This window comes from Leptonotus elevatus, chromosome 15 (genome assembly GCF_054856555.1).
Source record: "Leptonotus elevatus isolate MCC_2025b chromosome 15, RoL_Lele_1.0, whole genome shotgun sequence".
Classification (NCBI taxonomy): Eukaryota; Metazoa; Chordata; class Actinopteri; order Syngnathiformes; family Syngnathidae; genus Leptonotus; species Leptonotus elevatus.
Genome location: NC_141253.1, coordinates 15,319,124 through 15,378,636, shown reverse-complemented (window position 1 = coordinate 15,378,636; position 59,513 = coordinate 15,319,124). Strand labels below are relative to the sequence as shown.

Sequence of the window (59,513 nt, the reverse complement as noted above, 5' to 3'; positions counted from 1 at the left end):
CGTAAATAAACCTAAGAATATAAAAGCAAGATACTTTAAGATTGAATAAATAAAACAGACTGCAGTGCTTTCGTGCTTGCCGATGACGTCAGCACAGCAGCGCTGACGAAATGCGCAGTCAGATGTGCTCACTTTGGTTTGGTTTCTTTTTTAGCTGTTCACAAATCACAATAGATCACAAAAATAGTCTTAATGATAATAGGAACACAAGTTCAAGCAATCTAACCTGACAATATATGTCACAGATCAGTAAATTAATTTGTGTATTTGTCATTTATTCAATCTATTTTATTATTTATTCAAAATATATCTTGCCTTTATATTCTTAGGTTTATTTACATTTTTACAATTTCATTCTGTACATTTTGTCCTGTAAATTACATCTTTAATATTTTCTTTCCAATGTCTGACATTAACCGGATAATTTCCAGCAAATCCTGTAGCATGACGTCATCGGTAGACGACCCCGATACGATCTGGCAGCCCGATTACGTCTCATACCGATACTGGTAGGCTTAGTTCAAATATTGGGTTATGTTACATACTGTAAGTTAGTAGTAACTTGCTAGGGCAGGATTAGCTAGCATTGGCCACTAGGTGAGAGCCGGCTGGCTGGTTTGACAGCAAACAGCATTCAACATAACATGTTCAGTAGGCTCAAAGAGGAACATTTTTCAGTTTGAGTTAACATTCAAGTTCAACAGATTTTTTTTTTTCAAGCAGGTGAGTTGGCAAAGGTTGATTTGTAGAAGACAGATTTGATTTCTGCACAAAGCCACGCATGCATGCACAAATGTGTCCACTGTGAAGTTTGAAAAGGAGTAGGCTGTGTTGTATTTTTAGGGTTGAAAATACCCCCCAAGCATTTCACTATTTAATTTTATTCTACTCTGTGGCTGTAAAGAGACACGTGTTTAATTTTGTGAAAAAGTATTCATGGAAAGTAGACCTATGATGGGTCTATCATTATGCAGGAGGTCTAATTTTGTCTTTAACAGCGAATAACTGTATTTTCGTTAAATTTCATATTTACTCCTGAAGTTGCTTTTGCGAAGGTGACACAAAAGTAATGCATAAGTATAACACATTACAATTCAGAGACAGTAATATTGTAATATAATTATTTGAAGAATCAAATAATATGAAGAGGAAGAAGACGCAAAACAGACTTCGTGATAAGCAGTACATTCAGATCAGAGAGACGAATGTTCAAAAAGAATGACCTTTGAATGGCTAGATAGGCTGGAGAGCCTGGAGGGCCTGTAAGCCCCAATGCGAGAGTACACATCCACGTCTGAGCATGCACCCCATGACAGGTGGGGGCTTGGCGCGGCGGTAGAGATCACGGGCAGAGGAGGAGGCGTCATCTGCATTGAAGGTACTGCAGGATGAACAGGTGCCGGGGGGAGTGGCATGAAGGCTGGAAGGGGTACTGGAATGGGTGGCAGTAGGGTGTTGACAACAGGTGTCGCTATGGCAACAGTTTGCACAGGTACAACGCTGTGCGGAACGTTGCCATTCGGCAGCTTCTCATATGCCGATGGGTGTTTGAATGTGTAGGTGGCTCTGTGGTAGAAGCTGTAATACTCCAGAGCGTGTCTTGCACTCGCCTTTCTCAGCCTGTGGAACACCACAAAAGTCAAAGTCACCACTCACAAATACACTTGCATAGTCTAATTAAGCAAAGCAACACAAGACTTATATCCGAAATATTACTAAGTCTACAAAGATAGACCTGTGCTGAAGGATACAATACAGTGCTACTAGCTAGCTTAGCTAGCATGGATCACCACAGGTCAGCTGGCCAGCTGCTCCTTGAGGACCGAAGTCTACAAATAAAGACTTCTCTGTTGCTGGTACCAAATTATGGAATTACCTCTTGGTGGACATTAAAGCCCCTTCACTGTCCCCTTCACGTTTTACAACCAGCCTGAAATGTTTACTCTTTGGCTTTCAACACAGCTTGAGACTCTACCCTTGTTTTTGTGTATTATTAGTTTTCATTGTTTTTTGTTTTTACTTTGTTTTAAAATGTTTTATGTTTGATTTTTACTCAAGTACAGCACTTTGTTTCAGCTGTGGTTGTTTTAAAATTACTCTATAAATAAAGAGTTCAGAGTTGCGTAATTTTGAAAGATGTAAACAAACAAAAAAGTGGACAGTAATGTCAACAGATGGTGAAAACAAAACCTCATTAGTTGAGGTATTTGTTTGGACACATTGCACCCAGGTTGTAATGCCACCTTCATGATTGTAATGTCACAATAATGACACCAATTTGAGTTCAATTTGAGCATATTTTTTTATTAACAAATTTAGCTTCATACAAGCTACTAGCGTCCAGCATGCCGTCATCTTTAGTTTATATAGCAATAGAACAAAATATTCTGTGGGCCTTGCAAGATCAGTCAAAATCCAGTAAAATGGCTGGTATTGAAGGGGGTTGCTCCAATGAAAATTGTTGGTATTCAATGAGTTAATCACAGAATCTTTTTGGAGTCATTAATAATAACTACGATAGGATCCTTTAAACTGGTGATTTTAATTTGCATGTGGACAGTTTTAAGAATCAGTCCCAAGTGACATTTTAAATAGTCTTTAATATTTTAGATTGTATTCAACATGTCAGGCAGCCAACTAACACTATAGGACACACACTGGACTTGGTCATCACTTATGGATTTGACGTGTGTGCCCCATATTCCTCTATTGGCCGTTTCTGACCACCATGCTGAGTTGTATTCAACAAGAGGCGTCCATGCGAACTGTGAGTGGTACCATATGTCTGAAGTGGCTGCAAACTACTTTAATAAACATTTTAGCTGCCTCCTGTGTTTTTTTTGGCCGATGATTTTTAACGACAGGCAAGTCTGGACTGGTGGCACCACAAAAAATTAAAAGTTATCAATACAAACAAATGTCTCATTACAGATGGTTGAAATAAAGAAAGGATGAAATAAGGAGTTTTAGGGCAGCAGAACAAAGGCGGAGAAAAGATCAAACTAATCTGAATAATTTTTTTATAACCATGCTGTGAGAAGCTCAAGAAAAACATATGTCTCCATATTAATAAAGCATTACAAGAATAACTCTTTTTTTTAATTATTATTTTGTTCTTTTAACCAGCTTTTTAACCCTGATCTTAGCAGCTTCCTTTAACCCCAACAAATGCTCCCTGTGAGGATTTTGTAGCCCACTCTTAGAGGAGAGATTGACACCATCAGGTGCAATATGTTTATCTCACTGCAACAAGATGACTTTAATCACCTCGAAGTGCTTATCTTTAGCTGAGAAAGACTGGACAGTTTTGCTCTGCAATGCTGAGTGAGTCCCACCACTTGTTTTCTGGACCATAACACCACTTTTTAAAACATTTTATGAACTGTTTCGAGAAGAGCTTTTAAACATTATATAAACTGCACGCTGAGACCAATTCAGATTGTAGACCACATTTGGCCCAGTCAGCTCCAATAGGCTCCCGCTGCCCATGATGACCATTAACAGGATACAAGCTATATAAAATGGATGGATGTTACAGTTCTTGTATATGTAGCTGACAGCCAAAAGCAGAAAATTACATTTGGCAGTGAACATTTTCTACACACCTGTGTCGTGTTTGTAAGAGTCTGTACAGAAGCAACAAGATGACAGCTCCAGCTAGAGTCACCAGAAGCATCACCACTCTGGCATCCAAACTCCAGCAGGATTTCCCGGCTGTTTCAGATGAGCCGCAGGTCCTGGGGGGCTCTGCTGTCGCCATCTCGTCTTTGGCTCTGACAACTGCTTGGACTTGGGCTGGTTGGCTGGTGGTCAGCACAGCTGTCTCAGGATGGGGAAAGATCTTGGGAGAAGTGCTGTTGGCGACCACAGCTCGAACCTGCATCACTAGCACGGTTGAGCAACACAGTCAAGGGACTGGAGTGATACTCGGTTATAAACCATGCCGCCTGCAGTGGTTAGCTTCAAATGGCCTGTAAAATTATATGCAAAAATTACTGCTGATGTCTATAATATAAAATAAGAGTCACATAGGCTATAGCCGAAATGGTTAAACAATGCCGTTTTTTTTTTAAAATCATGTCTGAACCATAAACATTTTAGATATTTTTATAGATGCCTTTGAACCAATGATGCTTATAAAATGTTTAAATAAATTAAGATAATCATTCAGTAAGTCTGTCAGAAAAATGTATAGAATCACAAATTACCTTGAACAGGAGCACACTGCCTTTGTGGTTGTGAGCTTTCCAGGACTGAATGCAAAATTCCAGGCATGTACAATTGGAGGGAAGCTAGTAAAAACAACAGGAAACAGTGCACTTCCTTAACGGAGCACTGTGATGACTTCCTATCGCCATGGTTACAGGAAACTAGTCAAGGATGTCTCTCCCACCAATGCTTCTAAGGAGATTAATGCATGTCTAAATCATGGAGAGAATAACATGCTATTATGTGCAAGTATCCTTAAAGGGGAAGTCAACCTTAAACATTTCTTGACAATAATATGTGACCTCACTAGTCTAAACATGACAATCTGATTAATATTACATTTGTTGAATATCAGTTATGAAGCAAAATTCAGCCGTTTTTATCCATCTCAGGGGGCGGCCATTTTGCCACTTGCTAACGACTGAAGATGAATCACAGTTGCTAGGGCTCAGGCAACGACCAATCACAGCTCACCAGTTTTCTGAAGCTGCGCTGTGATTGGTTGTTAACTGAGACCCGAGCAACTGTGATGCCATTTTCACTCGACAGCAAGTGGCAAAATGGCCGCCTTCTGATATTGGTAAAAACTGCTGAATTTTGTGGGCTTAACTCAATGTTAACCGCAATTAAATATAATTTAGATTAGTGGGGCTGAATAAAACATGTTGTCAAGAAATGCTTTGGGTGGTTAATTCTCATCCAAAATAACGTTGCAAAATGTAGTAGTATCGGTGTTATAAGATAAATCCACATGTCATTTGACTTGGCATGCCACATGCGCAGATCCAACTAATAGTCTGACCTTTGTGGTGCTGCTTTATCTGGACCAAAGACCAAAACTAAACATATGTTCTTTCAAAGAGGAAGTAAACATCTGCGTCTGTGCCACCAAACCTCACAGTAACAGTGCCAATGCTGGTGTAGGTCAACAGATGCAGACAGATGGCAGGCGCTGTGAAAGGTTTGCGACTATCTGATTTAGCCAGTATTCAGGGGAACAAATAAATGACACACTGGCACTAAAAAGGCTTGCTTCAATACAAGTCCAGCTTTCATTTATCGGTCTAATAAGTTTTGATTCCATGCCAAGCCAAAAAGGAGCAACTCTTAGCTCGCACTCAATATCCCTGCTTGGTACTTTCACAATCCTTTGATATCGGAGAGAGTAATATTAAAAGATCCGTTATCACCAGTCCAATTGTGGTTGAGGGGAGAGGTGACCCGCCCAGACAACCCGGCTGAAAATGGAACAAGGAACAATGCTCGATCCTAAAACCACAGACAGTAAAAGAAAGGAATGTAATTTTGATTCTTGCAATGCAAATTTGAAAAAAGTTTAGAAACATTATTAACTATGTTTCCTTTCTTTTGAACAATGATGTTGTGTCTCAAAGTGGACCATTATTAGTGTAATGGTTTTCAAACGATGAACATTGTTGCAAACAAATCTTCTTAACTGGCTCATATTGCAAATCTGCTTTTTTTCCCTTTCTTTCAAATACAATTGGAACAGGCAGCCATTTCACAAATTTTACTCACGTATTGCAGTTGATATTGTGGCTAATTGCTACAATATGGCATGATAAAAATGAAATGATGAAAAAAATTTGGACAAGACAAAGTTAGTCACAGCATCACATCCATGATGTGCCATCAAGGTTCATGAAAAGTATATAATTTTTTGTGTGCTTTTTTATTTTATTTTATTTTTTACAGTTATGTTCTTATTTATGCATTTATAATCACAGCTCATGTGACATCAAGAGGGAATTTGTTTATTTTATTTGACTCATTATTGTTTGTTACAAATTTTAAAATGATGCTTAAAATTAAGCTTTAAACGATCAGATTTTTGGGGGCCGATCACCAATTAACAAGTTTTTAAAAAAAAACTGATAATCGATCAGAAGATGGAGCAATATATCTATTTAAACAATTTTTATATTTACTCTGCATTCGATAGCCACCATTTGTCCCCGGGGGATAGGGACTGGCCTGACCCACGAATAGCAAAAATCCACATATAATAGATGACAACTGAAATGAGGGGCAATCAATTCTTCAAAAAACACTGATAAACATTGAATATAATATGTCATGTCTTACTCGCGGAGCCGATCAATGTTGTCATTGATCAATCTGGCAAATTAAGACATTACACCCGATGACCAATCCAGCCAATCAAATCAGTGTAAAGTCTACTTTAAATGCTGCTTGCACTGTAAACATATTCACAGTTAACATTATGATGTTACCATTTGACACTGTAAAAAATTATTTGAAATACAAATCATCATAACCATCAACCATCATAACTGAAAAATTGCAATTAGAAGTTGACCAGTGTCATCGTGGTTGAGTTAAGATTTTCCAAGGCAAGTTTAATAATAGTAGGCAGATTTATCAGAGCTGGACAACATTTGTTTTTGTTTTTTTTAATAAAGATGGGCTGTACTGGTGATGTTGGTTTCTAACAAAAGAAAGCTCTTACAATATCCGGAATTTCCATCACGAGGTGGTACATCTTGATGAAAGCGCTATTTTCACTCAAGTTGGCTTTAGCAAGAGACTCTTGCTTAAACACTTGATGGTTTGATTTACTTCTGAGGACTTGATGGTGTCATTATGAACACTCATTAGCTGTCGTTGATGACCCTTTTTGTACGGTTTCCTGATCCTTTGCACTTATGATTGAATCCATTTCACGTCCGTCACAATATCCAATCAGTGCAATGGCATATTCAGTGGCAATGATGGTCAATCATACTCACAACTTGCTCATAAGGATGCACTACAGATTCCCTAAGATGGTGGTGAAAATGAGGACGGTGATGATGGCTTACATATGATTGCAAAAGTAATGCTAATAAAGAAAACGGTGAGGAATAGATTAACAATGAGAAGGATGAGGATGGCAAATGGATAACTTGTGTGGTAATGACCACAAAGTGAAGTAGGAACGAAGTGTACACATTCTGCAGCTGGTGCTATTCAGGGCAAAGCAAATAAATACTGAAAATGGTTGAAATGATGATGCAATAATCCCATAATGATTCTGCTTATGAGGATTGGAGATAATCATGATGAAAATTAGTTTTATAAATCCACACGATGAAGATTCATGAAAGCTGATGATAATGACCTGCAGTGGTGTGATGTCTGCAAAATGACAGTGTACAAAAGATGCCATAGAAAATTCCCCACTGATCCTAGATATGTAAATCTATTCATGAGCTTTTAATATGAAGAGCAAATGTGGTCATTTCCATATGTGGTGCGCAGAGCTGCCACTCTGGCTGGCTGGTTGAGACTGTTGACATCTGAAGTCGAACTGCACTAAAGCGATGTCATCAATATGCGCTGTCCGCTTAATTAGTTATTTACTCATGCTCTTAGGCCCTAGTAAGTTGCCTTAATAGGTATCATTTGGTTGCAATTACTGTCAAATTTGAAAGCATGATGATTAATTCAGAAATACATGAACATACCTTAAAACAGAAAAATACTGATATACCGAATGATAGCAATGGGGGATTTTTTATTTTTTGGGGGGTCTCTTAAGTTAGATTTTTATGCTGATTAAAACAAAAAAATAAATAAATTATTTTCTCTTTTTTTTTCTGTACAGTGTCCTTGCGTGCCAAAAAACATACCTCTAAATAGCGACACCTTCTTAAAATAATTGCCACTTTTACAGATTTTTCAGGAAACACATGATTTGGGCAAAAAATATAATTTTTACAAAAACATGACTTAGGCAATTATTTTAATGCATTATTAAAACTAAAATTGGCTTGCTGATTCCAAATTTGCAGTAAAAAAAATTCTAGCACGTCAAGTTTTTTCTCCGCAGCTTAAAGTAGCACCAAGGAACTTTTTTACCTTTAATAAAATATTTTCATAACTCTTATGATGAAACATAGACTTAAAACTAGTTGAATGGTACCTTTGCCATGGCCTGAGGGGTTTGTGTCATTATTACTGGCGCTAAGCAACTTTAAGGAGGATGGTAGGAATACTGCCGCACTCCATATGGAATACATTACTTCCCCATTTACCCATTCGTTACAAAGACCAAAGTCAATTTGTATGTTGACGCAGGATTACTGCTTTCATGGCAGAAGCTGCAAAACAACTGAAAAGTTTTGTCTCAGGAGACAAAAAAGAAAAAGGGAAGCGACACGGAAAAAAGGACAGTCAAGGATCAACAGTGGTCCGGCTTTCACTCGCTGGCGTGAGCCAAAAATGCGCTTGTCCTCGTGCGAAATGTGGTCTTCTTAACATAACATTACAGCTTTTGTCCATATGGCGCCGCCATAATCAATGTGAACTGAAAGTTCATTAGTGTTGCTTTAAACTCCAGATAAGCAAAATTCCACTGATTAGCTGTAGTAAGACTGTAGTAAGAAGAGTGTTGTTAGTGCAGTCACAATTGAGACCCAGAAAGCTATCATAGTAGGAATTAAGAGGATTAGTGTTGTAGCTTTTAACCTGGCTTGTAACCATGGGAATAATGGGAGTAATTCAGTTCTAATTATTTTATGTTTTAGTTTTTTTAGTTTTCAAACCTTGTAACTATTCCAACTCACGGCTGAATCCACAATGAATGAACGTACGTAATTTAGGACGTCATGTCTTGTATATGGCACAGCGTCCCCTCACTTCGGTCAGATGTTGCAGCAGCATACAATGGAGGCCCCCACGGCGGATTGTGCCCTACGCACAGTGTGTGATCTGCGTGTAGGGAAGGGCATAACGATGCCTTCTCCAGGCTTCCACAGCTACTGCCAACTTTACACCAGCTATCTGTGGCAAATTCTCTCTGCATATTACCTCATTTACGCACAAGTACCACCGGTGCACGAGACGCATTCTGCTTGGCAGCGCAGTTAGTAATGCATTTTCTCATCTGTGCGTGATTTATGAATTAGACCCTGTATGTTTACACCCAATCGGTTTGCTCTATTTTTACCAGTTAGCGCCGCGCAAGTCATGCAAACTTAGTGGATTTGGCCCTTAGTGTTCTATTTACCTACATACATTTATTTCAGATTTTTTAAGAAAATGCGGACCTTATAGCTCAAAAACTTGACATAGAGAAAAACTGACATCAGTTTTGGATTCCGCACCCAAAAATTGTCTAAAAACCGCTGTCAGACCTATCTCAACGAAAATTGTGTTCCCCTAGTATTTAACCTGTACACAGGTATTACAATTTAACAATGTTACATACATTTGTAATATTACAAATAATTACAATTATTAATGTATGCATTCAGGGTCATAATGAGCTGGTTCCTTTCCAGCTCGGACTTGTTGCCAATTCATCACAGTAACGATCCCAGCCGATGTATGAGAGGTGTACAAATCATTGTCTTGCTATCTAGCATCTACTTTTTAGCTTAACAAAAATACGTTCACACCAGATCATAACACTCTTGATATCAGCAGAGAATGTTTTGCTGGAACCCTTGAACCATTTCACAACTTTCCCATTTTCAAAAATCTCACCATAATAAACACTAAAGCCACCACCTCAAATGACTAGCTGCAGCCTGCAGCTCACTAATTGTGCAATTGATGCGCTAAGTACACAAAGCCTTCCACTCGTTCTGGGCCGACTGACAAAATCTGCCACCTCCGTCAAGTGTTTGCTGTTTGATGATGTGCAGATTCACGTGTATGTCTCCAGCCTTAGGCCTCGTGCTGTCAGATCGACTTTCCACAGCAGACAGCACAAGGTCATCAGATGATGACCGGCAGCCGGGTCTGCCCCGCAGTCACTCGGCTGTCCATATTCATCCTCAGTGAGGTGCACAGCACTCACCATTTTGGGATCCATAATGCTGTGCTGTCGACCTGATAGATCTTTGTTTCAATGTGCACCAAGGTTTGTGTCTTAAAAGTCTCAATTACTTGAGCCTTACCTTCATTAGCACCGGCCTGCAAACCAAACCAATAAACAGACTTTAAAAAATAAAAATAAAAATAAAAAATCTAACCACCCTTGGCCGCCACAGACTTAAAGGAATTGATTATTTTGTATAATTATGTTAAATAAAAAAAAGGCCAAGTATAAAATGGAGGAGAAGCGTTTGTGGAAGTCAAGAACATGGTCAATAGTCACTCTCAATGGTTTGTTTATATTTGAGACGTCTCTCAAAAGTTCCCTTCTGACCGCTAAGCTGTGACCCTCTACCCCTCACTGTCAACAGATAGCACACAGAGCTGAGCTTGAATGCTTAATAGAAGAGTCGAGGACAGAACGTCAGCGGACTCTTGATGGCAATCATCGGGTTGCTAGAGCGGAAATTGATGCCGCTCTTTAATGCGCCTCTGTACCAAAGAGAAAACACTCTCAAGCACTGACAAGCACCATCAGCTCACACTGAGCACAAATATACTTTCACTCATATAATATATAATATTCGCACACAAGACAACTGCTTGTTGCCAGTGATTGCATCCACATATACAGAATCTTCTAAAGGATGCCAGTATTTATTGCAATGTCCCAGAGGGTGTGACATAAGTCCGCTACAATGATAGACTGACGTTTTGAGAGTTGTGAGCAGACTCACTGCCTTTAAATGTGAAAAAATCCCCTTGCCAAAGGCCCATGTCACAAAACAATCTTCCCCCTAAGTGACTTTGCTTTAAAAACAAACAAACAAAACAATTAACCCAGAAAATAACATGGCAAAATGCTAATCACAAATAAATTATAATTATAAATAATTTACCTTTCCTGAGTATTTCTTATTTTGGTCATCAAAGATTTTGTTTTTCTATTCAAAAATGGCTGACTCATATTTAATACAGCAGGCAGACACCTAATTGTCGCTCACACGCATACGACACATGCACACACACGCAAGATATGTTATCAGAGATAACAGCAGTGTTTGCAATGGTTGCGGTTTGACATACTCCACTCACAGTCAGGGAAATTGCAACAGTTTTTATTCACACAAAGTTACTTACACATTAGAGTGCAACAAAAGAAAGTGTAAGCCGCATTCTGTATATTTATGAAAAACTTCACTCCCCACTTCCAAGCAAAAAAAAAAAAAACTCAATTGGATTGAGGAAATTAGAGTATGGTGGTAGAAGCTCCATGAGCATCCTTGGTTGGGATACATATATATATATATATATATATATATATATATATATATATATATATATATATATATATATATATATATATATATATATATATATATATATATATATATATATATATATTATATGCTTGACAATTGAACAGATGATTTTGCATATTATGACCTAATCCTGCTAGTATGTTTTGGAGAGGACAACCATTAGATTGAAATAAAAAAAAATAATCCAGTTCGATCAGCAAGATTTATTCATTTGGAAAATATGCTGAATGTGGGCACATTGTGCCACTGTTGGCTAAATGTACAAAGCCATTTGCACAGATCCACTGAGGCAATTCAGACATGTCCTAAGGCACAGTGGCAATTTAATGACAGCAATGAGGAATGGCATTAAGTTGACACCAATTGTAAGGTGGTTTTGCGTGCGTGTGCCGAACCAGGAGGAGCGCGCCTCTCTTCGGAGTTTGTTGCTGGCCGTCGGCGAAGCTCCAGGGAGCCGGGGGGCCAGGGGCACGGGCGGAGGGGTGTGTGTGCGTGCGTGTGCCAAACCAGGAGGAGTGCGCCTCTCTTCGGGGCTTTTTTGTCCATGGTATTTTGAAAATGTAGTTTGTTTCATGAAATGTGCCAAACCTATGGAGAAAAATTGTTAACTGTGGCTATAATCAGATCAGTACCAAAAGCTGTCCTGCTATAGTCAGACCCAATGTGCCTCCTTTTCTGTTATGGGATTAACAGCCACCAATACTGCACCATTTCCTCCAAGTATTTGGCAGGATTTACTATATAGCGAATGTGAGCAATGTAAAAGCACTTTTGAGCACCATATTGTGTAGATAAAAGTGCTATATAAGTGCACTCCATATACCATTACAATTGTAGCATAATTAGGGTCGCTCAAGGAGCAATGTATGCCACTTGAGTGACTGCCTGCTGTTCTGTCGCCTCTAGGAGCACCACAAACCCAATTAAATGTGTAACAATACAAGCACAGAAAGGAATTTAGTAAGGAACAAATAAAGGCTCAATCTCAATAACGCCCCTTGCCGCTCGCCTCGTCCCTCATCCCTCGGAATGTGCGTTCATAACGATGGAGTTTCCCAATTCTATGTAAACTGTAGGGGTAGGGTTACAGACAAGGGCTGCAGGTCCCTTTTCACTAAGATAGACGTCAACCTCCCTAGGTTCTCCCCTACTACAGTCACACCCCCTCGGCAACACAGGCGGAACCAATGGCGGAAGTAATGGCGACATCAAGAAATAACAAAACGCATGAGACGCGTAAGTATGTTAATATTTATTGAATGTCATAGAATGTTCTATACTTTAGCAGAAATTGACACAATTGCGTGTTTTGATAAACGCTCGCTATTGTCGCGTCTGTTACACCACAACCAGCACAACAAGCTGTGGCAGCTCGAGGTGATGACATAGCAGATTAGATAGCAATAGTACGTTCCCAATTCCTAGAGGAATGTTTTGTCCTTGCCTGCCCAAAGAAGTAGAAGGGAGAGGGGAGAAGTAAACAAGAAAAAGGTTGCAGGGTAAAGAGGAAGTAATGAGATTGGGGGTAAGTTAAGTAAGGAAGTAGCAAATAGTCCGCATTGACCACTATTTACATTTGAATACCATGACTGGTGGTCTCTGATTGTAGTTACTTGCATACTTTTCTTTTCTGTTCATGCTTGTATGCTTTTGTTCTCTTTGCATGGCAGTGAAATTGGCTGGAGAAAGATGAGCTGTTGAAGCTTGGGTCATTCCTCGCTTTGGCTTGTCCTTTCATAAACTCACAGAAGAAGGAGAAGGGTGGGAATGCAACTCCATGATCTTCTTTATATTTTGACCCTGCCATAATCCATTTTTCTTGGAGATAGAAGGGCAACTTCTCCACAATTTCACCAACTCCCCTGGATGTGTCAAGGTAAGTTAAACCAGGTAAGTATCCATCTTGCTTTGCAGCTTCCAATTCACTGACCATGTCTGAGAGCTCCTGGAGCCTTTGTGGGTCTTTGCGCGAGAGCTTTGGGAATTTCTCTATTTTGGAAAACAAGGAGTTTTCAATAGCCTCTGGTGAGCCATAGACCTCTTCAAGCCTCCTCCATATCATCTCCAGAGCAACAGAAAGGCGCCTTACATGGACTGCTTTTAACCTTGTTGCATGTTGAGAAGATTCAGGGCCTAGCCACTTGATTAGGAGGTTTATTTCTTCATTCGCCGTTAGACCAACGTCAGCGACGGTAGTCTGGAATGTGACCTTCCAGCTAAGATAACTCTCTGGTTGGTCGTCAAATTTAGTCAGTGCTCCGGTCACCAGCTGAATCTTTGCTAGGAACCTGGTAAGGTTACCGGTTGAACGGTCAACCACGCAGTGGTGGATGTTTAACCTCTGCTGTGGTTGTGGTACACCAGGGAAAGCATCTTGTTGGGTTACAGGTCTTTGTAATGCTTGATCTCGGTCCTGAGGCAATTGGTGGAGCTGACTGGGTTCTTGATTGACAAGAAGGGGTGTGAACACTGGTAATGAAAGGCCAGCTTGTTCCTCCTGGTATGGTGTGAGATCACAATGCTGGGAAAAGGAATTACATTCCGTTTCACCATGTTTGTTTATATATTCACTCACTTTCTGCTCTGCGGTGGTCTCAATAGGTAGAAATCCCAATATTTCTTCGCTTTGTTCTTCCATACCAAACTGGGCAACAACAGACTCCATCACATCTGCTTTGGCCGAAGCTGCGTCAGCTTCCTTTCTCTGATGGAGAACATCTAGGCTTGCCTCCAAGCGTGCTTTTTCCATTTTAATATTTATTTCTTCCTCAGCATAGGCTAATCTGGCTCTCGCGGCTTGAGCATCAGCCTTGGCGAGTGTTGCCTGCATCCTGGCTGTGGATGAGGCAGATAACCTACTCAAAGATCCAGTTGAAGAGCTAACATTCTTTATTGGAGATTTTGAGGATTTACTTTGGTGGGAGAAGAGTGGAGAAGAGCTGGTCTCCCAGTTGCTGTCACCACTAGTGTCTGATTTCTCCATTTTAAACAATTAAATATGTGAATGGTGCTTGCAATCCCAAACTCGAGTTCCACTGTGCTCTGAGGTCCCTTGCACAGCACTATGATTTCACTTCACTCTTATGCACACAATGTAACTTCTGTCCTATATTGGAAGTCCAAGGATCAGGCAATTGTTGTATTTGGTGGGATTTGATCATAGGAAGGTGTGAAACTGCAATACAAGCACAGAAGGCATTTGGTGAGTACCAAAACAACATGCAAACAGTCTTAACTCATTATATCTTATAAGGATGGCAGCATCGCTGCATTGGCTCTCAATGTTTTTCAGGATGGATTTCAATGTGCTTTTGTTAATTTTGTAAAAGTCTCAACAGTCTTGGGCCCATTTATCTGGCCTGCTTTTATCATATTTCGGATTTTAAAGATTTCTGGCACGAACCTTTTAGCTATTCCTATGTTGAGGACCAAAACACACAATGATGCTGCTTTCAGCCATTATGGCCCTCAACTATGAAAGAGCCTACCAGAGGAAATCAGGTCCGCAGAGGAGGCTCAAAACACACCTTTTTAGTTAGGTTTTTAAATGACCTCTCTTACTCTTTTAATTTATTCATCGTACTGCTAGCTTTGCCATTAGCCTTTTATTTTGTTATCTTTTAGCTCCAGTGTTTCCTCATTGGGGGTCCTCTGCACTGGGAGGGGTGGCTGGCCTTGTCATGAGGGAATTGTCTTGGAGGCAAGGAAAAGAGCTGACGATGCTTGAAAAAGCTAACAGTGTGCAAAGCTGCCACGTCTGTTTCAGTGCCAATTAACACGCTATTTGTTTTGTTGAACCGAGAACACAGGATGAAGACTAAAACAAGGATGAGGAAGAAAACTAAGGACTGAACGGACATTTTTTTTTTGACTGTTAAATTAGTAACTTTGCGAGGTTACTTTTTTTTTATTTTTTTTAGAAAAGATACTAAATATTTTGTTAAAGCTGGATTTTCAACAGAATATGTATTTAGAACCTTATTACATATCTTTGTCAAGTAAGACTTCAAAAGAGAGTTATTATGCCCCCCCCTTACCCATAATGAGGAGTCTGTGTTAATATAGGCATATTGTCTCACATCTTGGAGTACATTTTGAGTATCGTTTACGTATTTTGAAGCTGTGTCTCCTTTTTTTAGTAATCAAAATACGGTCATCCTACTACGGCTACAAGTGCAAAGGACAGATTACTATGGATGGAGATAACTGACATCCTCTGTGCAGCTGTTTGGCAACTTCCTTCACTTAACCTACCTTATGTGCATATGTGGCCAGGAAAAACAACAACTTATAATTATAACTTATGTTCCAATATAGAGGATTTTTTTTTATATACGCAATGAAAAATAACCTTGTTCTGTTTGTCAAGGGCGTTAATTAAAAATTCAATTAAAATGTAAGCTGTTTCTTTTGTCTGTAGCTAACATCACAATGCAATGTGAATGCACAATGAACATGAATACAATTAGACAGGTGGTAGCACAGAACATTTACCTTTTATCTGTCGTGAACATTGTCTGGAGAGTTAAGACTTAATACTTTCATTGCGTCCTGAAGCTTCTCTTTCCAAAGCCTCAGGGAAAGTTTCTTGAGGCCCCTGGAGCCAATGCTATGTGACATCACCTTCAAAAAACTTTGCTAATAAAGCTTTGTGACATGGAGATGTTTACCTAAGTATATGTGTCATTTAAACTTGCTCTGTAAAAAGATGTGAGCTGGTTCCTTGACTTTTCTCAGGGTTGTACCCTTCTGATGTGGATTATAGTATGAGTGAGGACAAGGGGGCACAAAATTTAAAAAGAAAAAAAAAGTACATAGTGTATCCAGCAATACTATCCATTGATGAGTTATTAACATTGTTTTTTAGTTTTAAATTATATTTTAGCCTTTGTTAGAGTAGACAATATTAAGTATTGTACTCTTTGCGTGTTCAATTAACTGAATGGTGAGATTCTGTTGAAGGAGTTCCTTTGCAAAGGTTTTAATTACCAGAAGCTTCTGGTCCACATAAGACAGACCATCCAAGCGATGTCTCTGTTCAAAATGTGTCTCTTTCTCTCCAGCTCACATCGTTATTTATTCACAAAAAGGGTTCAGAAAAAGGTCAGCCCACAACACACCTGGTTACAACTGAATACAAGAGAATCCGTTCCCATGGGTATAAATCAGATTAAAAGAATACAATAATAATAAGCCTGACTCCCTTGGTGACACAGCAAAATCCCCGGAACCTCCCTTTAGATTACGAATTAATAGACAGACCCGTTGCTCTTTCTCATGAAAGTAACACAGATAAGAATATAGGTCTATTCATACAGCCATACGAAATTAACATAATTATAAACGGCTAAAATATAATTTAAAACTAAAAAACAATGTTAATTACTCATCATTCCCTCATTTGAGCTCTTGAGAGCTCAACACATTAAAACATTTTTTTTTCAATGGTTGTGTGATAAAAATAATTATCCTTAAAACATCCCTTTAGCAGAAGAGGAGGTAATTTAGCAATCATATGACATTAAAAAACAATTTGATACATTTAAAAGATTTTTAGTGAAATAAGCATAGCATATGTGAGGCTTAACATAAAATGTTGTTCATTAAAAAGTGTCGCAATATATCGGCAGACGAATATGTGTTCTTTGAAGCCATCTTGTGATGAAGTTCTTTGAAGGTCTTTTTTTAATGAAAAGAGTGTCGCAATAGTTTGTCTCTTCTTTAAGAATTTGGGGTAGACTACCCAAATTCTTCGATTTGTCACCTGGGATTATTCTGCCCAAAATGTGACTGATCAAAGGAATGATTGCCCAAAAAAAGGCACTTGCTCTTGATCCGTTGACTGATGTCCTCAAACGGCAGCTCCGGAACCGGGCACGGATTCAGCTGACGTGGCTCCAGGTCGGAGGTGATAAGATTGATGCTCCAGTTGTGGAATTTCGTCTCTCCTTTCAACCTGAGAGCATCAGTTGATGAGATGGCCGAGCCTGGCACGTCTCCGGAAGCCTTGTAGACCAGATGTGGAATTTTCTCTGTGCAGAGAACTGCACAAGATTTCCTCACCAACCCCCTGGGGCCGTTCTCCTGAGTGCAGAAACTTTTCATTTTTAGTTTCTCATAAACTCACATGAATTTTATTTGGAGGAAAAAACCCTGATAGTTTTGTTAGTTGGGATTAGTAAATGTTATTTGATTAAGATCCGTAGGTCCTGTGCTGTTGGAACAGGAAAAGATCTATTTTTGTGACATTAAAATAGAGCCCAGCCCTTGATTGAGTTGAATGACATTCGCTCATTCATTAATATAAGACAGAGCTTATAAATATTTATCTTTCAAATAGGTTTTGTTCAATAATAGGTAATTTTTTACCATGACTAAATTTGTTCTAAATTTGCATAACTGTGCCTTTCATATCTCTTATTCTCTTCCCAGAATCCCATGACCGGCCGAATCCTGGCATGCTGGGAAAAACTCACATATATTCATATTATCTATACTCTTTTGCAAACACTGGGCTCCAAACATTACATTTTTCAAATATGATTCTGAGATAAAAGATATAATATAATATAATTACCTTCATTCGGCGAATATGCATTATTGTCCTTGCTTGCTTCAGACTTACTTTGCGATCGATTTCCTCTGATAGATTTCTTCATATTCAAACTGTGAATTATCATTTTCAAACTCATCCTGTCAATTGGAGTGTAGGCCGATACCCCACAACCTTTTTAATTTCGTTTTTAAGTTTGATTTTAATTTTCTAACTCGTCTACATTGGTTAAATTCTTAAACATAAACTCCCTCATTTGACAAAGATCCACTGATTTTTTCAAACACGTCAAGATAAAGGGAGGACAAAATAGAGACCTCATGACTCAAAAGACGTCATAAATAACTCAACCCTCTAAATCAGGCTATGAGATAAACAAAAGAGCTACAAAACACTATAAAACTGAGCATAAGCAGATACAACTTAAGACACTAATATATGATGACTTTGGGGCCATAAAAAATAGAGGTAACCATATTACTCTAATTCTCCTAGAGTCCCGAAAATTATTTAAACTGCCAATCAACCTCACCTCTTTTATAGATTAGTGGGGCGGAGGATAAAATCACACAAAATTTACAAATATCTACCATTTCCTAGATTTAATCAAACTAAAAATCATCTTCAAACTGCTAATCTTTCACATATTAGCGGGGCTCATAAAAAACACAGCACACAAAATATTTCTGGGATTTATAAATCACAGTGCTGTTAAAAAAAAAATCAAACTTAGCCATCAAACTCTTAGTTAGTCTTTTACTTGTTACTACTCATTTTATTCTATTATTTATTTTATACTATAGCTGCAGCTGGACGAAGTCCAAAAAAGTTCCTCACGGGGAAAATAAAAATATATCATATCATAACATATTAATAGAATTCCCATTGTACCAAATCAGAAACTGATTCTCCCAAAAATATATGCAAAAATTTAGTAGGCTATAGATTGAAATAAATTTTCTCAATCCCTCATTTCAAATTTACATATGTCGTTTTCAATTTTCTGAAATATCTTGCTATAGATCACAGTTCCCCACTCAACACATTAAAAATGCCTTGCATATCACCATGTAGCATTTTACTGAATGGATCACATCTCATTCCGACCACCAACTTTCTTTGTCCAGACCCCCAGCAAAAGGCAGGACGGCAGCTGTTGTCAATGTTCAGTCCTGGCCAGCATGGCGGCCGTTGTGGCAGCAATGTTCAGAGCAGGCATTTAGATTTCCTCCGGATGCAAAACAGCCATAGGGGAGAAGTCACTAGAATGAGGCGTATACACAGTCACTGGGCATTGAGGAATTTGAACATCATGTTTTTCTTAGGCACAGGACGAGAAGACTGTTGCTCTGCGGCTTTAGACCTTTGATCTCTGCCACATCCATTCAGACGCTGTCTGCAATGTGGATCCGATGACACACAGTCAAAAAATGCACATTCGTTGATACAATGCTTTAAAAATGCCAGACTGAGGATATGGGATCATAGCAAGACAGTTCACTCCCTGCTTTCTCAAAATTGTTCCGTAAAAAACACAGCCTCATTTCTTTTTTTTTTTTTTTTCAATACCCCTTCAAATAGCTATTAGCCATACAACGTATCAGCAGCTGGGGCGCATCCCGTTCGCAGTTTGTAATCAGTGAAGGCCATCAAACCCTCATCTGCCTTGGAACTCAAACATCAGTTTCTGAAATGACACACTCAGAAAAAAAACAAATATTAAAAATCATTATCAACATGTCAATTTCAAAAACATTCATAACTCCTTATTCAACTATCTTACTTCCAGCCACAGCTATAAAGATGTAGGCATAATTATATCAACTCTCAAACAAAATGCCATTATTTTATCATTACTCTTTATTCATTTGTCCCGAAAAGGGAAAGTTAACAAATTAACCATCGTCATCAATCATTAAAGTGTAAAGATTTATTAGCTCAGTCAAATACTATTACTTATTTTATATTGTTTATCATTCCTCTCTTACCATTTTGACAAAAAAAGAGTCCCATTACGAGGACACATTATGCTCACAGCGCACAGCCCAGCCCCCACCTTTTTTTATTCTAACCTAGAAACGGGGGAAGGGGGGGGGGGGGGAGGAATCTTAACATTATAACGCCACTATCACAACAGTATCATCTCACACAAAACAACACCAAACTTAGTTAAAATATTAAAGAAAAACAAACAAAATCCCCATATGCACACTTCTCACTTACAAACCCCCACCTTTTTTAGAAGCTAGGTCACACACTCAAATGCATACGCACACTCTTCAGTCATTATAAAAAAATAAATAAACGGTGTTATTCCTTCAATTCGTTGTCTACAAATCTTATAGCATTTAAACCGCAGCTTCGTACGGTAATTTCAGTAAACGGGTAACTTTAAACAACCCATCCGTAAACTGCTCCACAAATGCTGGAGTCATTTTAGCATCAAATTCAGCCTTTTTCCATTACCAACAAAGAAAATACAAAAGTCTGACATACCATTTTGTCCAGCGAAAGCTTTGTATACAATCGATCCATAGTTCGTTTTTTCATTGTTCATCGACGCTTTTATTTTTCGCTGAACCGGAAGCGCATTCAGGACAAACCATTCTGTATCCGGGTCGAAATCGCCTCCATTTTGTTTATAGTTTTTGATGTATACATTCGGTTTTAATACAGTGACGTCTCACTTTTAATATTAATAGTTCAATATGTTAACACATATGGCCACACACAGACAGACATAAGAATTACGTGACCTCTCGTTTATACACAGCGGTTACCCAATCCCGCTGAGCTAAACTGTTCTCCATACATTGCAAAATTTCTGCAAGGCGCTCATTTTCAAAATAAAATGTCACGTACCATCGAATTTAACCGTAGAACAAAAGGAATTCATACGGTAATCCTGACCCCAAAACTACAAAAGTAGGAACGCCAAAACTGAAATAAAATCTTTCACGTAATCTCTCGATTGCAAATACAGTGATACAAAAATCCAATCATCGCTGTAATCAACCTGGACCCCTTTCTGTTCAATTTCAAACAGGCGCTTTTTCAAATAAAAGACATATTACGTGTAGAGAACTTTCACACCAAGAGCCATGAACAATTATGTTACTTGTCCTCAAATCCGGCCAAAACTGCTTAAAAAACAGAAGCGCGTACCATAATCTTCGCGATCCTTAGTAACAAGAAGGACTTGTTACGTCATCCGGCAAACCCTTTTATTCAATATATATTATGGTCTAAGGATTCTTCATAGCGTTGACGAAAAACAAAACAAATCAAAAAATTAACCGCTATTTCTTCCTGTACAAAAAAAGCTTCATCACTTCGAGTCTGCATTACGTCACCTTCAAATGCACCACTCCACGACGTGTTTAGTTCAATATCGTCGGAATTATCACAACTCACAATAGAACGACATCAAAACTACAACTCGTTCACACAGATCTCTTTTACAATTTAGATAATTTGGAAGACGAAAAAACCAGCTGCAGCGGACCAGACAGACAAAACCTCTTCTACGTGGATAACAGTCTCCACTTACCGTACTTTATTTATTTAGGCCTAGAAGTTCCGCCCGTCTTTGAACGCCGCAGCCTGTTCCACGTCAAAATAACACCATCCGTTTGGTTCAACGGAGGAGACCATTCGTTATAATTCAGCGTCGGCGGTCACCATTTGTTAGAGTAGACAATATTAAGTATTGTACTCTTTGCGTGTTCAATTAACTGAATGGTGAGATTCTGTTGAAGGAGTTACTTTGCAAAGGTTTTAATTACCAGAAGCTTCTGGTCCACATAAGACAGACCATCCAAGCGATGTCTCTGTTCAAAATGTGTCTCTTTCTCTCCAGCTCACATCGTTATTTATTCACAAAAAGGGTTCAGAAAAAGGTCAGCCCACAACACACCTGGTTACAACTGAATACAAGAGAATCCGTTCCCATGGGTATAAATCAGATTAAAAGAATACAATAATAATAAGCCTGACTCCCTTGGTGACACAGCAAAATCCCCGGAACCTCCCTTTAGATTACGAATTAATAGACAGACCCGTTGCTCTTTCTCATGAAAGTAACACAGATAAGAATATAGGTCTATTCATACAGCCATACTAAATTAACATAATTATAAACGGCTAAAATATAATTTAAAACTAAAAAACAATGTTAATTACTCATCACCGTATATAATTATGTTAACTCAGTATGGCTGTATGAATAGACCTATATTCTTATCTGTGTTACTTTCATGAGAAAGAGCAACGGGTCTGTCTATTCATTCCGTAATCTAAAGGGAGGTTCCGGGGATTTTGCTGTGTCACCAAGGGAGTCAGGCTTATTATTATTGTATTCTTTTAATCTGATTTATATCCATGGGAACGGATTCTCTTGTATTCAGTTGTAACCAGGTGTGTTGTGGGCTGACCTTTTTCTGAACCCTTTTTGTGAATAAATAACGATGTGAGCTGGAGAGAAAGACACATTTTGAACAGAGACATCGCTTGGATGGTCTGTCTTATGTGGACCAGAAGCTTCTGGTAATTAAAACCTTTGCAAAGGAACTCCTTCAACAGAATCTCACCATTCAGTTAATTGAACACATAAAGAGTACAATACTTAATATTGTCTACTCTAACAAATGGTGACCGCCGACGCTGAATTATAACGAATGGTCTCCTCCGTTGAACCAAACGGAAGGTGTTATTCTGACATGGAACAAGCTGCGGCGTTCAAGGACGGGCGGAACTTCTAGGCCTAAATAAATAAAGTACGGTAAGTGGAGATCTTTATCCACGTAGAAGAAGTTTTGTCTGTCTGGTCCGCTGCAGCTGGTTTTTTCGTCTTCCAAAATTGTCTAAATTTTAAAAGAGATCTGTGTGAACGAGTGTAGTTTGATGTCGTTCTATTGTGAGTTGTGATAATTCCGACGATATTGAACTAAACACGTCGTGGAGTGGTGCATTTGAAGGTGACGTAATGCAGACTCGAAGTGATGAAGCTTTTTTTGTACAGGAAGAAATAGCGGTTAATTTTTTGATTTGTTTTGTTTTTCGTCAACGCTATGAAGAATCCTTAGACCATAATATATATTGAATAAAAGGGTTTGCCGGATGACGTAACAAGTCCTTCTTGTTACTAAGGATCGCGAAGATTATGGTACGCGCTTCTGTTTTTTAAGCAGTTTTGGCCGGATTTGAGGACAAGTAACATAATTGTTCATGGCTCTTGGTGTGAAAGTTCTCTACACGTAATATGTCTTTTATTTGAAAAAGCGCCTGTTTGAAATTGAACAGAAAGGGGTCCAGGTTGATTACAGCGATGATTGGATTTTTGTATCACTGTATTTGCAATCGAGAGATTACGTGAAAGATTTTATTTCAGTTTTGGCGTTCCTACTTTTGTAGTTTTGGGGTCAGGATTACCGTATGAATACCTTTTGTTCTACGGTTAAATTCGATGGTACGTGACATTTTATTTTGAAAATGAGCGCCTTGCAGAAATTTTGCAATGTATGGAGAACAGTTTAGCTCAGCGGGATTGGGTAACCGCTGTGTATAAACGAGAGGTCACGTAATTCTTATGTCTGTCTGTGTGTGGCCATATGTGTTAACATATTGAACTATTAATATTAAAAGTGAGACGTCACTGTATTAAAACCGAATGTATACATCAAAAACTATAAACAAAATGGAGGCGATTTCGACCCGGATACAGAATGGTTTGTCCTGAATGCGCTTCCGGTTCAGCGAAAAATAAAAGCGTCGATGAACAATGAAAAAACGAACTATGGATCGATTGTATACAAAGCTTTCGCTGGACAAAATGGTATGTCAGACTTTTGTATTTTCTTTGTTGGTAATGGAAAAAGGCTGAATTTGATGCTAAAATGACTCCAGCATTTGTGGAGCAGTTTACGGATGGGTTGTTTAAAGTTACCCGTTTACTGAAATTACCGTACGAAGCTGCGGTTTAAATGCTATAAGATTTGTAGACAACGAATTGAAGGAATAACACCGTTTATTATTTTATAATGACTGAAGAGTGTGTGCGTATGCATTTGAGTGTGTGACCTAGCTTCTAAAAAAAGGTGGGGGTTTGTAAGTGAGAAGTGTGCATATGGGGATTTTGTTTGTTTTTCTTTAATATTTTAACTAAGTTTGGTGTTGTTTTGTGTGAGATGATATTGTTGTGATAGTGGCGTTTGTTTTATTAATGGGAATATGATAAAATAGGTTTTGCGATTTATAATGTTAAGATTCCCCCCCCCCCCCCACCTTCCCCCGTTTCTAGGTTAGAAAAAAAGGTGGGGGCTGAGCTGTGCGCTGTGAGCATAATGTGTCCTCGTAATGGGACTCTTTTTTTTTTTTGTCAAAATGGTAAGAGAGGAATGATAAACAATATAAAATAAGTAATAGTATTTGACTGAGCTAATAAATCTTTACACTTTAATGATTGATGACGATGGTTAATTTGTTAACTTTCCCTTTTCGGGACAAATGAATAAAGAGTAATGATAAAATAATGGTATTTTGTTTGAGAGTTGATATAATTATGCCTACATCTTTATAGCTGTGGCTGGAAGTAAGATAGTTGAATAAGGAGTTATGAATGTTCTTGAAATTGACATGTTGATAATGATTTTTAATATTTGTTTTTTCTCTGAGTGTGTCATTTCAGAAACTGATGTTTGAGTTCCAAGGCAGATGAGGGTTTGATGGCCTTCACTGATTACAAACTGCGAACGGGATGCGCCCCAGCTGCTGATACGTTGTATGGCTAGTAGCTATTTGAAGGGGTATTGAAAAAAAAAAAAAGAGAAATGAATAAAGAGGCTGTGTTTTTTACGAAACATTTTTGAGAAAGCAGGGAGTGAACTGTCTTGCTATGATCCCATATCCTCAGTCTGGCATTTTTAAAGCATTGTATCAACGAATGTGCATTTTTTGATCAGGTGAGCTCTCAGAAAGACTGTGTGTCATCGGATCCACATTGCAGACAGCGTCTGTATGGATGTGGCAGAGATCAAAGGTCTAAAGCCGCAGAGCAACAGTCTTCTCGTCCTGTGCCTAAGAAAAACATGATGTTCAAATTCCTCAATGCCCAGTGACTGTGTATACGCCTCATTCTAGTGACTTCTCCCCTATGGCTGTTTTGCATCCAGAGGAAATCTAAATGCCTGCTCTGAACATTGCTGCCACAGCAGCCGCCCTGCTGGCCAGGACTGAACATTGACAACAGCTGCCGTCCTGCCTTTTGCTGGGGGTCTGGACAAAGAAAGTTGGTGGTCGGAATGAGATGTGATCCATTCAGTAAAATGCTACATGGTGATATGCAAGGCATTTTTAATGTGTTGAGTGGGGAGCTGTGATCTATAGCAAGATATTTCAGAAAATTGAAAACGACATATGTAAATTTGAAATGAGGGATTGAGAAAATTTATTTCAATCTATAGCCTACTAAATTTTTGCCTATATTTTTGGGAGAATCAGTTTCTGAATTGGTACAATGGGAATTTTATTAATATGTTATGATATGATATATTTTTATTTTCCCCGTGAGGAACTTTTTTGGACTTCGTCCAGCTGCAGCTATAGTATAAAATAAATAATAGAATAAAATGAGTAGTAACAAGTAAAAGACTAACTAAGAGTTTGATGGCTAAGTTTGATTTTTTTTTTTTTTAACAGCACTATGATTTATAAATCCCAGAAATATTTTGTGTGCTGTGTTTTTTATGATATTTGTAAATTTTGTGTGATTTTATCCTCAGCCCCACTAATCTATAAAAGAGGTGAGGTTGATTGGCAGTTTAAATAATTTTCGGGACTCTAGGAGAATTAGAGTAATATGGTTACCTCTATTTTTATGGCCCCAAAGTCATCATATATTAGTGTCTTAAGTTGTATCTGCTTATGCTCAGTTTTATAGTGTTTTGTAGCTCTTTTGTTTATCTCATAGCCTGATTTAGAGGGTTGAGTTATTTATGACGTTTTTTGAGAAATGAGGTCTCTATTTTGTCCTCCCTTTATCTTGACGTGTTTGAAAAAATCAGTGGATCTTTGTCAAATGAGGGAGTTTATGTTTAAGAATTTAACCAATGTAGACGAGTTAGAAAATTAAAATCAAACTTAAAAACGAAATTAAAAAGGTTGTGGGGTATCGGCCTACACTCCAATTGACAGGATGAGTTTGAAAATGATAATCCACAGTTTGAAGAAATCTATCAGAGGAAATCGATCGCAAAGTAAGTCTGAAGCAAGCAAGGACAATAATGCATATTCGCCGAATGAAGGTAATTATATTATATTATATCTTTTATCTCAGAATCATATTTGAAAAATGTAATGTTTGGAGCCCAGTGTTTGCAAAAGAGTATAGATAATATGAATATATGTGAGTTTTTCCCAGCATGCCAGGATTCGGCCGGTCATGGGATTCTGGGAAGAGAATAAGAGATATGAAAGGCACAGTTATGCAAATTTAGAACAAATTTAGTCATGGTAAAAAATTACCTATTATTGAACAAAACCTATTTGAAAAATAAATATTTATAAGCTCTGTCTTATATTAATGAATGAGCGAATGTCATTCAACTCAATCAAGGGCTGGGCTCTATTTTAATGTCACAAAAATAGATATTTTCCTGTTCCAACAGCACAGGACCTACGGATCTTAATCAAATAACATTTACTAATCCCAACTAACAAAAACTATCAGGGTTTTTTTTTTTTTTTTTTTTTTTCCTCCAAATAAAATTTATGTGAGTTTATGAGAAACTAAAAATGAAAAGTTTCTGCACTCAGGAGAACGGCCCCAGGGGGTTGATGAGGAGAAATTCCACAACTGAAAAGGAGACGTGCCAGGCTCGGCCATCTCATCAACTGATGCTCTCAGGTTGAAAGGAGAGACGAAATTCCACAACTGGAGCATCAATCTTATCACCTCCGACCTGGAGCCACGTCAGCTGAATCCGTGCCCGGTTCCGGAGCTGCCGTTTGAGGACATCAGTCAACGGATCAAGAGCAAGTGCCTTTTCTTGGGCAATCATTCCTTTGATCAGTCACATTTTGGGCAGAATAATCCCAGGTGACAAATCGAAGAATTCGGGTAGTCTACCCCAAATTCTTAAAGAAGAGACGAACTATTGCGACACTCTTTTCATTAAAAAAAAAAGACCTTCAAAGAACTTTATCACAAGATGGCTTCAAAGAACACATATTCGTCTGCCGATACATTGCGACACTTTTTAATGAACAACATTTTATGTTAAGCCTCACATATGCTATGCTTATTTCACTAAAAATCTTTTAAATGTATCAAATTGTTTTTTAATGTCATATGATTGCTAAACTACCTCCTCTTCTGCTAAAGGGATGTTTTAAGGATAATTATTTTTACCACACAACCATTGAAAAAAAAATGTTTTAATGTGTTGAGCTCTCAAGAGCTCAAATGAGGGAATGATGAGTTATTAACATTGTTTTTTAGTTTTAAATTATATTTTAGCCGTATATAATTATGTTAACTCAGTATGGCTGTATGAATAGACCTATATTCTTATCTGTGTTACTTTCATGAGAAAGAGCAACGGGTCTGTCTATTCATTCCGTAATCTAAAGGGAGGTTCCGGGGATTTTGCTGTGTCACCAAGGGAGTCAGGCTTATTATTATTGTATTCTTTTAATCTGATTTATATCCATGGGAACGGATTCTCTTGTATTCAGTTGTAACCAGGTGTGTTGTGGGCTGACCTTTTTCTGAACCCTTTTTGTGAATAAATAACGATGTGAGCTGGAGAGAAAGACACATTTTGAACAGAGACATCGCTTGGATGGTCTGTCTTATGTGGACCAGAAGCTTCTGGTAATTAAAACCTTTGCAAAGGAACTCCTTCAACAGAATCTCACCATTCAGTTAATTGAACACATAAAGAGTACAATACTTAATATTGTCTACTCTAACACCATCCATCCATTTTCTTAACCGCTTATTCCTCACTAGGGTCACGGGGGTGCTGGAGCCTATCCCAGCTGGCTTCGGGCAGTAGGCGGGGTATACTCTGAACTGGTTGCCCGCCAATCACAGGGCACACAGAGACGAACAACCATTCACACTCACAATCACACCTACGGACAATTTTAGAGTGTTCAATTAACCTGCCATGCATGTCGAATGTGGGAGGAAACCGGAGTACCCGGAGAAAACCCACACAGGCACGGGGAGAACATGCAAACTACACCCAGAAAGGCCGGACTCGATCTTACGTCACTTTTCCTAATTTGGGTCATGAGTAAGGAGCTGATCCCCGCCGATGTACAAGAGGCGGGGTTTACCCTCGATTGGGTGACACGCTATAGACAACCATCCACACTTATTTAGAGGCTTCCATTAACCTAACGTGCATGCTTTGGGGATATGGGAGGAAGGCAAGTACACGGAAATAGATTCTAACCCAGAAACCTCAGCTAACAACTACACTACCCGTTGGTTGCCTTATCCAGACTGACCTTTGCATTATGTACTGACTGTGACATGGCGTGTTTTGCTGAACACAAGCAAGCGCTAAAGCAGTGATTCCCTTGAGAGATCATCAGGGACAGGACCTACCTACCTACTAAGAAAAGATCCAATATCACTTATTTTTTTCAAAATTTGGACAAAACACAGTCGTCTTGATCCGCTGTCAATCAAAGCAGCTGCTCACATTCCCTTTAAATGCAGCAGAGCATGAGGGGCTTTGACATGTCGTGAAAGAAGAAACCGATTTGTTTGAGTCCTGTGGCAGGTCAAGGCGCACAAAGTTTATAAGGAACTGTAAGCAGACCTTCACGGGCAGATGATGTAAAATGGCAAGGAAGAGCGCAAATGTGTGAAGTGAGCAATTGAGGTTGACGATGTGCGGCAATCTTGACAGGTAAACCGCCACAATGTTGGTCTTGCCAGAGTGATGTCGGATCTGGAACCGGAACGGCTGCAGAGAAAGGTACCAGCGGGTGAGACGACTGTTGTGGTCCTTCATGGAGTTAATCCACCTCAGAGCGCGATGATCCGTCTCCAAATCGAACTCCCTCCCCAGCAGGTAGTTTCTCAGGCTCTCCAGAGTCCATTTGATGGCCAGGCCCTCCTTCTCCACAGTGGAGTACCTGGTTTTGCGTGGCAGCAGCTTGTGCCTCAGGTACATCACTGGTTGTTCATCGCCCGGAGCACATTGAGCCAGGACCGCTCCCAGTCCCACTGCTGAGGTCATCAGGACTTCTCAGCACCGGAGAGGAACACAGGCCGGCTTTGAGGGTCTGGAATGCAGTCTCACATACGTCATTCCAGGAAACAGGATTCCTCTGGTCTTTCGCTGTCAGCGCTGTCAGAGGAGTGGCAATCATGGCAAACCGTGGGACAAACCTCCTGTACCAGCCGGCCAAGCCCAAGAAGGACCTCAACTCCTTCTTCGTGCGGGGGCGTGGACAGCTGCGGATGGCCTCGACTTTGTCCACCTGCGGTCGAATCTCGCCTCCTCCCAGCCGGAAGCCAAGGTATCTCGCCTCCTCTCTTGCCCACTGACTACATTCAGTGTCAGGCCCGTCTTTTGGATCTGGCCTAGCACTCGTCCCAGATGCTGCAGATGTTGCTCCCAGGTATCGCTGAAGATTACCACATAATCTAGGTAGGCAGCACTGTAGTCCTCACACCCCTGCAGGACACGGTCCATCAGCCTCTGGAATGTGGCGGGTGCTCCATGGAGACCGAAGGGCATCACGGTGAACTGGAAGATGCCAACAGGGGTCCGGAATGCCGTGTAGGGGCGACTGGAGGCATCCAGAGGTACCTGCCAGTAGCCCTTGCAGAGATCCAGTGTGGTGATGACACTGGCCCGACCAATCTTTACCAGAAGATCATCGATTCGGGGCATCGGGTAGGCGTGATACTCTGACATTGCGTTGAGCTTCCGGAAGTCGATGCAGATGTGGAGTCAGCAGTCTTTCTTCACCACAATGACCACTGGGCTGCACCACTCTGACTCTGATGGTTCGATCACCCCGAGGAGCTGCATCTTCTCCACTTCCTTAAGCAGTTTTCGCCACCAGATGTTGGGGCACCCGGTAGGCCTGCTGGCGAATCGGCCCATTGTCCTTCAGCCGGATGATATGTTCACCAAGAAGAGTCTTTCCCAGGTTTGAGACTTGCTTGAACACCTGGCTCACCTGGCTGGACTGGACAGCAGAGAGATGGTCAAGTGCAGACTCAGCAGACTGGTTGAGGTCGGCTGGGGTGGACTCCTCCTCCACGTAGCTGTCCACCTACGTCACCAGCAGTGATGGCACCAGAACATGGATTGGAGCCTTCTTCCAATCTTTCAGCAGGTTGATGTGGTAAATCTTCTTCTTTTTGACTGGGTGGTGAATCTCATATGTCACAGGGCCCATCTTCCTGAGGACTGTCTACGGGCCCTGCCACTTGGCAAGCATCTGGCTGGTGGAGGACGGCAGGAGAAGCAGGACCTTCTTCCCGGGTTGGAATTGACGTTGCCCGGCCTGCTGGTCATACCACGCCTTCTGGGTCTGCTGGACATTGCGCAGGTTGACCTATGCCTCACCTCGGTACTTGGCCAGCCGGTCACACGAATTGGACAATGCTGCGGTCACTGGTGCCGGTTGCAGGAGCCCCCCAGGTATTGAGTAGAAGGTCCAATGGGCCCTGGACCTCCCAGCTATACAGCAGTTCAAACGGAGAGAATCCAGTGGACGCTTGAGGGACTTCCTGGTAGGCAAAAAGCAGGAAGGGCAGCCACTGGTTTCAATCTCGTCCGTTTTTGGCCACGAATTTCTGCAGCATCTTTTTCAGGGTTTGATTGAAGCGCTCGACCAAGCCATCCGTTTGAGGTTGGTACGGGGTGGTCTTGATCGCTGAAATCCCGAACTGTTTATGGAAGAGCTGCAGGAGTCTGAAAGTGAAGTTGGTCCCCTGGTCCGTAATGATCTCATCTGGATCACCAACTCTGGAAAACAGCTGGACAAGACAATGCAGTAACAGTGTGCAATGGAAAAGCCTCAGGGTACCGGCTGGTATAATCACAGATCACTCAAATGTACTGGTGCCCTCTACTGCTTCGCACTAACGGTCCCACAATGTCCATGGCTAAACACCTGAATAGAGTGGAGATTACTGGCAGATGTTGGAGGTAGGTACGGTCTAACTGGCGGACATGTTTTCTGGCAGATAGAACATGTCTTACAAAACGATTGAACATCAACATACATGGAAGGCCCAAAAAATCTGGAGGATATGCATAAATAAGTTTTGTTGCGTCCAAGATGACCTGCCCAAGGCATGGTATGTGCCAGGCGCATGATTATTGGCCGGGATGAGACTGGTACAACAAGACGCTTAGTCCCATCCGTTACAGTGTACAGGACATTGTTGTCAATTGCAAAGCCATATCCAGCCCCCCAACCACTTTGGTAAATAATGGTTTCAGAGTACATCCTACCTTTGCAAGACCCCAATGTCCCCTGGCACCTCCCACATGTCCTTTGTGAGTCCCTCCCTCCAGTCTGGCTCCTGAGTTTTTAGCCCCTTTTCAAAACGGCGCTGGCGGCGTGACTTTCTTGGGCCCTTTGTGCCCCTCTCAAACAAACTAGTGTCCAGTGTTGAGAAAAAATCTGCATCAATCGTATTGGCTTTACCTGGGACTGACGGCACCCCAGCTCTGGCCTGACTGCGTGTGATCACATGCCCTGGTAAACCCATACCACAATCAATGTCTTTGGGCCCTAAACCTAGCAACACATCCAAGAAAACTGTCCCATCCCAGGATGGCTGCCACAGGCAACTTTTCCACCACCCCGACATTCAATAAATAGGGTTGCTCATCCACAACCACAGTCAGTTCAGCAGTAGGGTAGGAGTGGCTGTCGCCATGCACACACAAAATGTCTTCCAATTTGGTTTAGTTCACACTGCTCGTTGGCACTCGGTCCCTTCGGACGAGCGTCAAGAAACTGCCATAGTCCACCAGAACAGTCATTGGTTCCCCATTAATAGCAATGTCTTTAAACCGCTGCCGCCTCCCCACAGCGCTTACAGTCTCAACCCTGGGAGTGTAGCATGTCCCGCTAATCTTAGCTTTTCTGATGGGGCACAGAGAAACTTTATGCCCGGCTTGTTGGCAATAAAAACAGATGAGCTCCTTACCGGGACCATACTGGTGAGGTGTGGGGCGAGCTTCTCTAGGCTAATGTGTGCTGGTTCTGGCTGCGAGTCTGAGTTGCATGGAAGCCTAACGACTCGGACCACCTTGATACTACTATTGAAGTGCTAGCTTAGCCGCAGTCTACCCGTCGGTTGGGTTGTGCTCCTTCACCCAGGTGAGGATGTCGTCTGAGAAGACACGCAGTAGCTGCTCCAAGATGATCTGGTTGTCGATCTGCTCCTTGGTGTTCTGCTCCGGACAAATCCACCGTTGGTAGAGACCCTTTAATTGGTGGTAAGTTTTAGTTGGGTTTTCTCAAGGTGGAACAGTCAAGGACCGGAACAGCTGCCGATAGGTCTCAGGTGAGACATCAACCTTTGCCAGGAGTGCAGCCTTCAGGTCTGTGTAAGAATGAGCACTGTCCTCATCCATGGCTGTGTAGGCTTCAAGTACCTTTCCAGTCAGGAGTGGCACCAAGCAACACGCCCCCACTCACCCTCCGACCAACCACAGGTTTTGGCAATATGCTCAAAGCGACGCAGGTAATTTTCAATGTCTTCTCTTGCCATAAATTGTGGGATTGTTTTTGCACTGGACTTGCACTGTAAATATTTTTTCCCCTTTTTGATGCTGTGTTGGTGTAAATAGAAACACCCACTGAAGTTTTTCGAGTGCACCATCATTTTTTTCCCCTTCCTGAAATGAACCCGTGACATTTGGTGGCAGTGGTGGGATGGCCAGTCGAAGAGGACGAGGACAGGTCGCAGGGGGGAGTTCCAGAGGTCGCCCACTGAAGTGGGAAGACGATGAAGGGGGCGCTTCTGATCCATCTCTCCAGGCAGCTCAGAGAGGACCAAGTGCAGAACAGGAGCTAGTGGCGGCCATGGGGACTTTTTTGTAGGGGTAGCAGAGAAGGGAGGAGGGCTTTCTGGCGCCGAGCTTCCTTGCCAGCCCAGCATGTTGGTCAACCAAAGGCAGAGCGGAGCCCGATAGCACCCACTGTAGCACCATCGCGGGACACATTGCCAGGCGAGGAGTCGAGCTTCAGGCTGGACTTGCCGGCACCAGCTCTTCGGCTGCATCCAGTTCTCCCACTCAGGTGCCGCGCATGGGGGTTAGCCACAGACCAGAGCTTGCTGGGCCTGACTACAGAACTTTTGGGGACCCGAAAATCTCACCACTGCCACCAAATGTCACGGGTTCATTTCAAGAAGGGGAAAAATGATGGTCATATGTGTCATACGTCGTGTCGAGTGTGCACCTTCGGCACCAACAACCCAGAAAAAGAATGAGTCCAGGCGGCAGGTGAGCAGTTCGGGAAAGGGCCAAATTACGGGGGTAATTTGTGTGGGCTGTGTGAAAACAGTTTAGACGGAGCTCGTCTCCGCGGAAACGATGAGCGAGCAGCGCACATGGGCTGCTCCTCTCAGCTAGACGGCAGTGCGCTCCAGTCGTGGAGTGGCGGGCAGTCACAGGCGCTCCGTCACATATACATTTTTTTAAATGTTTTATTTTATTTTATGCTAGAGCATACAGAAGGATTTGATGCAGCTTCTGACCTGAAGAGGTCATTTAAAGCAAAGGTAGTTATTACAAAAAAACGGCCAGCAGATGGCAGCAGAGTATAAGAGCTCAGAACAACAAGCTTTTTCTCAGTGTTTTCAACAAGTTTGTGAATAATGATTCAACTTAGCTATATTCTAATGCTAATTGTTGCAAAACAGATACAGATACAAATATACTTTTTTTCCTAATCTTTCTTTTGGTAGGTTCCATGTTTTTATAGCAATAGAACTGAATATTCTGTGGGCCTTGCAAAATCAGTCAAAATCCAGTAAAACAGCTGGGAGCGAAGGGGGTTACTCCAGTGAAAAGTGTGAATGAGTTAAGGACGCTAAAAAACTCCTTAATTGCGCTGATGTTGTATCAGTGGCAAGCGGTAACCTTTTGCTGGAGTGACATACAGTAAATGCAAGCGCCTGTTAGGCATTCAACAGTTTGCTAACCTGTGGACAGCTCGTACGCCCTGGCTTGATGAAATTCTTCCCTGTTTTCGTGATGACTACTTCAGTAGGACAACCACTTGAAATTATTTTCTTCTTTTCCTCAAAAGTTCTCCAGGAAAACGGCACTCAAATTCATTTGAACTATTTCTATTAGTTTATATTTTTTCCAGTTTTGTTAACAAGAGTATGAAAACCTAGGGAAAAAAATATTGTAGATTCAGACCAGATATAAAATGTGTGATTAATCGTGAGTTAACTATTGAAGTCATGCAATTAATTACCATTAAAAAATTTAATCGCCTGATGTCCTAATTGTTTACATTTTTTTCTTTTTTTGAAAAAAGATTATTAAAAAAAGAAGAAAAGATTATTCAAAAATAGGTCGTCGATTATTTTTTTTAAATTGTAATTAATCACATGACCTCAATAGTTAACTCACGATTAATCACAAATTGTATATCTGTTCTAAATGCACAATAAAAACTTTTTTCTAGGTTTTCATAATCTTGTTAACAAAAGTGGAAAAAATAGTAATAGTTAAAATGAATTTTTGACGTCTAAAGCTGTCAATGGCAGTGAATGGGTTAATAGTGGGAAATGTTCCTTCTGATTTTTGGAAATACTAATATAACCGATATGTCTGTTTATTATTATATTTTTGACAGTTATAAATGTACCAATTAAAAGCATCGTGACCAGATGTATCAAATATGACCCAAATAAAAAGTCAAATGTGGGAAAAAAAATGATTTTTTGTTTGTTCAAAAGGACCACTAAATACTCACAAAGAATCTGAATTTTCTCTCATATATTTCATGGTTCAGGTTTAAGATGGGAAGACTTGTAAACAAAACATGGGAAGGTGCACACTGGCAAATAGGTATCATTAAAGTGCATACTTCACTGCGTGACATTTGATTTTCCACCTCAATATGTACTCAAACCTCACAGCATTTTGCAATGACACCTACTGAGGGACATCACATCTCGTAGTCCATGTGCACAATGTACTCATTTGAAAGACGAGTGTTATCAGGCGACGTCTTGCCCACACAGCCGCTGATAGCCGCAATCAGGAGGAGGAGGAAGAGGGGGACTTGAGAAGGTAGCTCGTCAGCACTGATATGACCTTCTGTATCACCTTTGATTGAGTTCAAATACTTAAAGGATGTGCTATAATGATTGTCATTTCAGATAGTGCCTGTACAAACTGTGATGTCTGAAGACAGCTGCAATTTTGTATTCATGTGTTTGTTCAAAAGAGCATGCAAATGAGGAGGGAAACGTGAGGCTCTGAGTCTGTCACAAAAACATACACTTTCCTTCAGTGAGAAATTAACACAATGCCATGTTGCTGATGATAATGCTAAAATAAGACCATTTTATCATATCCACTGAACAATCTACATCAATTTAGTTGATTATCACTCACTAACTTAATCTGCAACCATTTCCATGACAATTCATTTTAATTTATAAAAAGGAATGCTATGGACACTTTTTTCAGTTGATTGCTGGTTGCTTGATGAATCATATTTTAGACTGGTCTTACATGACATGCTTCAAGTATGCCAGTGGCCAAGTTTGGATATGGATCTTAGCAGTGTAAAAGTAAAAAAAGCATGTAATTGAATGTGTAAATTATTCAGTGATCATATGGATTAAAAACAGATACAGAAATGCCTTTGAGCAAGGCATTACTGCTAGTGGAAACTGCTCAGCAGCTCAGGTGAGTTAAATTGAGTTTGCTCTGCCAAACGATGGTTCGTATCCAGTGTTGGGAATGTTACTTTAAAAAAAGTCATTAGTTATAGTTACTCATTACGTGCTTAAAAAAGTAAAAGTAAGTAAGTGAGTTAGTAATTGGATTACTTCATAATAAAAGTAACTTGTACTTGTAACTTGTTACAAGGCTAAGTTACTATTTTCACTACTTTTAAAAGCAATGTTTTTTTATATTATTATTATTATTATTATTATTATTATTATTATTATTATATTTTTATACAAGGAATTCAAATTATATCCAGGCTTTATAGGGTGTTTTCAATTATTTTGTGAATATTTATGTCACACAAATGCCTTGACATATGATATAATAATAATAATAATAATAATTATTATTATTATTGTTATTATTATTATTATTAATTACATTTGGAGTGGTGATGCATGCTCTACCACTGTCAATTACTACAGCAATCATAATAATAATAATAATAATAAAATAAATGCTGGATATATGGTGATTTGTGGCACATATGCCATCTATAGGTAATTTGTAGACAGTCCTCGACAGTCCCTCAAGAACTGCGCAAATGACATTTCAGAGCAAGTTTTTGGCAACGTCTTGTAAAGCTTACTGAGGCTTGAAACTATTAAATGACACATTTCACATACAATAACGATAACGGTGTTTCAAATATTGGGAGAATAATTAGCTAGATGTGTCAGTTTATGAAAAAATAAACAGATTTACCTAACGCCGTTAGTTTAAACGCCGTTATTCCCAACACTGTTCGTATCTCAAAAAAATCATAAGTCAGGTCACTCGTATAACAAAGCACAGCAGCATGTTTTTTTTTTTGTTTTGTTTTTTTGTTGAATAGGCGAGTCAGAAAATGAATGGATGGATGGATGGATGATATTTCGGATTTTGCATATCACCTAAGTAATTTTTTCAGATTTTTCAAGAAACCCCAAAAATTTAACCATTTGCATCATGAGGATTTCCCCCAAAAATGAGTTAGGCAATTATTTTAAGAAAGTGACGATATTTTTGACATGAACAAATCTTCTGAATGCCATACACAATCATTTATTAATTGCTTTATTCTTCTCAAACACAACCTGTGCTACCTTTAACGTAACCATCCGCTGTTAAGATAACGGATCATCTGTGGTCAAAAATAATAGTGTGATTAATCTGCGTCACTGGCTGAAACCAAATTGTTTCAGGGTTTATTCTTTTTTCTTATTTGGTGGTAATGTAATGCACTAATTTGCCATATCACTTGGAAATCTATTGAGCTCTTTGATCCAACCATTTTCCATACCAGTGGTGGGCAACCTCGGTCCTCAAGGGCCGGCGTCCTGCAGCTGATTCTAATCAACAGGATCGTTACCAAGCTTATGCAGAGTTTACTGATGAGCTGATTATTTATCAGCTGTGTTGGAGAAGGGAAACATCCAAAACCTGCAGGACTCCGTCCGGCCCTTGAGGGCCGAGTGTGCCCTCCCCTGTTCTATACCCTCATAACCCTTTGTAACTGTGAATTGTTTCTTATACTATCTACAGTCAGAGTTTCATATAATAGCATTGCTCATAACACTCGTCATACTACATTATAGGATAAAGTCTAAGCAAAAAGCAAAAAATTTCTGGGCTTCATTTACTATATAAGGCCATTTTATTTGCCGTTGCTTTACTCATAGTCTACTTTTATCTCATGCATATGCAAGCTAACAGCCAATCAGAGCCGTCTCCATTTTGCAAACTGTGATTAATGGCCCATTCATTCAAATCATATCTAAAAAGCACAATGACACAAAAATCTCTTAATTCTTCACAATTCTAAATGTTGCTTTTTTTCTTGGATTTGTTCCTGCTTCTACTATGGATGTGTTGAGCAAGGTTCTGGATTTGTATGCATTTCATTTCATGATAGCATGATTGTGGATGATATGGTAAACACGACCTGTATATCACGTAGCTCTTCCACTGATGATAATGATGATGATTGGTTCAGTTTTTTGTTTATATTGTAAATGGATTAATGGGCTGCTCCCTTTAAATTGTGGGCCGGTCTCTTGGGGTAAAATGGAATAAAATAAATAATTAAATAGCATTGCATCAGCCCAAAAGGATTTGGCCTACCAGGTATCTGCCCTGAATGTCAGATGGCCAGTCCAGCCTTGCATGTATTATAAATTCTGCATTGTTACTAATTATCATACGCTATTATGATACCACTCCAGAATTAATATAGTTATGCCCCGTCCGCACGAAAGCCAGTTTCAATGTATCCTCACAAGTTTCTTACCGCTTAGGCCGTTCGTCCACATGACGGCGCAGTTTCGGAGCTTGAAACGGATCACTTTTGAAACCGGGCGAGTGGAAAGATTTCAAAAAGGGCCCCTCCGCGCCTGTCTGAACACCATATGCAGGATACTCCTCCAGTGAAGACGTAATGTTCGTAATGGTCGCAGCTCGATGACGACGCATTGTCGCAGATAGATGACGTATGCACCGTTTCTCGCGTGACAAAATATTTTGCTTCTTTATTCCCACGTTCAACAAGTGGTGTTGTATTTGAATCCCCCGCCATTGTCGCTTCTCCTGTGTTTGTCTTTTTCATGTTGTCTTGATACATGCAAAGCCATGTTTGTTCTGTGGATTGCAATAAAGTTAGAAAAAAAAAGTTTGTCTTCTTTGCTGATTCTTCTTCTACGTTTTCCGTTAATTCCCTGTGGCTGCGCTACAGCGCCACTCCAGACTCGGCATATACATTACAGCCGTTAAACGTCCTCATCGTCTTCTTTTGGACACACGCAAGTCTTGAAATGCTTCTGTGTGTACGAGATTTGTTTCAAAAAACGAAGCCGGCTTTGCCTCCGTCTGGACGGGACCTTGGAGTGCAAGGTTGATGGCGAATGTGAATAAGTAAACGGTGTCCTAGATGTACATTAATTATAACAGGGTCTGAGACAGTTTATATGTCATGATATGCAATATTAATGCTTTGAAAGTGTGTGCTGCCCTCTGTTGGCTAATCCTGGTAAGTAGAATATAACTGCCAGTCACGGTCTGGACTATGGATTGTTGTTGTAATTCTCTATTTTTCAATTATCTGTCTCTATTTTCTTCTACACCTCATTGGATTAAACTTTCCTAAATCGTAAAAAATCATTTAAAAATAATCTAATAAGTGTGATTAAAGATGGCAATTGGCATTATTGTTCAAAGCATAATAAAGACTTCATTTGGCAAGCACATCACCTTGTTTGCTGGTCATTTTGGTCATGTTCTTAGTACAGCTTGTAATCCACATTTACATAAAGTTACTGTTGGTTACTGTAAAGCACACAAGAGGATTTCCTTAAAGGACGGTGAATAGAGGATTTGTGTTGTATTATTAATAGAAAAAATATATCTCTGATGTATATTTTTTGATGTAGGAAAAGGATCGAATTTGAAGACTTACAAAAAGAAGTCAATGTAGATGAAAAAAAAGAAGAGATTTTCAAGCTGCTTAAATTCAGGCAGTGCTTTAGAGAATGTTAGTAGCTAAAGTGTTAACATATTTTGAGTTAAGTTACAGTAAGAGCAGGAGACGGATGTTGCATACAGACCAGCACGGATTCCATTTAGTTCAATCAGGACATGTAGAGAATGTTTTTATTGTACCGTAATTTTAATATGATTCCCTAATTTAAAAAAAACCATGAAATTACAACATAATTACATGATTGAAAAGAGATTCTTATTTATATTTATTTATTTTTTAGTCACACTGCATCAACTGAATACTGCTGCTCCTTCTAGCATACCCATTGGCCACCTGGGGGCAGTATAGGACAGATTGTTGGATATACGGTGCATTAAGACGTTATTGACTCCCACTTGAATTTTAGGTGGTCCTTGCCTGGATGCAGCAATAGCAGGCATGGTGTGTCACCTCAACTCCTCTCTCAGTTCATCAGTATGGCACTAATCCTAGCTCTATGCAGAGGATAAAGAATATATGGGTGTACAGTACTGTTGTATTGCCTGTCGACATGCTACTGAACCATTTGTGTTCAGTCTGTTGCTTGAAGGGTTAAAGTATCGCAACATAGAAACACATTTGTGTGTGCATAAGGTTGTTGTAAAAAAAAAAAAAGATCTTTATTTTTTATTTTTATTATTATTATTTTGACAGAAAACTTCAACTGGACAGCATTAAAGAGCTTGAAGTGTATATCAACTGTGCTATCATTCTTACTCCTTGTGGTGTATTGACACATGTAAAAATAATAATAATAAAAATACAGTAGCGTATGTTATGACACCTGAGAGCTGTTTTAAATTGATAAAAATTGATAAATTTCTCCTTTAAGAACACAATAGGCCTATTTAGTGAATTGACCCTTTAAAGGCCTAGAAATTGGATCTTCCGATTTTATACTTGTTCATAACAACTTTTACATACTTCTTTACAGCAACACTGAAGGATCTTCCATTCTTCCACACATCGTTGATTATGCCACTTCCTGATTTATGCATTATTCATCGTTGCACTTTGTTAATTAGGGTGGCTGAGTGAAAGGATGGCATTTACTCGTCTTTCAACTGCACCAGTCACCATCTTTTGTAGTTGGCGATATCATTCTAAAGCTCTTTCCTTGTAAACAAGGTTACCAACAGCAGACACGAGTACCACAATAAAATAATCACAATAATATTATGTCTGACACAAAAAGAACACATCACATTATAGTATAGTAATGCTCAAAAAGGCTATAAAGTTGATCGACATAAATGAAGATGCCCATATAAATATAGTAATGTGGCCTACTGCACACAGTATTTTTTCCTGCCACTAGGTGTCACTAATTACCTCTTGGTTACCTTTCATGCATGTTCATGCTCTTTTATTGACTGTGTCGCTGGTTCGATCCCCATCTTAGGTTTAGAAAGTTTTAAACTCATATTTATTTATACCTATAAACATTGTACTTACGATTATATTTCTTGCTTATACCATGTTATGAGGTATATTGCTACTTATGCTACTGCATATATTTAACTGCTTGGTCCTTTGACCACTTGATGGCGCCATAGAGTAAATTAATCTTAATGAAGTGTCAGTACTTTTCCTGCACAGTTGGCTGAAAGTATTGCTGCTTCATGGGGCTTCATCTCATCATCACAAAGTAAAGAAAAGCAATGTCCAATACAATATACAAATTACAAACTAAAACCGGGAATAAAGAAGTGACCAGGACAACAAATTGACAAGCATTGAAACAAAGCAGTGAACTACATAAAAATACATGATGAGAAAACGCTTTGTTTATTACTTGTAATTCCAGGTGATTTTTTCCTTGTGTCTCTATCACATGATTGATGGAGTCCTTTCATTCACAAATTACGATAACCTACATTAATATTTTGAATGTGTGTGTGTTTTTTTAGATTAATTCATGGGAAAACAACTTTTGAATAGTTGTCCACTGTAGTGACCAATGTCCCTGGAAGGGTTAATTTAAAAACGACTTGGAAATTAACCATCATGATATATAAAGCACTTCATTTATGAAAATAGAAAGAGGAAGTTGACAGTATATGTGGATATGAAATTAATAACCTTATAAGCATTAAGATTTTCTGAAGTTTGCCGAGATACAGTACTGACTCATGCGTGACATTTGTGACAGGAAGTGTGACATGTGGCTGAAGGTGATTTTTAGACAAGAGGAAGTGGTTTTGGTCAAAATATGATGTCTACAGGAGGTCTGTGTGATCATAAGGATTGCAATGGTTCATGTAAATACCCCAATTCACACTTTGCACGTATCGGAAGGACGTCATTTGTGTTGTGCACAAGAATGAGAAAATGCATCCTGTTTGGCAAAGTGTTACAGCTGTGTATACAGTATAGTTTGAATGCATTTTCCAAAGTGAAAAACATAATCTCAAACATAATCTACAAGGATTAAACCTGGTTTAGATTTTTGAAATACAGTACTGGGACTAGATGAGTACAAAGAGCCCTGACTTTTTAACTGTGACTGTGCCTCTCAGCTTGTATCTTCCCTTCAGCGTGCAGTGTGGAGGGGTGGAGGACGATGTCATGCTAGGCTTCGAGAACAGGAGGTATTTTATAAGTTTGGTGATTTTGTCACTGAGGAACCCTGTTTGCTGGGTAATATGATGATGACACTGATGTTTCCAATAAGGACCACTTTCCGAATTCTGAAATTTCTGCTCGAACTTCCATCTTACTCAATTAATAAATGATTGAAGATTTCAGCGGGGTGGACAGCAAAAGCTGCTAAAGGTGGAGGTCTCCTCTTTTCAGATGTGTGTCTGTTAATAAAGCTTGGGGTATTTTTAAATTAATGCATTTAACTGTGTTAAATGAAAGGGGTCAAATTATATAGCTTGGGTAAATGATTACATTTTATGAACCATCAAGCAAAGGAATGACACACTTTCTGAGTTTAGGAAAAGTAGGGATGAGCAGGTTTTTAAAACTTTTTAAAACTCTGAGAAATGAGCTCAACAGGTTCATTAAGAAGACGAAGGCAGACTTTTTTTTTTTTCGAACAAAAAAAAAAAATCATAGACAGCAAGTCTAACCCTAGATTGGAAGTGCCTGAAACCGACAGGGTTCAGCAGCAGGCTTAAAACTAAAGTAAAAAAAAAAGAATGGAATTTAGATATAGGAGGTTTACTTGTACCTGGAACTACAACTGTAGACAATCGTCATTTTATTGTTACCGTAGCAAATAACTTGGTTCATTAACTTATAAAACTAACTGAGTCTTATGACGAAAAATAGGTGCAGAAATTTTACAGTGAGAAAGGGCTGAGGCTTTTCTACTCTATCTGAGGACAATGTTCTTAAGAAACTCATTGCCAATGCAGCCAGCAAAGACAACAGGGGAGGGCTGGATAATAATGTATTCCAATTAAGTTCTTGCAGGATGCAGTAAAAGCTATTACATCCTGCTTAACCTTTATTATAAACCTATCACTTCAAAAAAGGGTCCATTGCATAAAAAGGGTAGCAAATTGGACCCAAGAAATGATTGTCCAGTTGCAACTTTGAATTCAGTTTCCAAAGTGATGGAGAAAATAATTTTTGATCAAATCAATGAATGTCAAATTATCTTTTGTACACATTTCGATCAGGATTCAGAATATCACACTCTATGGATACTTGTGTTTTGATCATGGAAAATACTGTGGGATGATCGTCCTGTTGGACATCCAAAAGACATTTGACACACATTTTGACTACTGCTATTCCCACTGAAGGCCTTGAAATTCATCTGCCCTTCTAGTGGGTTAGGTCCTACCTTGAGGGTCGTCGACAGGTTGTAGACGTGAATGGTACCATCTCTTCACCACTTCAGTCAACTTGTGGTGTTCCCCAAGGGTGAATTTTAGGACCTTTACTTTTTTTTTTTTTTTACATAAATGACATAAAAACAGCCTGTGACAGTGATATGTTCCTTTTGCTGCACTTGCTAGCCTCACATCACTATAAAAATCTCTATAGTCTGGGATAGGCATGTGCCGGTAACCGGTTTGATGGTAAACCATGATATTAAAAGTCACGATTTTTTCAAACCTCCCAAACTTGCTCAAACACCTAAAATGGGCACCAGTGGTGTGCAGCGGCAGCCTCGTCTCATTGTTTACGTCACGTAAGTGCGCCTTCGCTGCGGCAGCCAATCACGTTACTGTCGAGATGGCAACGTCCTGCTTCGAGGAATTCATTACTAACTAATCTAACTATGAGTTAGTAGTGTGTCTTGCATTGTTGAACAAATACTAAGCTATCGAGGCTATATAGGTGTCTAACTAGCATGGCTAACATGTTCACATCACAGAGTGTTACTCTTTCTGCAAAATTGTTAATTTTACTGTTGTGCTAAAATTAAATGTAGCCGATGTGTCTATAATTTTATTTAAGGGTTCCACCGTTTTGTAAATCAGTTCAAAATCAGAACATCATTTTTTTTTAAACAGCACGGAGGCTGCGCAGAAAATAAACACTCATTCATCAACATTATATGATAGAATCAATATTGTATTGTTTTGTGTTTATTGTGCTGTAGATTAATACTTTATACAAATTGCACGTTTCAGTTTAATTTTGATGCTGTGCCCAATCAGAAATATTTCATTATTCGTTTATTGTTGAGCTGCAGGTTTTGGCCACTTTACAGCGTTTGTCTTGATACGTAATTTTCACTTAGCATGGCAAACGTTTATTGTAGCAAATGCTGTATTCTATATTTTGTTTAAAAATAAAACTGTTGAATGTGGATTTTTTTTAATTTTATTTATCAAAATATATATACATATGTATAAAAAATTGAGCTGTAAATTTAATACCGTGATACAGTGCCATTTTTGCTCAAGGTTATCATACCGTCAAAATCTGATATCGGCACATGCCTAGTCTGGAGTAAGATCAACTCATGGCTGATAGACAAGAGTCTACTGTATCATTCCATATTGGAAAATCTGAATCAAGCCTTTTTGGGTCAAGTATCAGATTAGCAAAATCCAAAGATTTTAGAGTAATGTTGGGGGATTGTGAGATTGCAGCAAAGGATGAAGGTTTGCCTTCATTCGTGAAGAACAAGAGTTCTCTTATCACCTTCCAAATTGCCGTAGAGCGATAGTTAAGGTGGAATGGAGTCAAGGAATAGGTTGACAGCCTACGACTTTTTATTTCAGAATTAAATCTGAAGATTTTTCGTTGTTCTATTTTATCTTATGAAACTGTATACAGTAATGATTTATGATGTCAATTTTACAGTTACTATTTTATGTTGAATATGATCCCTCATGCCAATTTTCCTGTGTGGAGGCACACCCACACAAACCCTCTAAGCACACATCATGCACACACATTCACAGACTCTCACATGGGCACACACACTCACTCATCCAAGTGACCACAATGGAAATAAACCAATGGCTTTATTGTATGTACGGTGTATGGTTTTATACGTACTTTGTTGTCAATAAATATTTCAACCATTCAATCAATCAATCCGTACTCATCCATGAAAGAAGACTAATTATATTTAATGTTTTGTGTTTAATCAACTTATAATATTAGCAAACAACTGTTTATAGTTTGGCGAACAATGATCAACATTTTGGCCTATTTTCTAACATGTTACGTACCAAAGCAATAACTGAACCCTAATCTGTTTCTGTATTCTCTACACTATCAATTTGAAATAATATCCATTTTTTTTGTTTTGTTTTTTAAATGAAGGAATGGAAATTAAAACGTAAAAAAAAAAAATAATTGGTTCATTGATTAATCACCGAAATAACCAACAGATTAATTGATTATTAAAATAATTGCTGGATGCAGCCATCTCCAAAATACAAGTGTTCGTAGCATTGTTTGTGTTGCTTTTATAAAATAATCTGTTAACATGAGGCTATGGATAGAAATTGTTTAACTCGCAGACACTTCTGCTGCATTCCAAACAATACCGTGAAGCCATGCAGATTTCTCACAACTATTTTATGTAAATTTGTGACTTTTGAAAGCTCTTTAACAACACATCCTCTTTATGATTCGCGGTGAAGTAACAGGAAGAGCAACGTTTCTCTAGTGACTTGACTATTGGAGTAACACTGTTGTGTCACACAGACATGCACATACACACTTATCAAAGTCTTACTCCCCTGTAAAATTCCACAGGCTGCCACTCAGTCTGCCTAAATGATGAATAAATTCTTCATTACATCAAACACTACTTTTCATACAGTACCGCGCTCACATCGTCGCCATGACAAACTTCACAGTTATCAGATCGGCCCAGCCAAAAGCACTCAAATCTGACTGTCATCCATTGCCAAACACCCACTGCCATTTTTTGGGGTCTGAATTCTTTCCTTATGGAATATCTGCATGGCAGCAAGCAATGAAGGCAAACGTTTGTTGCTGGTTGCTTTTCTCATATTAACTTAAGAACAGATTAAAGTTTGAAACCCAAAAAATGACATATAATTCTATTGTGTGCGCAATGTAATGGATGGAAAATTATGCTTATACAATCTTACACTAAAGCACTTCCTGTACTCTATTCTACAATGTGTCGCTTGAATCCTCATGCCCAATAAGACGACAGTTTTACAAGTAAATTTGAATATCTATGACAATAGATAATAATAATCAAAGAATCCAACAATGTTGTTAAAATACTGTTTTGGTGTGAGTTTTTAAGTATTTGAAGTGTCCTTTCCTAAGTACTAGGGTTGGACTGGCACAAAAAAAAGAAAAGAAAAAAAGATTTAGGCCCGCCAGCCCGGTCTTGTTCCTAACCAGAATGTTCTGCCATCGATGTTGATTGGTTCAATTTGCTGTCTATACTGCAAATGAATTATTGGGCTGCCCCCTGTAAATAGAAAAAGAAAGGACTCCAGCCCACCGAGCATCTGCCCAGTAGCCTATGCCAGACGGCCAGTCCAGCCCTGCTAACCACTCAATACACAATGTCTAATACAGATGACATCCAAAGGTCACAAAACATTCTACCCAAATTCCAATGAATTTCCAATCATACAATGATTTAATATTCAAATATTTGCTAAAGATAACACAAAATGGGAAAGGGTGACTAAAAAACTGAATCCACATTCGGTGTTATCTGGGCTTTCTTGCTCCACCCCTGCTATCCGGCTGCAGGTAATCTTGTTTTACTCAACCCTCTCCAAAAACCCCACAAGAGCCCTGCCCAGCTTCTCTTCACAGCATACTTAAGCATCAGATCATCCCAAATGACACTCCCACATCTTTTTGGACTCAACACTATAGGCATCTAGGTGACTGGGAAAAAGGTACATCTATTCTTATTCTTATTATTATTTGTAAAATATTGTTATCAAATATTTATTTAAATCCTGGATGTTTTGTAATATGAGTATAGTTGTGCTTGGTAAAATGTATTGCATTTTATAACATTGCTTTTATTTGCAGGAACCGATTAAAGATGAATCTTCCAACATTTTCACTGATCATTGTACTTATTGCTGCTGCATCTACCAAACCAGTAAGGCTCACTATATGTATATGTATATATGTACTAGTAAATCAATCATGTATATCTAAAAATGTATGTATCAGGAATATAAATGTAACATTCACACTATCAGAGTTGCATTTGCGATAGGGACAGAAGTAGAAGAAACTCATTTCAGATTTGACTTCACTTCGCAATAAGATGTTTGTCAACGACTACGTCATTAAACCAAATTTGAGCACCTTCCTCTTTCTAATTCAAAAATAGTTTTCCTAAAATCGGGAGTCAACACACATTTAATGTTATATGAACATTTAAATCTTGACTAAATTGGATGTTTGTTATTGGATCAGCATTTTTCACAGCAAAAAATGGAGTGTTAAAATTCCAGGGTTACATTTTTGGGAGATGATTTGATATCTCCCAAAGTGTAATTTTAACATTTTCAGGGTTAAAAGGTGTCCTGAGCATGTGTTATTTCATGGAGTTGATCACCTAGTTATGGCTGGGAAACACTGGTACATAAAAAAACCCCACTTTATCCTATTGTTAACTATTTAACTACTTTAAAAGTGTTGATTTAACTCTGGAGAGTGTAGAGCTATATCAACTCTGAACAAGTGCTAAAATCAGCTCTAGTGGAGGTACATAAACATTGGACTTTTTGCTGTGTATGCATATTGGCTACATGATATTCTTTGCTTTGATATTCTCTCTAAAGGTTGATGAGGCCTGGCATCAGGTTGCTGACATCACCGAAAATAACCAAAAACAAGAATCACCAGCTAGGGACAACTTGAGTCTTTCTTCTGAGTCTTCTCAGTCAAATGAGTCATGGGAGTCTAGAGACGTCTCTGAAAGCGAGTCCTCTGAGGTGTCCGTTGAATTGCCATCCGAGGAGCCATTGCCAGAATCTTCTGAGGAGTCATCAGAAGAGTTCTCTGAGGAAACGCCTGACAAATCTGAGGGGTCCACCGAGCTTTCCCCGGAGGAATCGTCCGAGGAGTCTTCTAAGGAATCATCCGAGGAGTCTTCTGAGGAATCGTCCGAGGAGTCTTCTGAGGAATCGTCCGAGGAGTCTTCTGAGGAATCATCTGAGGAGTCTTCCGAGGAATCGTCCGAGGAGTCTTCTGAGGAATCATCTGAGGAGTCTTCCGAGGAGTCCTCTGAGGAATCCTCTGAGGAAGTTCCTATCACAGATCCCACCATGACAACCGCAGAAGACAGAAACACCCCCACGCCCAAACCTGCCACCACAAGCTCAGATGAGACAGGGACGACCACACCTCCTGAAGATGTGACTGGAAGCGTCTCCACAGAAGTGAGCATCACTGAAAGAAGAGGAGACAACTAACTATGGAGCACAAAGAATAAATATCCTAAAAATGTCATGATTGTGGACTAAAAGTTGATTGAAATGAATCATTGTTATCGAGAACCAATTTTATTAGTATATCTAATCAAACATTGTGGCTGCCAGAAAATCAGGATAATAATGTTAATATTACTTAATATTGTATTTATTTTAAAACTTCAGATTTGTTAATAAAAACTGGGCTAATGTACAGTAATTGTTTTCATATGCAGATATACATACCGCACATTTAAGTCCCATATATCAATATTATGTTCAACAAAAAATCTATATTTAAATTTTTTTTATTTTGTCACAGTACCTACACAATGCGTGTGGTGAAATAAAAACAACACACCCACTGGTCTAAGGCAAACTTGCAGCATCTAATGAGATCCAGTACAAGAAGAGTTTAGCAATGGTAAAGATAATAGTTACGTTATTTACTGTTTGAAATTATTTTTGCCGTACAGTGCTTGCATTCAAGTCATTATATGGTCATATTACACAATTTGAACACTACACAAAAATACTGTTTCAATTAACTTCTCTCTCGTGTTGACAGTGACAGGCAGACCTTGTATTACTGTATACAGAGGAAACAGAGGACACCAAATCAAATACATTGTGCTTGTCAACAATTATTTATGTTTTGTCTGAAGGCTAAATTCTTCTCTTGTACTTTCTCTTATTTGATTGTGCAGATGTACCAAATGCTGTCTGGTCAGTTGATTTCAGTATGGTAGTATTCAAAGTTTCTAATGCCATCTAGTGGGAAAGCCATAAATTAAAGGGATACATAACATGCTTTATCATTGCGTGTATATAAATGTAATATAAAGATCTCTTTTTCTATTTATACACACATTTCTAAAAATTTGTCGACTGGAAATCTATCATGCGAGGTTTATGAACAAGAAGGCAGTTGGGGGATAATTCAGCTATAATAGTCTATAGTTAGTCTTTTGTCCATTTGTGATGTCTGTATGGATTGAGGCTTCAGGCTGGCATGGCTTTAGAGCGCCTTGTTGTCTCGGCGTGGAAAAGCTTTCAGTGGATATATTTTCGAAAGTGAGAACAATTGCTTGATTTAAAAAAAAAATTATTTCAAAGCTTTATTTTAAATACTTACCAAGGCTATATGCTCTATGCTCTACAACTTGCTTCAATAACCTGTGGTACAGCCCGGTGTAAGCTAAAGTGGATCTGAATATTATTCTGTCTTTAATATTCTGAAGATAAAATGCGTGTTTAAAAATAAACTTGTTTTTTTTTTAAGTAGGTCAAGTTTTTTGGGGGTAAAATCTTACAAGAGTTATTATATACATCAAAGGCAGGCTTTATTATATTTATTTGGATTTCATTAGTTTTTAAATTGTATTATGTACTTTCAAAAAATACATTATTTTTTATGTTTAATTTGAATTAAGAAGACCGTACTGGAGAATTTAATATTCAAATTAAAGAGACAAAATAAAATACCTTCCGTTGTGTTACAAAATGTTCTACTTTTGGAGAATCAGCAGCATGTACGAGTTAGGGGTGATAAAAAGGCTCAAGACGAAAAAAGTTTTGGAACCGCAGATTTAAGATCGATCATTTTGAGGTAGTTAATATTTCACGATGTAATATGTTATCTCCTTGCACTATTTCAAATAGTTAAAGAATATTTGCTCTTTATAGTAAGTCACGTGGTCACACTGCAAGTGGGGAAGTGTGAAGAGATATAGCAAGAGAGAAATTCATAAATGTTCATGACAGTAAAAACAACCATTCTTCTGATCGTATTATTAACATGTGATGATTTATTTATCATTCATTCACAGTCAACTCGGAGTTCACTCTTTCCCCACACTTGCAGTCACAATTAAGTATAAAACCAGACATAATGATGACATGAATACACAACACGTGCAGTAACCATTCAAAAGTTTGACACACTTGCTAATACTGTTTAATCAGAAGGTATGTACAACTTTCAACTTTCAGTGATACGGTGCAATTTTGACTGATTCATCAATGTCATGATTTAATGTGAACAAAGCTAATTTAGGTTATTTGATATGTATTTTATTTAGATTTGCTCCCATTTGTAGCAAAAATAAACAAGCCGTATGCAGGGTGGATTTAAGTAAAATAATTTTATTTATATTTTAGAAATGGTACAAAATAATACATTACAATAAACATGGAGGGGGATCCACATGTAGTGTAAAGTAAGAACTGAGGACATCAGCAGATTTGATACTATAGCAAGCAACAATTAAGCTAAACCCCACACGAGGTAAATACATGGCTTCAAAGTTTGGAACCACATCATGTTTTGATTTAATGCTGTGTTGTCCTGGCGCGAATATTTTCTTCCTGATTCATCTTTTTTTTCTTTTTTTTTCATCAATGTTTGGACACCACGGGTTCAGGATTTTGAATACAGCACATCAATTTGAATTAGACAAATAAAGTTTTGCCAATGAGCTCAAAAATGGTCTTTAAACTCGGTCAATATAGAAGCATTGTCTGTCTTAGATTGTCCCTGCCGTAAATGTTGTTGTCTCCGATTGCACCGGAATACCAATCTGTGGGACGCCACCTGACTTCCTGGACGATTTATTTGGCGGTTATGACCGCCGGCATGTCAGTGGCTGGTTCAGGGCCCGTCCCCTGCTCATCTGAGTCACTCTCCAGGCTGTCACTCTCGTCAGAATCGCTGTCAGCTGCTCCGGGCGTGGCTGTGGCCTCCTCGCTGCTCTGCTCGTGTTCAGACTCCTCTTCCTCCTCCACATCTGCGGAGCTTCCGCTATCGTTCATGCCATCATCCTCCTCCTCCTCCACTGGATGAGCATCTTGATTCCCAGGAGTGCTGGTGTCTTCCTCCAGTTTGTCAGAGTGCTCCTGATAAGTCTGAAGCAAGGAATAGGAGAATTATTGCAGTTTTACACACAGTTGCAGGGTAAATACAAGACCTTTTTTTCTGTAAATTATAATTTCATGGGTGTTGTTTGTTGTCGTATCAAATAGTACACTGTACATATAGAAGATGCCAGAACTTGACACACGTCATCACATTGGCAACACAAAAGTGTGTGTTGCTTTGGGCTGTTTCACTGAAAGTACCTATATTCCTGCTATATTACTTAATTTTTCCGCTGTACATGGTCATCAGTCCTTTCTGTATGATTTACTGATACTTAAGGCTTTTGCATTTTATGTTGCTATACATAAGTGAGCCATCAGTGTCAGAGTGCGTGTTTGTTTGAGGGCATCAATATGGTTACTTACAGACTTAACGCAAACATGAGGATTCGAAGGAACACATCAATTCAGGACAGCTCATAGCTGGCTACAGCCAGATGGACTGGGACTCATTTAAAGAGAATCCATTTCACGGCGCCTGTTGAAACGCTGTAATTTGGATTTTCTTAAATTATGCCCCTGAGTATTTCGACTACTGTATTTTCTTCCTTCTTCCTTTGAAAGTTTGCACCCGGGGCATTACTGGTTTTGCAATATTCGCTTACTTTGGTTTTGCAGAAGGCAAGAAACAACTTTGGTGGTCTTGAGTCTTAGTAAAAGGCTTGGCAAAGTGTTGCATGTAAAAGCTGGTGTTAAATCACTGCGTTCTTAGTCACAATAATTATTTATATATACTTATATACCTACAGTTATAGAAAAAAAAAAAGACCTAAAAACATTGGCCCGTTTTTGGCATCTATCCGTCTTTTTTCAACAATCCTGTTCAGAGCCTCTAAATCCTAGACCAGTTGCCAGTCAAACACAGTGAGCAAGACGAACAAGCATTCATAACATCAATGAGTGGGAATGATGTCACACTGTTTGAATCAGTCAAGTGTACCACTACAACAATGACTTTTTAGTGTTAGATCTGTAGATTAAAACATTTGAATTTAGAATTGTGTTGTCAGTATTTTATGGAAGAAGACAAAGATGTTCTGTTTGCTGAGTAAATTATCATTATGCAGTGTTTTTTCTTTTCTAAATCCAGAACTGTACATATGGTAAATGGTACTTCATTTATGTAGTGCTTTTCTACCTTTCAAAGCCCTCAAAGCGCTTTACATTCAATTACGCATTCACCTACTCAAGAATACTTTAACATGGTCACAATGGTATGGGGTCGAACCCACAACCTCTGGAATGGGAGACAACCACCATAACACTTAGCCGCGCCGCCCCCATGTGATCAGCAGGGCTGGATTGGCCATCTGGCATACAGGGCAGATACCAAGTGGGCTGGCCTCTTTTGGGGCAGATGCAGTGCTTTTTAATTATTATTTTCCTACATTTTAACCCAAGAGACTGGCACACAATTTAGAGGGGCCGGTCTGTTAATCCAGTTCAAATATAGATAGCAAACTGAAACATCATCAATAAACATCAGTGGCAGAACTAAATGTTAGGCAGGAGTCGGGCTGGGCCAAGTCAAAATGCCAGGGCCATTAAAAAAAAAAAAGTGCCTGTACAGCCCCGGTGATTAGCTTTGGCTAAATGTTCCTCATGGGTCAAAAATGCAAATTGAGATATTCCTACATTCTAATTCTACAAGGTAGCGAAGTTACAGCATTAAAAATGTTGCCAGGTTGAAATCCCTTGATTTGAGAAAAACTGATTTCAAGTTTTGGTACATACATCTTTCAAAGGCCAATAGCAACTAGTAGGCTACCTTAAGGAAAATATATTGACCCTGGACTTTTAGGAACTACTCAAAACTAATCTTGACGTGCGGACCCTTTAGCCAGAGTGGGTCACATATAGAAAAGCCATGTCAGAGACGGAAGAAGTACTAGGTATTAATTTCTTGATTTGATACAGAGTGGCTGAGGAACTGATATTATTTTCCAGTACGGCACTGGCTGATGACAGTACACTACAATTTTGACTGTGGAAAAAAGCTTCCATTTTTATACCACAATCATACAGTTGGAGCAAGCAGGATAATGAGGTCTTGTAAATATAGCCACCACATTACTGATATAACCACCGAATGAGGAATAAATGACCCCTCTTAAAACAAAGTTTTTTTTTTGCTCTCAGTTTCATGTAGATGTATAATTTGTGCTTTGATTGATTCCCCCCTTGCATTTAAAACAATTAAACATTTTTTTGCATTCAGAGCTGAACACCCATAAAAATAGCTTGCAACAATATATTGTATTTGAAGATAATTCAACTGACCTCACTCTTGTACACCTCTGGTGACTTCTCCACCTCATTGTCAATGGGCATGTCATAACCCGATTTTTTTCCTGTGTCAACATATTCATAGGACTTGTACGAAGAGGGAGCTTTGTGGTAGCTCTTCTCCCCATAGGCATAACTCTTGTATTCACTGGGGTATCCTCCCATGCTGTCACCGCGGCCTGAATCTGTGTCTGTGACAATGGTGGGCAACAGGGGTTCCTCCGTCACAATTACAGGGGTCACCGTCTCGGGAGCGACAGTGGAAGACTCGCCCGACTCTGAGCTCTCTTCTTCATCTTCCTCATCTTCTTCTTCACTTTCCTGGAGGGAAAAAGCACATCTAGTCTGGAACTGCACATAGCAATAAAACAGCGAGACATCTATATAACCTAATATAGTGAAAAATGCTTTTTAAATGAATGATTGAGTCATTCATTTTATAGTGCTTATCCTGCTCAGGATCATGGCTGAGCTGAAGCCTAATCCAGCTGACTTTGGTAACACGTGCTAATAACCATACATTCTCACAGTCCCGCCTGTAGGGAAATTATAGTCTTCAATGAGTCTAACATGCATGTCTTAAGAATGTGTGAGTGAGCCTAAGTACCCAAAGGAATTGCCTTGCAAACATGAAGAACACATGCAAACTTTACACAGAAAGGCGTGTGCTGAGGTTTCAACCCAGAATTAAATATGTTGGACGGCATAATTTGTTTTAAAGGTACACACCATTTATTAAAAATGAACCAGCTATTCTGCAAAAGGTTTGTAATGATATCCAAACAATGATGTGGGGAGGTTAGTGATATATATATTAAAAAAAAAGCTCACGATACTGTAAAAAAAAAAGAAGAAGAAGGGAAAAACACAATATTGTGTTTTTGTACATTACAGCAGTGACAAAGAAATAGGTTTGGCCATGTCATGTGACTCCTTTTGGCTCAGCGTTGCAAAGTATTATTGTCAATGTAGTCCACAAGGCTGTGTTTGGCTGAATCGGCTGAAAAGTAATGTTTTTGGATGAAGATGTTGACAAATATTTGCTGACGGATTTATGTGAGAGAAAACTGCCACAGTGGCCAAAACATTCCTAATTAAAATTAAACAGTATTAACAAACTAACCACCAGACGACAACAATATCGTTGCAATTTTAATATTGTGATATCACAATATTGCCGTTATTGTTCCATCAATATTGATTTAAACTCTTCCCTGAAGCAAATCACCAATTTATGTTGAGCAATTATGATTTTATAGCACTTTTTAGGGATATTTTTGCATTAGGTATAGTCACATGGTCATCATGACATAACTTGTGATGTAAACGAGCATAAAAACACATGGCTTTGAATGACTACAAAGACACTCATGAGGAACTATTGCATCCCACGGTGAACATAAAAGGGAGAATTAACGGCCTACAGCAACATGCAACACACTTATTCAAAATCAGTACAGCCAAAGGGGACTCCAGCCAAAAGTGAAGACGAAACTGTGGCCAATAGTGAGGAGTTTCCATAGCGGGTAAAAGTTAGAGACCGTCCACAAATGACATATTCCAGGGTGACATATGTGAGACAAATCACAAAAAAACAAGCAAAAGTTGTTTTTTTGTTTGTTTGGTTGTTTCATTTTGAATGCTATACTAGCCGAAAATTCAAAATGGGAAAAAAAAACAGAACTTTTGTTTGTTTTATGGTGATTTGTCCCACTATTTAACATTATTACGTAAACCTGGAAAATGTAATTTGTGGATGTTCCCTAACCTGGACGGTAATAGTGAATATCAAACATCAAATGTGCAGCCAACTTTTACTTTGCTACATTTTGATGCACGCATCAGCGTGCTTACATTAGAAGCAGTCTGAAACCTGAAATGCTGAGGATTACACCGACCTGTATTGGCACAGTATTTGGTGTTATAAGATGGCATTTTTCTTGCCCAGGAAACTCACATTTAAATGAACGAAGGTGGACATTGTCTATGCAACGGATACGGCACAGCGATCACGTGCTCAGAGTATGTTATTATTTAGATTCATAATCTGTTAAAAAAATTCAGGGAATAAGATGCCATGGATATTTGCGCTTTTATTCTTTATACACAATGCCTAATCAAATACTTGAAAATAAATTTTGCTTTAACTACTCACGCTCTCCTCTGATTCATCATCATCATCGTCATCATCATCACTGTCTTTATTTGGTTCATCTTGGTTGTCAACGGAGGGTGTGTCTGTTGCAGCGTCATCTGTAGTTTCAAAGTTGATTATAGATGGAATCTCCACTGCTGCCTGCTACAAAAACATGCCAAAATCCAAAGATTCACTGATAAATTATACAAGATGAATATTCTTGGCATTGTATCGTAGGATTGAAATGTATTCTTCATGTCTTACCTCATCAGAGCTTTCATCTGAACCGACAACAACGGGTGCTAAAAATTTCTGGAATAGCTGTAAGAACATCAGTGGGAGTTCAGTTACATTCTTTCAATAGTTTTATCTGAGCAAACACATTTAAAACGTAAAATGTCTGTTTTTCGTATGAATTGCAGGAATGTTGTACCCTGAATGGTGACACACGGAAGCGAGTTAACTCGGCCATCTTTCTCCTGAAGAGTGAAGAAGGCGCAGGTCGTCTGACCTGTAGGCAAAATTGAGTCAATGTGGATGTCTCACTGTCGGTCTGTCTGTCCATCTGACTTTATACCCACCACTTCTTCAGAGCTCTCTGCTGAACTGTCAGAAAATTTTCTTGCCTGAAAAGCAAGCAATCATAATTATTATAAAATAAGATAAAACTAGAGTAATTGCCAAGGAAATTGTGTGGATTCCTGAGAGAGATTAAAAAAACATATACACATAGAATATCATAGATATCCACCGATATTATGAAAAAATGAGCAATATAGAAATGGCATCACTTTATTTGATTGGCTGCTTAGTAGGAGCTTCTAATCTAAGCAATTGAACTGTCATATTTCATACAATTAAACTCAACTCAGTTGAAATGGATGGAAAACAAAGACAACAAAGAAGAAATGACTCACTGGTCGGCAGAGAACTGCAGCAAAGAGCAGAACAAAAACAAATGCCACTTTCATGGTGTCTGTTTGGTGTCTAGAAGAACAAAAGAAAAATAGAAGCACCAATGATGAATTGAAACAATGAAATACATTTTGAAAGCAATATATATATATATATATTAGAGCTGTCAAACGAATACAGTTATTAATCAGATTACAGTAATGTCTGGACTATAAGGCACACCTGAATATAAGCCATGCTAGCTACATTTGGGGAATACTCAAGTTTGTTATACATATAAGCCGCACCCGACTGTAAGCCGCAGGTGTTTTAATGTTACCGCACCGGGTTCCCGCTACTTTCTTTTCTATAATGAAGGCGCAAATTGTCTCGCTCTTGTTCTGTCTCTCCTGCTGTATTTGGGCTCCCTTGGTTTGTTTTGCTCTGCCTGACGGTCTTGTGCTTCCTTTATAGTGCGCCCCCTTGTGATCTGATGGATAAGCCACACCTTTGTATTAGCTGCAGGGTCAAAAAAAGTAGCAGTTTATAGTCCAGAAATTACTGTAATCACATGTTAGAATTTTGATTAATCATGGTTAATCAATTAATTAAAAAGGCTTTTTATCAACATTTTTTGACCCGCCAAATTTGACGAGCACCCATTATGTGTTAATTCTTTCGACATTTAATGCTATGAGGATGTCTTCCACATATTTTGATCCACTGCACGCTCTCATCCTCCTCTTTTTCGAATCAGTTTTAATTACTTGCATAAAATGAAAAAAAGATGCATGTAGTTATGGTTATTGCTCGAACACAATCCGCACTACCTTTAACATGACCATCCTCTGTATCTGCGGTCAAAATTAAAAGTGTGATTTAGTGTTAATTTTGACAATAAATTTTTATTTAGTTTTAGTTATAGTCTTTTGACTAAAATGTATTACAATTTTAATCATAATATAGCCATCTGATTATATTTTAGTTTTAATCCAATTTTAGTCGACGGAAATAAAGAGCAAGTTTAGTTGACAAAATTGACAATTTAGTCGATACTTTCCTTTAACATACATTTCAACTTTTATACCAAAAAAATTAAAACACACCGATTTGTAACTGTAGTTTCACACGCACGACACATTTAATACAATGTCTTTATTAATTGTTTTAATGAAACATGATGAATTAACAATAATATGCTGTTTTATAACTTAGTTTTCCCCTAAATAAAAAAAAGTGCATAAATGCTTGAGATTAATTTTACAGCTGCACAACATGTTTGAGCAATAAATAAAGTGCAGTGAACACTGAACAGTTTCTGAGTGGTTCTTTTCTCCAACCCGCGTTTCCTGAATGGATTGTGTGAATTTTTCCGCCACTGTGTTGTTTTCATTTTCATTTTTGTCATTGACGAAATTGTCAGTCAATTTTAGTTATCGTTTCATTTTCGACTGAAACATTTTTGGGGTGACGAAACATATGACGAAAATTTTTCGTCGACGAAATTATCATTATCTGCGTTAATACATGATTGATGCAATATTTTTTTGTGATATGACTTTAATTGCTTTCAATGGAAGCCATGGTCCCCCACATGGCTTTTGTGTTACTCTTAAACATTTTCTCAGTCAATTGTCAACACCCAATATTGAAAATATTCCGCTACAAACAATGCCCTGAAATTTTGAAAGCTCTTGTTGATTAAACATCTTGTTTTTGTTCATATTACTTATTTAAAAAAATAATCAATATATTCCAATGAAGATGGCAGATCTCCTCAGGATTATCAAAATCATGCACTTTCAAAGAAAAAATATTCTAACTGAAGTCCATAAAGAGGTTCCTGCACATCATAATGTGACCCATGGCTTCTGTCAAAGTTTGTTCTACTTTGAAAAGTACATACTGTACCATGGACATTCAAGACAATTTCAAGCAGTGACAATCGCAGCCTCACATGAACGCCAATACATGTATGGGTATGTCAGGCCAACAGAAATGGCCTGTTTTGGTTTGGACTCTGGTTGTGTAATTAACTATTTGTGTAACCGTGTTCAAAACACACCATGAAAAGAGCTAAATTGCAAGTTAAATTAAAGTGCATCCGCCACGAGACCCAAAAATATGGGAACAACTGAACAGCCAAGCACTACACACACAAGGGAAGCAGGCATACAAAGCAAAAACTAACATCTCATTCCAAAACCATGCCTATAATCTATTGCTGCTCAACCGCCACTTGTCTGATTTTTTTTTGGCTTCCTACACAGGTCACGGGGATTTTCAAGCACTCTGTCTCACAGGCAAGACCTTGCTGTTGGCCAGGCTCACTTTACTCCCCCCAATGTTCTGATGGGGAGCTGTAAAGACAAAATCAGGTGTCTTGCAGTTTTTTGACAAATTGTGAATTATTTGACTGTCTACTGAGAGTGTAATTGTACTTTGCTATTCAAGGAGCTACAGGAAATGTATTTATTTACATCCATTTGTTGGGGTGCCCTGATGCAGTAGTATGCAATTCAGTTCCACTCTAATCCTGCTACTACATTCCAGATGTTATCCAGTACATGTTCTTGCAGCCATTAAAAGCAGTAAATAGCAAACAAGTATCAGCTCCATCAAACAGTCCCTCCAAAACATACATGTTATCATTCACATTTGATAAATTTGTACTTACCTTGTTAGGAGTAGGAAAAATTGGCAGAGAGAAGAAGGTTGATGGCAGTTATGTTTCCTGGATGCTGTGCGCTGCCCTGTGATGCTACTGCAGTCTCCCTGCTGGCCTTTAAATCTGCACGCATCTGTCGGGAGCCAATCAGAGCAGCGACTGTGATGTCATGAGGTTAACCGCTCCATGGTCCACCTCTTGTCTGTCTCCCCCACTCTTCCTTTGGTTTGTGGTGTGGGGGCTAACATACACATACACACATATAGAGAATTTTATTAATCTAAGAAAGTGCTCTGGCATGGTGTAGACAAAAAAAAGACCCAAAAAAAACACCAACAAGCCCTATGACAATGACAGACAGACA

The 59,513-nt window shown here is 38.9% G+C and overlaps 4 protein-coding genes across 8 annotated transcripts; 1 reads left to right on the top strand and 3 right to left on the bottom strand.

Moving 5' to 3' along the window:
* Positions 1-1,099: 1,099 nt before the first annotated feature.
* LOC147162127 (uncharacterized) lies at positions 1,100-4,250 on the bottom strand. 2 transcript variants are annotated; one of them, XM_086097080.1, is made up of 3 exons: positions 4,209-4,250; positions 3,606-3,971; positions 1,100-1,620 (listed from the first exon to the last, which is right to left on the bottom strand). In XM_086097080.1, the coding sequence occupies exons 2-3, from the start codon at positions 3,881-3,883 to the stop codon at positions 1,194-1,196; spliced, it is 705 nt and encodes a 234-aa protein (XP_085953206.1). In that variant the 5' UTR covers positions 3,884-3,971; positions 4,209-4,250; the 3' UTR covers positions 1,100-1,193. The 2 variants fall into 2 exon arrangements, with proteins under 2 accessions (XP_085953206.1, XP_085953207.1); XM_086097081.1 differs by having other exon boundaries at positions 3,606-3,885; positions 4,209-4,243.
* An 8,364-nt stretch (positions 4,251-12,614) lies between these two features.
* LOC147162126 (uncharacterized) lies at positions 12,615-15,959 on the bottom strand. Its single transcript, XM_086097079.1, has 2 exons — positions 15,870-15,959; positions 12,615-14,550 (listed from the first exon to the last, which is right to left on the bottom strand). The coding sequence occupies exon 2, from the start codon at positions 14,356-14,358 to the stop codon at positions 12,985-12,987; it is 1,374 nt and encodes a 457-aa protein (XP_085953205.1). The 5' UTR covers positions 14,359-14,550; positions 15,870-15,959; the 3' UTR covers positions 12,615-12,984.
* A 30,647-nt stretch (positions 15,960-46,606) lies between these two features.
* LOC147162125 (uncharacterized) lies at positions 46,607-48,462 on the top strand. Its single transcript, XM_086096796.1, has 3 exons — positions 46,607-46,715; positions 46,855-46,927; positions 47,619-48,462. Exons 2-3 carry the CDS (start codon positions 46,868-46,870, stop codon positions 48,249-48,251), a joined length of 693 nt encoding a protein of 230 aa, XP_085952922.1. The 5' UTR covers positions 46,607-46,715; positions 46,855-46,867; the 3' UTR covers positions 48,252-48,462.
* Positions 48,463-50,549: 2,087 nt separating this feature from the next.
* Positions 50,550-59,282, bottom strand: spp1 (secreted phosphoprotein 1). Of its 4 annotated transcripts, none has more exons than XM_086096792.1 (8): positions 59,159-59,282; positions 56,505-56,574; positions 56,169-56,213; positions 56,021-56,098; positions 55,852-55,908; positions 55,606-55,749; positions 53,445-53,771; positions 50,550-51,152 (listed from the first exon to the last, which is right to left on the bottom strand). In XM_086096792.1, the coding sequence occupies exons 2-8, from the start codon at positions 56,556-56,558 to the stop codon at positions 50,859-50,861; spliced, it is 999 nt and encodes a 332-aa protein (XP_085952918.1). In that variant the 5' UTR covers positions 56,559-56,574; positions 59,159-59,282; the 3' UTR covers positions 50,550-50,858. The 4 variants fall into 4 exon arrangements, with proteins under 4 accessions (XP_085952918.1, XP_085952921.1, XP_085952919.1 ...); XM_086096795.1 differs by having other exon boundaries at positions 55,606-55,746; XM_086096793.1 differs by lacking the exon at positions 59,159-59,282 and adding an exon at positions 56,827-56,942.
* Between the last annotated feature and the right edge of the window lie 231 nt (positions 59,283-59,513).

What these genes read in the sequence shown, in the direction of transcription:
- LOC147162126 (XM_086097079.1), bottom strand. Translation starts at nt 14,358, where the DNA reads ATGGAGAAATCAGACACTAGTGGTGACAGCAACTGGGAGACCAGCTCT.
- LOC147162125 (XM_086096796.1), top strand. Translation starts at nt 46,868, where the DNA reads ATGAATCTTCCAACATTTTCACTGATCATTGTACTTATTGCTGCTGCA. An exon ending in CTGCTGCATCTACCAAACCA is followed by an intron (nt 46,928 to 47,618) that starts GTAAGGCTCACT and finishes TTCTCTCTAAAG; the next exon opens with GTTGATGAGGCCTGGCATCA.
- spp1 (XM_086096792.1), bottom strand. Translation starts at nt 56,558, where the DNA reads ATGAAAGTGGCATTTGTTTTTGTTCTGCTCTTTGCTGCAGTTCTCTGC. An exon ending in CTGCAGTTCTCTGCCGACCA is followed by an intron (nt 56,214 to 56,504) that starts GTGAGTCATTTC and finishes CTTGCTTTTCAG; the next exon opens with GCAAGAAAATTTTCTGACAG. An exon ending in CAGATGAAAGCTCTGATGAG is followed by an intron (nt 55,750 to 55,851) that starts GTAAGACATGAA and finishes ATGTTTTTGTAG; the next exon opens with CAGGCAGCAGTGGAGATTCC.
- LOC147162127 (XM_086097080.1), bottom strand. Translation starts at nt 3,883, where the DNA reads ATGCAGGTTCGAGCTGTGGTCGCCAACAGCACTTCTCCCAAGATCTTT. An exon ending in CTCTTACAAACACGACACAG is followed by an intron (nt 1,621 to 3,605) that starts GTGTGTAGAAAA and finishes GGTGTTCCACAG; the next exon opens with GCTGAGAAAGGCGAGTGCAA.